Source organism: Adiantum capillus-veneris, chromosome 29 (genome assembly GCF_014529385.1).
Source record: "Adiantum capillus-veneris isolate H3 chromosome 29, ASM1452938v2, whole genome shotgun sequence".
Lineage (NCBI taxonomy): Eukaryota > Viridiplantae > Streptophyta > Polypodiopsida > Polypodiales > Pteridaceae > Adiantum > Adiantum capillus-veneris.
In genome coordinates this window covers 17,841,482-17,913,570 of record NC_140959.1, presented here as the reverse complement: position 1 = coordinate 17,913,570, position 72,089 = coordinate 17,841,482, and the positions used below count along the sequence as shown (strand labels likewise).

Sequence of the window (72,089 nt, the reverse complement as noted above, 5' to 3'; positions counted from 1 at the left end):
GCATTATGCCCACAAGTTAGGAGGGATTTAACAAAGGCAGTTAGCACTAGGAGAAAGGTAAAAGAGAGTTTTCCTGTTGTAAAAATTGCACATGCTGAAATGAACGAGGATATTACACCTGTGCTAGATTGTTACATAAAAGGAAGATTGTTTAGGAAAGGTCTAGTGGATGGGGGTGCACAAATTTGCATCATGACAGAAGGGCTCATGCAAAGACTAGGCATGCACATCCATGAGACACCTGAAATCAAAGTGAAAATGGCAAACAATAGCAAGGCTAGGTGTGTAGGCATTTGTAAAAATGTTTTTGTGGAGGCCTTTGGCATTAAGAAGGCAGTGGATTTCTATGTCATGTCTACCAAGGGAAATGGTTACCCATTTATCCTAGGAAGACCATGGCTAATGAAAATGCAAGCTTTGCAGGATTGGGAGAGTGGGAAATTAATTTGCAGGAAAGACAATCATAAGAAGGTTGTCTTTGACATGAAGGAGCAACGCCAAGAGGAGCTCCATGAAGAATCATCTCAAAGTGAGACGGAAGAAGGTTGGACCGATAGCACTTCAGAAGAAGAAAGTAGCGGCAGCATTACTGAAGAGGAGTCTTCCATCGAAGTCATGGGGGTAAGGTTTAATCCAAGCAACCAAGAGACCTCTTGTCAAGGCTTGGAGGAGGTAGGTCCTCAAGAGAACGAAGGTGTTCAAGATGAAGGGATGCTGGAAGGTATGCTATCAACAACACTTACAAAGGATGAAAGAGAGGAGTTCAAATGTGTGCTAAGGAAGTTTCCTAGGCTTTTTGCTAAAGACTACACCGACGTGCGTGGGGTAGATGTTGTTCAACACAAGATTGAGTTAAAGCCTGAGGCCACACCTAAAGCTCAGAAGCTACGAAGGCTAAGAGTTATAAAGGAGCAGGCTCTACTCAAGGAAGTAAGAAAGCTTCTAGCAGCAGGTTTCATTTATCCAGTGGAGAATTCAGAGTGGGTCTCTCCTGTTGTTGTCACTCCTAAGAAAAATGGCAAGTGGAGGGTGTGTGTGGATTACCGTCCCCTCAATGAGGCAACAAAAAGAGATCACTTTCCCCTCCCATTTCAGGATGAGATACTAAATGAGGTAGCTGGTCATGAGAAGTACACTGTGTGCGATGGTTACTCAGGTTACTTTCAAATAGGGATTGCATTGGAGGATCAATTGAAAACAACCTTTATCACTCCTTGGGGTTGTTATGCTTTTAGAGTCATGCCATTTGGTCTGACAAATGCTCCTGCAACATTCCAACGTTTCATGAATATGGTGTTTCAAGCATTCTTTGGAAAGTCAATTAGGGTGTTCATTGATGATTTCTGTATTTATAGCTCAAAATCATTGCATCTACAAAGGGTAGAAGAAGGTTTAAAGAAGCTCTACGACATGGGAGGTCAACTCAACCCCGACAAGTGCCATATAGGTGAGGATGAAGTAATGTTGCTTGGTCATAAAGTTTCTTACAAAGGCATTGAAGTGGATCGTTCAAAGGCAAAGGCTCTTATTGAGCTACCATCACCCAAGAGTCTTAAGGAGGTCATCTCTTTCATTCAGAAGGTGAAGTATATGTCACGCTTCATTCACTTAGCCTCAGAGTTGCTTCATCCTTTGCAAAAGTTGACACAACAAGTAGAATTTGCATGGTCTGATGAGCTTGAAGAGTATTTTTGTAACATTAAAGTCATTTTGTCAGAGCTACCAACACTCATGCCTCCTTGTTGGGAGTACACATTCTTTGTTAGCTCTAGTGTTGGAAGGGAAACAATTGGTGCTGTGTTGCTACAACAAGATCCCCACAGTACAAGGATGCGACCCATCTACTTTGCTAGTAGGGTCATGAATGCTTTGGAGAGAGACTACACAGAAGCAGAACTCATGATGCTTTCTCTCATGTTTGCGGTGAGAAAGTTTAGATCCTTCCTGCTACCAAAACCTTTTGTAATCCTCACCGCAGAGAATTTGTTCCCTTGGGTGTCATCTCAAATGAATCTTAGTACTAGGATCTCAAAGTGGATTATGGAGTTGCAAGAGTTTCAATACTCTTTCAAGGTAGAAGATAGTGTGCGTGCACAATTGGCAGGGATTCTCACTTATAGGGTGCATGAAAAGGAGATTAAGGTGCCTGAAGTAAAGACCCTACCATTGCCACCACCAAAAAGTATTCCTAATGCTTTTACCGTGTTCTTTGATGGAGCTTTTCGTCGAGCCACAGGAAAAGCAGAGGGAGGGCTAGTGTTGCTCAACCCAAGTGGAGAGGTGGTCATGAAAGAGAAGTTCAATCTACCAAGTTCAGCTAGCAGCAATGAAGCAGAATACGACACACTACTTCATGGTTTAAAAATATGCATTGGCCATGGTATACAACGTCTCATGGTAAAAGGGGATGCACTTCTCATTGTGAAGCAGATTTTAGGCATTTGGGCATGCAGAAATGAAAGACTAAGGGCCAAAGTTCATACCATCCGTAGGCTATTTAATCAATTTGAGGAGGTGCAATTATATCATATTCCTAGGAAACAAAATGAAGATGCTGATTTACTTGCACAACAAGCCGTTGCATGTGTAAAGAAAGAAGTGCAGGTCATCATGGTGGCGGATGCTGTGAAGCAACCGAGGTACCAGGGATTGGAGTCATTGGCTCCCATTATTGGCTACATTTTGGAAGGTGAGTTTCCACAAGACTTCACGAAGGCTCAGAAGAGGAGACTCATGAAGAAGGCAAGCGCATATCTCTTCCTAGAAGTCTCCCTCTATCAAAGAGGGAGGGATCAAGTGTGCAGAAGAGTACCAACTATTGAGGAAATTCCAGCCGTTCTAAAAGGTTTTCACGAAGAAGCATGTGGTGGTCATTTTGCCCAAGAATTAACAGTGAAGAAGATTTTGCTTGCGGGGTATGTTTGGCCAAGCTTGCATGTGGATGTTCAACATTGGTGTAAAAGCTGTCACAATTGTTAGATAAATGGAAATAGAAGGTTGGTGCATGGCCCGAGGCAAATAGTGCTTGCAAATGGACCCTTTGAAAAGTGGGGCATTGATGCTATGGGTCCTCTGCCTAGGACAAAAAATGATAAACTCTACATTCTAGTGGCTATAGACTATATGACTAGGTGGGTGGAAGCTCAAAGTGTGGCAAGAGTGAATGAGAGGAGAGTTAGCAAGTTTGTGTACAATCACATTTGTTGCAGATTTGGCACACCTTTGGAGATTGTTTCTGATAATGGTCCAGGGTTTAGGAAGGGCTTGCTCACAGAAGTTTGTGAAGAGCTTCACATTCTACATCGTCATAGCACACCATACTACCCACAGTCAAATGGTTTGGTGGAGAAGGCTAATGGTGTCATTGCAGGAATCATTAGAAAGATGGTGCAAAACAAGACAAAATTATGGGATGACTTCTTGGATGGTGCCTTGTGGGCGTATCGAACCACATATAGGGAAGCCACGGAGTTCACACCATTTCACTTGGTCTATGGTCAAGATGCTTTACAGCCAATTGACCTAAACATTCCAACAATGCGACTTCATGGAAAATCAGCACAAGATGATCAAGCAGCATGGATGGATCGACTTCTTACCTTAGCTGAGCTTGAGTGGAAAAGAGAAGCAGCATACGAGTGCTATAAGAGGAAAGCCACACAGACAAAGGAGAAGCTTGACAAGAAACTGAAGGACAAAGGCATCAATGAAGGAGATCTTGTGTTAAGGTATGACAATCGACTCGATAATCGTTTTGATGCCAAATTTGAAACAAGATGGCAGGGGCCATACATAGTCAAGAAGGCTTTCAATTCAAGTTACTATCAACTTATGGACATGAATGGGAAAGAGCACTCCAGGAAGGTAAACGGCTATCGCTTGAAGCCTTACTTAAGTCGCCTTCTACCAAAGGATCTACCAAAGCAAAAGGCAACTATCTCATGTAAGTATTGTTCCATGAAGCATGAGTGTAACACAAACCAAAATTCCAAGGGGCCAAACAATGAAGATCTTGTCAAAGACTCTGAAGCACTCTCTTTGGAAAAGATTCTTTATGATGGTACATGAATATACCATCATCCTGGGGGAGGGCTAATGATAGCCGTTTTTTCGGCTCTCTGTAATTGCCATAGTGAGTTATCTCACCCTACCAAAATCACCTAAACATTGTGGCTATCCCTACCATTTCACTGTACATAGGCGTGCGTGAGTCACGGGACTTTTCCCATATCTTCTTAAAAAACCCTCAATTAGCTAGTCATTGGGCTACTTGAGCCAAAAAAATAAATAAAATAAAAAATATAAGTATATTATGGTCCATGCGTATGTAAATATTTTTTTGTATATAGGGCCTAAATAAAAGATTTTTTCATAATTATTTTGGTATTTATTTAAATATTTCTACCTAGGTGTGTGTTATTTATGCTCTGTACATTGCCTCACCATTACCACAATTTTTCTTACCATTTTTCATACTCTTTATTCCATATAGAAATAATTTCATGTAAGCTTCTCTTATATTTGGTGTAACTCCACCCCAACAAAAATCCAAAAAAACTAGTTTTATTTATGTGTATATTTTTTCACTATTGTGATTTTTCCCTTCCTACATCTATTTTGTTTTTTTTCTAAAAAATTAGAACACCAAAAATATTTATCTTTTTATGATAGCCTCATAATGAGAGAGATTTCTTTTGACCCCTTTATATTTTTTCCACTTATATTATTTATATTTGACATGTACATATTTTTTAGACCCCTCAATATTTGATTTTCTTAGTTGTACTATTCACTTATATCATGATCTCAACAATATCTTCAATTATAGACCTACCAAATAAGGTCAAGGGTAGGTGGCATGCATACATGCACTATGGAGGGCTCACTCTTGCAGGTATTCAAAAGAATCGTCCAAAGAAGGACCCCACAAGGACCTTGTGCAGTGGAAAAAAACGATCGTTTTTGCTGAATTTTTAAAGTTCACTTGCTCTCCGAATTTGAAAAGGTGATACAAACAAAAGTTGTAGCTCGTGGGCTGAACTTTTGCCTCAAATGTTTTCATATTTTTTTGAGCTACGAGCTGTGAGCTATGATTTTATTAGTGGACCCCAATTTTCCCATGCTATGCAGCCACACTCTCTCTTCCACTTTATCATTTTCCTCTTTCACACACACTTCTCCACTCATCATCCCCACCTCTCTCACCACTCCTCTCTGCACCCTACTCACCTTCTCCTCAACCTTGAAGAATAAGAGAAACCATGGTGAACTCATACCTCCCACACACAATTCCATTCCAAAATTGACCACCTAGTCTCATTTTTCCTCCTCCAAATTACCCATATCTATCAAAAAAACCACAAAATTCAGCCTCTTCTCTTAAAAGACAGCATCATGGTGGTTGATTACTCAGCTTCAATTACCTTGTCTCTCAAAGAAGGTCAAGAGTGGAGAAAAAATGTACCGTCAAAGCTAGTGGACCGTCAACAAGCGTCAAAATTGGCCCTACTCAAGACACTTGGAGCATCAACCTTGTAAGAAATCCACCTTTTCTTACCTCTTAAGAGTTTTTCTTCCTTATTTGTATCCTACATGGATACTCCCATTGTAAATATCCAATTCCATTTGTAAATTAATACTAACTCTACTAACACTAACCCACTATGAAAAGTCCTATCACCTCCATTTTCCCTCTCTCTCTTTCCCCACCAACTTCTTGATAATTCCAAGCAAAAGAAATTAGATAAATTGCTGAAAATCTAACCCAACCATGGTTAGAGGAGTAACCCTAGCCTTCAAAATTGCTATAAAAGGAGGGTGTAGCTAGCACAAAAGGGGGAGCCATAAGCAAGAGCACTATGCTATAGCTTGAGAAGCCAAGCTCAACCTCTCTAGAAGGAGCTCTTGAGTGGAATCTCATTGTCTTATGCATGTGCATGTGTTGTAATAGGGGATTAGCAAGGGAACTCTATGCCATTGTAAGAGAGAGAGTGATCATTCAATTGAGAGTAGGAAATCTATCATTTCTCCTACTAGTGTAAGCCCAACATTTGTTGAATCAAGGAGGGTGGATTTGGACTAAGCTTGGATACTTTGTCTCCCTTCCAACGTGAAGTAATGGACAACAATGATGCGTAAGTGTCTTGGTGTTTTTTGTTAAGTTCTTGATAGCTTGTCTCTGGCGTTGTCATCAATCTAGCCATAAATCCCACATACTGTAAGAGGGCGACAGGGTGGAGAGGACTCCCCTGGCCTTAAGACAGTGATTGGGGTGGCTTTTCTTGTGATGTGTTGTGGTGAAATTTATGCAAGCTATGTTGAACAAATACTAATCTCACTTTGAGTTGTCATGACAGATTTGTAAGAAGGTAATAATGCAACAAGCACCCCCCCCCCCCCTTTCTCTCTCTTTCTTAAATATATAGTTGTGTTTGCTTGATCATTGCCGATACGTTTCAAAGCAGCCCGAGGACTATCTCTCTCTCTCTCTCTCTCTCTCTCTCTCTCTCTCTCTCTCTCTCTCTCTCTCTCTCTCTCTCTCTCTCTCTCTCTCTCTCTCTCTCTCTCTACGCGTCCTAGTTCGCATCCAAAACTAGGTGGTGCCCCAAATTTGTGTAGGGTTAGGTTGCGGGTTTGTGTGTGTGTTTGTTGTCTTTTCCAACCCCAACCCAATTGAGCAGCATGGGAGCCTAGAAGAGTGCTTGGAGGCCACTCTTCTTGTTGCCCGCCCCAGACCGCCTCAGTAGCTTGAAACGTGAGGAATGTATCCTAGAGCGGGTTATAGAGGATAAGGACTATATTCTAGACCATTTCTTGAAGAAGAGTTAGAGCCTTTTGGATGGGAACACATCTTGGCTACTCTGGACGTGTGCGCCGTGGAGGATGCTCCCACAACAAAGTTTTGTGATGAAAATGGCTATGATGTCGTTCCTTATTTTGCAGTGAGTGTAATCTAGGAAAACGAAGAAATCCAGACATCAACAAGCTCTCGATATAAGGAGCAAACAAAGAAATGTGGAGAATCAAAAGATGAAGAAGAGGATGAGTTCTATGACTCTATAGAACACTTCGAGCTTCAAGAAGATCAACGACCCGGGAATCAATGTCATCGCTACACGAATAAAGTGCATCAAAAGTGGATTCCAAAGTCCTCCGTGAAGACACAACCACCACAAGCATCCTCATACATGGCTCCTAATAAGGATGCAAAGACTCAGCTAGGAGGAATACAACCAGAGCAACGAGCTAACAATGATCTAATCAATGGGCTAGAAAAGTCCTCCAAGAATCTACCACCCACGAGCAAACAGACAGTAGCTTTCCACTACCAGCCAAAAAATCAAGGGAAAGTACAAGAAGTCAACCTTGCTGAGAATAGTAGAGATAGTGATGAATCTTACGAGATCCCCTATCATCAACTCAGGCCATCACTATCACCAACCCCTTCAGCAACAACCATGACAGGTCAAAAGAACAGGACAACAAGTCAAAGCCAAAAAGCTCAAAAAATCTGGATACCAAAAAGCCAGATCGGCCAAAAACAGATATGGATCAAGAAGACAAAGATCTCTAATGACAAATCACAAGATCCAACACCAAAAAAAAAACAAGGAAAGCGTGCACGAACGGGTAAGAATATCACAAAGTCGCAAGCTTTCACAACTCAGGTTTGGGCTCCAAAGAAGTTGATTCAAGCACAAAAAAGTCAGGAATTAATTTGGATTCCAAAACAACCACAGTATCAACTTTCAAAGCCTGAATCCTGTCCCCAACCAAGCGTACAAGGGCTGAAGCAAAGACCACAGGTGACTCACACAACAAAAAGGTGGATCCCAAAGACGTCTGTTCAAACACAAACGAAGCACGGGCAAGTATGGGTTCCCAAACGAGAGCCAGCAACAAAACAACCAATAATCGCAAAGAAATGGGTCCCAAAGAAGAACAACAAAACTGCTGTCAGTGCATCCCCGCTTGAATTCTTACAATTCTTCCTACGATTACAGTACAGTTAGAAGAGAGCAAGTCACTTCAATCAAGCAACGATACAGGAGCTTCAAAGACCATTACATTGCTTAGAATAGGAAGCCTCGCCAACAAATGCCAATAAGCAAATTGCTTATACCCACATCTTGCACAACATAAATTTTTTCCATGCATTGACTGTGTATGCATAATAGGGCTACATTACAAGGCCTGCATAGGTGCAACTTTTTGCCCAAGCACAACACATACCCTTTGCGATACCCTGTCGTAAAGGATGACTCTAAATAGGAAGGGGGGAGGCATTCTGAATGCGGACCTAACATTATGACTATTAGAGGGCAATGTTTTGTGAGATGCATTGAATTTTTGCATTTTATTGTGATAATTTTTTGACGAAATTTAGAGTATATGCCCTCATAGTAGTGTTACAGAGGAGTATGGGGACAAAATCCATATATGAGCCCCTAGGGACATGTGTATAGTGTACATAGCATCTAGATTTCTATTTGAATGATTTTTCTTTTGTTGAGTTTTTTTAAAGATTTTCTTTGTTTATTATTAAGAAAAAATTAAAAAAATCCATAATCAACATGAAGAAAAGACTGACGACTGGCCTGAGCACTACAAAGAGAAGAAGGTACAGGGAAACGATGAAACTTCACGAAGTATGTCTCGGCAGTCACTACAACAGCCGAAGAACTTGTCACAAAGCAGTGTCAACATGCAACCGACAAGTCAGAGTCAAACTAAGCCACAAAATGAGTGAGGTGTTAGTCCCAAAGCTTCAAGTAATATTCTCTGTGGTCTAAGCGTCTTAGCTATTCTAGGTACTGATCAAGCTGGAAGAGTTGAGCATATTTACGTTGTGTCGCTCTTGTTGGTATAGGTGAGCAAAAGAGTCGAAGTCTACTATACTTAAGTCTGGTGAAGTGAAGGAGAAGGTCCAAAAGACACTCACGTACTGAGCACTGTGAGATACGAGTGGAGAAACTTCTACATCGAAAACCCTTCTTGGAAAGGTGGAAGCTATTGAGACATATTTTGATGTCACATGTGCTACATTTATTCCTCGAAACACCCATCATCTCCTTCTTTCACATTGCATGCTTTTGTTGACAAATTTCTCATATGCATATAGAGTGTCCCATAATTGACACTTGCATCAGGCACTCTTTCCGTGTTTCACCCAAGCACTCACCTTTCATGAACATGTACTTCACATTCAACTACTCAACTCTAATAAGAGCGTATACCAAAGGCAATTTTTTCCCACCGTGTTTTTTCCCTTTGGTCATCCAGGTTTTAGACCCTAATCTAAAGACACCTATCACCATCCTCTTGTACATATTCCTTCTACATCAACAATAAGAAAATGCTTCTCAAATCAATTGACAAATGAATTGGAGCACCAATTTCAGATCATAGCATACTTCTCCTCAATGGCGAGTCGAAGAATGGCCTACAATGACAAAGCTGCAGACAACACTAGCAACATGATTGCAGAGGAACAAAGAAGTCCCCAATGAAGAAGCGCAGACATAAAAGTAATCAGAGGATCTCAAAAGATGAATGGTTACGATGATAGACGTCCGCTCTAATGGATCATAGTTCTTGTTGTGATTTGACAAAGATACAAGCAGTGCAACAGATGAAGCCAAACCAACAGCAAAGTGTTGATCGCTGGGTCAACAACACAACATAACTCAAGAACAAAGAAGTCGTCAATAACAAAGAGCAGACATAAGGACAGACTTTGCATTGGAGTGCAACTTGGCCTAAAACAGTTAAGGGTTTAGCCATATTTTTCTACAAAATCCTTACAAAGTTGTCATTGGCTCACAAGATCAGAAAGCCAATCACTCAATTCTACATATTGTAGAAGTTGTTTAAGAGAATCACAAATACTCTGAATTGACAGATTTGCTGGAGCAAGTGATGGATGGAGCTTTCTCTATCCATGATGATAAGAGTCAAGTTCAATGACATTGGGTTCTTTTTGAATTTAGATCTGGCAGTAGACCTATAATGACAAAAAAAAAAGCTGCAGCTCGGAGCGTGGATGTGAAAGACATAAAGTTTGTCATCAATTATGATTTTCCTCAATCATGTGAAGACTATGTACATGGGATTGGACAAACAAGACAAGCTACTGCAAAGGCTATAGTCTAAACTTTCTTTCCAACAACAAAGCGACAGCAAAGACCACATCGCCATCGACAATCAGGTCATGTCGGGGACGACATGAACGCGGAAGGGGGGAATGTTGACCGTTGGGTCAACAACACAACATAACTCAAGTTTCATACCAAAGTCTTATCTTTTGCGAGTTATGAAATGCTGCAGATTATGGCTATAAACGTCATTTGTAATGAGTAGTTATTCTAGTTTCAGAAGCCGAGGTGCAATGGCACTTCCAGATTGTAAATACAAAGCCATTTGACCCATTCAACCCCATTTTTGGTTAAACCTAAGGTAGCCTTAGTATATAAGGTACCTAGGTCATTTTGTAAAGGAGACTTTTAATCATAATCAAACTTTAGCGCTGCCGTCAAATGTGTGTGAGAGAGAAAGAGAGTGAGCGTGAGCTTCATCCTCTCGCTACGCCCGGCTCGCTCAACTCATTGGAGATCTGACTGCACCATTGCTATAGTCTCGAGGAGAGCTACGCGACAACGCCAAGCATTCCACGCGAGACGAAGCGCACACGCCGACGCATCTACGAGCTATTTGTGGCCGTAAGTGTATCAAACGATGTCTGTTTTCTGCGTGCTAGTAGTCTATAGAATCGTGGCGACATAAGCTACGCATAGGTATTCATAAATTTCAGTTTCGGGCACTTTCAGAATTCTGCTCTGTCATCCGACGCGTTTTCCGCAGACGGGTTTAGAGTGAGGGTTTTGAGTATAGAAGCTTAGGGACAGGTGTATCCTAGTGAGGGGATGGTGTTCCTTAAGTTTCGTACGAATCTGGCATGATTAGGTGAGTTACCTTTCGTATGTGTGTATGTGGCTAGGTGGTGTAGTTGAGAGCAGTGAGGTTCTTGATTGTGGTTTAGTTGGCCTTCCAGAGTGTTGTATGTGTAGGATGGTCTCAGCTTGACAAGCTAAAGAGATTTCCTCCATGTGCCTATCGTGTCATCTGTGTCCTCGATTGACATTATGTTGATCTAGGTAGTGTTTGCATGCACTTCATGGGTGTGTGAGACTTCCCGTCCAACAGTTGGCTGGTATCAGAGTCCCCAGTGTACATTGGAGAGTGGCTAGATGGATTTGATCAAGCCCGGACACGCTATGGCAAACCATAGATGATGAGCGCATATCTGGGATTGTCATGTGCAGTCTCGGTGTCGAGAAGAAGATGGCGGAAGATCTAGAGGCTAAAAATCAACCAATTTTGCATGCTTCACAATCCATTGATGCAAAAGTGGATTTCACAATATGAGGATGCAAAGCAAGAGCGACAAAGGGCACGCAACGAGTGGAGACGAGTAAGACGACCATCAATGCACTATCCGACGGGTGTAGAGAGCCTACCAACATTCATGAGCTTAAGATGGTTGCACAACCAATTGAAAAGCGCACAACAGTGCGGTGAAGAAGTGACTGATCAGGAAGAGTGGGAGTACTCTCGGGGTTGCGCGACCAAGGTAAGTTTGCAATGTACGACTAGTGACTTTCTAGATGTTTGAACGGCCACTCATAATCTTTGTTGGCTGTAGCATAAGTCATACACAGCAGCATGGTGTAAAGGTCGACATTTTAGGGTGGAACGGATCGACAAAAAGTGTTACTCTCTCATGTAAGTTATGTGGCTCTGGCAGGTGATATTTCATCCTACAAAGTCTGCATCAAACTAGTGGTACGTCGTAGAGGTAGCCCCTTGTAGTGCACAAATGTATGAAGGCTACCATGTGCCAATCATAGTGGCATCAATGGAGAAGATCGGAGAAGATCCTCAGTCAGAAGCCGTTGAGGTGGTGCCAGACAAACATCAAGCTGCTACTCTCTATGGGGTGCATGCAGAGGATCTACAAAATGAAACGAAGGACATTTGTTTAAACGGAGAGCTCTATATAGATATAGGAAGTTATGATGAGCTATGCGAGGATGAGAGAGAGATCTCTTAAAGCCATAAATATTGTATTTGAACAATTTTGCTTTATTTTGTAAAACTCTGGCTCTCTAAGTACCTTCCATGTTGTATAACGCTCTTTTGATTTTGTGCTCACATCCTGGGCAATCCATGGCCACATGTAGCTCCACCACCTGGTTTTTCGACTGCAAGATTTGATTGTGTGCACTCTCTCTCTCTCTCTCTCTCTCTCTCTCTCTCTCTCTCTCTCTCTCTCTCTCTCTCTCTCTCTCTCTCTCTCTCTCTCTCTCTCTCTCTCTCTCTTTCGATTGAAAATTTTGAGTTTTGACTTGCCTCTTCCATCACTCAAGTTGAATAGAAGAAGAACACGTTCTGTTGCTGCTAGCCTTTGAACATTTCAAAGCTACAAGCACCTTCAAGTTCTACGTTAAAAAAGAAAGAGATAGTGGGAATTCTTGTACGATTCTCTGTTTTGAACAATTTTGCTCCGTTTTGTAAAAACTCTGGCTCTCTAAGTACGTTCCATGTTGTATAACGCTCTTTTGATTTTGCGCTCACATCCTGGGCAATCCATGGCCACATGCAGCTCCACCACCTGGTTTTTCGACTACAAGATTTGATTGTGTGCGCTCTCTCTCTCTCTCTCTCTCTCTCTCTCTCTCTCTCTCTCTCTCTCTCTCTCTCTCTCTCTCTCTCTCTCTTGAAAATTCTGAGTTATTGACTTGCCTCTTCCATCATTCAAGTTGAATAGAAGAAGAACGCGTCATTGCGTCATTGTATTTCTAACCATGGGTGATCATGTTGAGCAACAGGGTATGCATTTTGACCCATCAACAATGCAAATGTTTCCAGCATTTGCAATGTTCATGCAACAACAACATGCCACTGAAAGAAGGGAGATTTTTGCAACGAAGGCCATACAAGCGGTCGTCAACAAAATTGATCAATTCAATGGCAAAATGTAACCAAGTACTTACGCGAGTATGTGAAGGAGATGGAGCTGCATCGCGTGTCAGAAGGTGAGATGATTCAAAGCTTTGAGCTAGTTGTTGCTCCAGAAATTAGGGAGCATGTTAGGACAATTAAAGATGGGCATGGGAGAAATTGTGAAGAACTCAAAGTAGCTTTAAAGGAGGAATATTTCATGGAGGACTCGGAGAGAGTGACCAAAAAGACATTCTTAGAATGGGTAGTCAAGCCAAAGCAAGGACGATCAATAACAGAGCTACTTAGGGAATTTGAGCGGGGCTATGCACAACTCACAAGGACAGAAAGGACCACACTAGATGCAGAGAAGACAGATCTTTTCTTACAAGCTGCACGTAAAGAGTTTCAAGAAAATTTGGAGCTTCTTCTTGAAGATAAAGATGCTGAGCAAGGACTAAAGACCGACTGGAATGAGGTTGAAGGTGCTGTCTCACTGCTTGCCAATGACAAAGAAGAAGGGACAAGATGGTAGTAAACACTACAAGTCCTTCCACCTCAACTTCTAACAAAATGGTAAAGCCTCCTTTTATCGCTCCTAAGTTTGATGAGTCCATGCTAGATGAGCTTGTGAAGGGAATGCGTGACTTGAAGGTGAAGCTTGTAAAGCTTGAAGAAAAAGGCCAACCATCAGGGCCACTTCCTAGGCAAAGACAACATCCCAAAGAAGGGTTTGTTAATAGATGTATTTGGTGTGATAGTACAGACCATGTTAAAAGGGATTGTGATGATTTTAGTGATGCTTTGTCAAAAGATGTTGTCTTCTTTAAGGATGGTAAAATCCACTTAAGAGAGACAGGTCTACCCTTGAGAACTAACTTTGGGAAGGGGGGAATTGCAAACCTTAGTAGAAGATATGGCAACTAACCATGCCACCTCTTCAGTTGAGGCAGCTACTTATGGAGTAAAAATTGAGCATCTTACTGATGAAGAGGTGAGTGACCATCATGGTCAAATTTGGCCAAATGTCATGCAATTAGCTAAAAATGGAAAGCTTACAAAAGAGATTCTACATAAAGCAGGTGATTGCATACGTCTAGAAACAGGATGGAATGATCCAGTGGACTCATTGTCACTGCATGCCTACATTACAAAATGCCAACAAAATGAGGCAATTGTAGAAGAGAAGCGCAGACGTGAGAATGTTGATGAAGGTCCATCAAAAAGAGCTTCTAGAAGTGGGGGAAGAAGCAACTCAATTCCTTCTCAAACACCCTCAACACAAGGAGCATCTCCACTTGAAGTACTCATGGAGGAGTCTACAACAACAGGAAAGAAGAAAGAGCCAGCAAAAGGTAAGACAAAAGGCCCAACTTATAAACTACAATCTGATATTGAGCTTGCTACAGATTTGAAGAAAGTCTTGGAGGAAAGGATCTTAAATAGCAAGATTGAGTTTACTCTAGGAGAAGCTCTTGGCATTGCAAAGCGTGAATTCCATGAGGAGATCATTGACATCATCAAGAGGAAGAGGCAAACTCTTGCTGAAGTTTCTCGTCCACTAGTTGAAGGGGAAACCTCAAAGACACAAGGGATACAGCTGCAAAATAAGGAGGAGGATGATGGAACTATGGTAGGATGCTACCGATCTAGTGGGAGAGTGAAACAAGTGCATTTCTCAAATGATGATGAAGAAGTTGAAGATATTCCTAGGAGCTACTATTCACGAAGTCACTGGGCAAGGGCTACTACAGAAACTTTGGTCAAGGTAGGTGATCTTGAAGAGCCATTTGTTGCCTTGATTGACCATGGTTCAGAAATAAATATAATGTCAAAGAGTCTCTACAACAAGTGCAAATGGCCAATGGACACAGATCATGGCTGGATGGTAAAAGTGGCAAACAATTCATCCGGTGAATTGTATGCAGTGTGTCCAGATGTGAGGGTGACAATAGGTGATGTAAAGATTGACCAAAACTTCTTTGTACAGGATACATCTTCATATCATCTCATCCTTGGACAGCCCTACATTGTGGGAGTTCTAATGGAAACAAAGGTAATGAACGATGGTTCAGCATATGCTAGGATACGTAGCAAAGATGGTAAACGTGTTTTCCAATTTCTCACAGTTTGTGTGAACCATGAAAGAAATCGTGACAACCTCAGAGAAAATCCGCTACCAAAGGTGAGCAAAGAGTTTCATGACCATAGGGAAATGATGGGTTTTGGCCAAGTACCATTGTAAAGCGGGATTGCAGTGGTACAGAAAGAAAAAGGGTCTCGCCTGATCCAAAAATAGGTGAAATTTTCTCAATGAGCTCCTTGGTAACAAGGAATGGATCAATATGTTTTATAAAACTTGAAGATTTGAAGAGATGTGAGAGGCAATATGTGCATAATGTAGAAATAGGCATGAAAAAGAGTGGGTTGCTAGAGCCTACTGAAAATGTTTTGGGTTTGTGTGAACAAGTTTCTTTTGTAGATACTATGGCTGAGCTTGATGCTATAATGAGGTCTAGTTTGCATCTTGAAAATGAAGTTGTGAAAGTTTGCTCTATGAAAATGTATCAAGTAATAGAAGCCTTTAACACTAGAATGGTAACAGGACACTTTTATGTCCTTGGACACTTTTGTGTCCTGTTAAGTGACCATTTTGCTTGAATTATTTGAAGAGTATGAAAATGAATTTCTAGGTGCTATATATCCACAAAGTTGCCTTATGAGCTGAAAAAAAATTAGCATTTTTTTTTGGAGTATCGATCTCACCATTAACCTTACTCTTGCACAACATTTTTGAATCTAAACTGTGTGAAAAAACAGGTCCTATTTTTGTCTTTTTTTCAATTTTTGGCAACTATACCACTCAAAACTTCATGTTTGTGAGGTTTAGATGGCTAGAGGTTAGGCCTTCATAGTTCTCAACATGTTTTGATGCTTGTAGGGAGAGCTAAGTGTTAAAATTTAAAGTTATGACCAATTTACAAGAATTGCATAATCCTGTTTTTGGCAAAAATTAGCACTTTTATGATTTTTTTGGTGGCTTTCTTGATATCCAGATTCAATTTTGATTGTGTAAGTGTAATGTATAACATAAAGCTAATCTTCCTTGAGTTTTGGGGGACCTAATATGCTATATAGCATAGTATATGATGATGGTTGAGTTTTTTTATTGCTGAAGAATACGATACATTTTAGAGTAGCAAGTATAACTTTCTCAATATTGCTAGTTTCTTAGGCCAATTGTGTGTATTTTGTAGGTAGTAACCATATCTAATCATAGACTACAAACTTGGCTAGATATTGAGTAGTTTCTATGGGTTTCTAGAGGTCATATTGCTAAACCCAGTTTTTTCATGTTTGCTGTATTTAGCACTTTATCATTGCCCCCAAGGTTCCAATTGTAAGAGATCCATTATCCTTTTGATATGCTCCATGGCTCCTTTTGAATCCAAAGGCCCAAAGGGAACTAAGAAAACATGTATATAGTATCTGTATTGAGCGTGACTATAGAAACTTTGATGATAGGTCCGCAGAATGGCAAAAATGCTACTTTTTTGTACCTATTTTTTTTGCCCAAAAAAAAATTAGTGAGGTAAAAGCAACCATATGTTTTGGTCAGCAACCCATTAAGTTAACGGGGCATTTTATCTCATGTCCTACAAAAATCCCCACTCTTATTTATATGCAATCAACCGTAAGAAATTGCTGTTTTGGGCAAAATGCACTGGTCCATCAACTTTGGAGGCTTGTAGTGACCAAGGGATGAGAAAAATTACAAGTTTCTCATTTTTTCCATATGTAGTAGTTATTGAACTATAAGCTCATGAAAGGATTTTTCAAAATGAGTGGATCTACTATGGTTTTGAAATTTTTTCCCAAAACCCTGAAAGGACACCACTTTTATGTCCTGTTAGGTTACCATTCTAGTGTTAAAGAAAGCCAAACAGTTGGCCCAAAAGTCCATGTTGAAACTAAATACAAGAGTGTAGCAAAGAAGGTGAAACCAGTAGCTTCACCCTTACCACCCAACAATAGGGAAAAGATTGAGCAGGCTTCTTTACAACCAAGTTTGAGGAATCCTAAAAATATTGGGCATACCTTCACAAAGGAGTCTTTCCAAGAGTTGCAGATTGGTCACGAGGAGTTTCTAACATAGGAGGAGACAAAGTGCTTCAAAGCCATGCTTTCAAAGCATGGTAAGGCTTTTGCATTTGAGCCACATAAAATAGGATGTGTTGATCCTTCTATTGCAGCTCCTATGGTAATTTTCACAATACCTCATGTGCCTTGGAATCTACGGCCTATTCCGGTTCCAAAGGCTCATTTGCCAAAGTTAGTAGAGCTACTGAATGAGAAAATCAAAATGGGAATCTTGGAGCCTTCTTGTGCTCCATACTCAAACAGGTGGTTCACAGTTCCAAAGAAGAATGGTTCTCTACGCTTCATCGAAGATATGCAACCAGTGAGCAAGGTGACAATTAGAAATGTAGGTACAGGTCCAATTGTGGATGAGTTTGCAGAGGCGTTTGCAGGGAGGGCAATCTACTCAATGGGAGATCTCTACTAAGGGTCTGATCAATTTCAGCTTGCAATCGAAAGCAGAGACTTGACAACCATGAGGACACCTTTGGGTTTGGTAAGGATGTGTACCTTGCCACAGGGAGCAACCAACTCGGTTGCACATATGATGAATGGGATGAATAAGTTCTTACGTGACTTTATTCCTCAAATCACAATGCCTTTCATTGATGATTTTCCTATCAAAGGATGTGAAGAAAGTGACAAAGATGAAGATTTGGATTTCAAGGGATATCGCAGGTTTGTGGTAAATCACATAAATGATTGTGATAAAATTTTATCTAGGTTAGAAGAAGTGAATCTTAATTGTCAGGGAAAAAGTCTATGTTTGGTGTCAAAGAAGTGCTCATTGTGGAGCATATGTGCGGTCCATATGGTAGGAAACCTTGTCCATCAAAGGTAGATGCCATCCAAATAATGAAAGAAACATGCACTAGCATCACTTAGGTTAGAAGGTTTCTGGGAGCATGTGTCTTCTATGTTATTTGGATTCCACATTATGCACATGTAGTTGATCCTCTTTATCAGCTGCTTAGAAAGAATCAGAAGTTTAAATGGAGAGAAGCACATGTAAAATCCATGAAAAAGCTAAAGGAGTTGCTCTAGTCAGCAACAACTTTGAGAAAGGTAGACTATGAGTGTCAAAGGCCAGTAATTGTGACAGTAGACACCAGTCCTACAGGGATTGGAAGGGCAAGATGACAAAGGACACAGGTATGTGGTAAGATTTGGAGCAAAGGTACTAAGTACTCACCAAAGAAACTATCCACAGATAAAGAGAGAGTTATGGGGTATGGTTATAGCCTTGAAAAGTGAGAAAGAGTACCTAATTGGTGAATGTGTGGTTGTTGAAACAGATTGTCTACCACTTCTTGGGATGATTACAAGCTGCTCAACACCAGACATTGCTATGTTGCGGTTGATTGCCTACATTAAGTCCTTAAATCCCGAGTTTAAGCACATTGCAGGTAAAGACAATACAGTGGCAGATATGCTATCAAGGGCAAGGTATGAAGATGAGTCACAGATGATTGATGAGGGAGATGATGTGGGCACAAATTTCTATTCCATCTCTCATGTCAAAGGTAACTATGTCTGCATGACTAATACACTTGAATTGTTCTTGAAAGATATTTATGAAGGTGATTGGCTTCTTATTGGAAGCTATTTGAGTACTCTAGCAAAACAGGATGATTGGTCTGAACAAGAATTCAGGAGAATACGCAGGAAAGCATATGGGTACTTTTTGAGAGATGGTTACTTGTGGAAGCATCCTAAACAAAAGGGTGCTACACCACAACGGGTTCTCTAGCACATAGAGCTAGTTTTGACCTAGAAAGGTGGAAAGCAATCATACCTATGTACATGAGGTATCCTCATCAATTTATAAGGTTCCATAAACTATATGATAACATTCCATCACCATAAACATGATGCAAAACAGCTCCGACCTTTAGGTCGACCATAAATTATAACTTCACACATATGAAGAAAACAACTTCTTGACATTTTCGGGAGTATGCATAACATACAAATGAAAGTATTTGACCCCAAACCAATGCATCAAGCTCAGCTCCATAATATAAACTAGCACTCCATCACATCACTATCTTCATATGATACTCACACAACAAACGGTAACCCAAAAAAAAGCCACTTTAATCATATCTACCTATGCAATTTGGGTTGACTAACCAAATACCCTCACATAAGTTTATGGGCATCGAATAATTGAAATTAGCTCACCAAAACAAACCATAAATCATACATAAGCGGCTCGATTAACTCACAACGTTATATGGTACTCCTTCTAGGTAGCACCCCTACACGCGTAGGTAAAACCGGTTATGGAACGATTAATAACTTGCATATCCAAGGTAATAACGGAGACCTAAATACATTTATCATCAAGTTTCATCAAGCTTTTCAATTGATTAAGTGGGTTTGTCGATCCGGTGAATCTATATAGTGGTTCTCCAACAAGTCTAGAGTCCAAAATTTTGACCTAGTGCAGTGGGCAGCAAACTGTTTTTTGACCGTTTGTGTGTGATTTTAACATGACACATAAGAGAGAAAATGTTCTAAATGATGTGTTTTATCACTGGTTTAAAGGATTCGGGCTGATTCATAATGGTTTGTGAGTTATGACAAAAATAGTGTTCCTATCGTCTCTATGACGTGAAACGAAAAGCGTTTTTTATATACACATGTGATCATAAACACATCGTGTGCATAAATCAGTGTGTTAAACATGATGAACTAATCATGGGACAACTTCATACGTACCCGGTTAATCCAAACATGCACTCGTATATGAAAAAACATTTTTGGTGAGAAATGGACACTGAAAACTCACTCAAATTAAGAAATTGGATAAAGACACAAAAACCTTGAAAATTGACCAAAATTTTGGTGCTTTTCAACTTTTTGAGATTCAAATCCAAAAATAAGTGAAAATCTGACATCCCTAGAGTGCAAGCATACATTTGATCATGAAATTTGCCCAAGTGAAAGACAAAGCTTGCACAAGGACGTGCAACATCTAAGAAGGGGGGAATGTTGACAGATTGACCACATGGGCACCCTCCTAATTGACCACCTCGCCATGAAGCCGCAAAATTTTGTAATCCCATTATTAATTTTTGAAAAAGCCTTGTAAATATGAGAGACTCTAATTTTTTAGCCAAATGATCTCTGAGCTAGCCAGTGTAACATCTGAGTTGTAAAGTTTGATTTTGAGTCTTAGCCTTGTAAGTCGACCACTGGCCAAGAGAAGCCCTAGGTATAAAGCTTAATTTTTATAAGTCTGAAAGGACCCTCGCCTTCTCCTATCATCCCTCTGCATAGCACTAGCAAAAACACAACACCTTTCTCCAACAACGGCTGAATAGCAACCTTGTCGTAAAATCTCTCACCAAATTGAATATCAGCGTCTTGCTTAAGGCTACATGTCCTCCAAGGTGAAAGCACTGTTGATTGCATTAAGAGAAAGGGATTCCCTTTGCATTGTGTAGCCCAAGACGAGAGAGAGAGAGAGAGAGAGAGAGAGAGAGAGAGAGAGAGAGATTTCTTTGTTGCACCTCCACCTTTGCTTGCTGTTGCAACTCTGAATCGTGCTGCATTGAAGTGTTGCATCTCCGCCTCCATGGCTTCAAGTGAGAACATAGGCGAGTCTATCTAGAGAAAGACATACCCTTTGGAACTACTTCTTCCCTCCCAATCTTGGGCTTTGCCGCTATTGCATACATCGATCGGAGAGAGAGAGAGAGAAGGCTGCTAAAGTGCAAGCGTAGACCTGCATGAGGAGCTATATAAAACGTAGGCGACAAGAGCAAGTGACATCTTAATTGTACCGGATAGAGAGAGAGAGAGAGAGAGAGAGAGAGAGAGAGAGAGAGAGAGAAGGCTACTAAAGTGCAAGCGTAGACCATGCATGAGGAGCTATATAAAACGCAGGCGACGAGAGCAAGTGACATCTTAATCGTCACAAAGGTATCTGCACAAGATTCCACTTTTTGATGATTTTCTTTGCCCGTGGAACATATGATATTTAGCGTTACTGTGGCAGTGAGTAACATGTTTCAAAAATAGTGAAGGCGAGCCTTGCGTTGGAAACTACCAAATAACGAAACCATACGAACTTCACGATTCGAACTTTTTGAACGCTTCACGTTTGAATGCGAGGTTGTAGCGCCTCGTCACTATATGGCACGGCTATGGGCCAGAGGGGATCTAGGGCTCAAATTTGGGACGCGAGGTGGCTTTAATCTACGCCGTCGGATCACAAAGTGAACTAGGGGTGAACTAGGGATGGGTGAACTGAGGGTGAACTAGGGGCGTGTAAGCTAGGGGTGGGTGAACTGGGGGTGAACTAGGGACGCCTAAACTAGAGTATGATCATGTGCCATGCCAGCATGGACAGCGACGCGCGCTAGCGTGGTGGTAGGGCATTTGTGTGGCAACCGAGACGTCCCAGGTTCGACCCACACCCCGCGAGGCGGGTGAACTAGGAGTGAACTTGGGACGCCATTTTTGCCCCGAGTTCACCCCAAGTTCACCCTCAGTTCACTGCGTGATCCGACGGCCGAGATTAAAGCCGCCTCGCGCCCCCAAATTTGAGCCCTAGATCCCCCCTGGCCAGAGCCGTGCCATATAGTGACGAGGGTTGTCGCGGGTGCAAACGCAGTAGAGACGAGCAGAAAGAGTAGGCCGAATGGAAGTCCTACTTCTGACAAGCAGCAGCTGGCTGCTCTCTCTTCTGGGCCAGCCCATCGCCATGTCCTGGCAGCTCAGCCAGAGCTTCTCCATTCAGGCCTCCTCCCCTGCCTTCCCCCCGTCTGATTACCCCGGCCAGCTTGTCTTCCCCTTCCTCCCAGAACTCCAACAAGTCAGCTCTGCTGCTCTCCCCAACACCTCCTCCTTCATCTTCCCCTGCTTCTTCGAATCTTCGCCTTCGCGCTCCCCGGCCTCTCCTCCCCTGCTTCTCTCCTCCACTACATTTGGTCTCTGCATGACTGGCGGAGTTCCCCCTTTCCATGATCTCTCCTCCCCCTTCAAGCCTCCCTGCTGTCATCTGGCGTGTCAACAGATACTCTCCCGCCCGCGGCAACACCATCTCCCTCACCCTTCAACCTGACGGCGACCTTGTCCTGTGCGGCATAGCCGACGATGGCTCCGAAACTGTGGCATGGGCATCCAACACATCAGGACTAGGAGTCATAAGAATGGAGCTCTCTCAGCAGCCTCTCAGTCCTTCACAATTTGTACGATGCCAGCGTGTGGCAGAGCATGGACTCCCCTGCGGATATACTCAGCTTTGGGCAGCCTTTGGAAGATGGCATGAAGCTCATCAGCTATGCGTCGAATGATTACATGTCTGATGGTGAGTACATCCTACACATGAATAGTTCTGCAGAGCTTCTTACTCTGTTCTACAAGAAGAATGCAACGTCTCAGGCAATCCCTTATTGGCTGTATAATGGGACTGATGGTGCCCCAGAGGCTCAGAAGCGACATTGTGGTCCTGACACTAGCCATAGGTGCAATGGGTCGAAGCGGTCTCGCAATTCTGCGACAATAAACTTTGCTGCCTTTATTACTTCTCAGGGGTTCTCTGTTGGGGACTCTAAGGAAGGAGGCAATTACTCAACAATACAAGGACTCAATTACCCTATATCACCCCAGGATTTGCAAGCAACTATACTGAAGCTTGATGGGGCTGACGGAAGCTTGCAACTCCTTTTAATTAAGGAGAATGATTTTGTTCCCTTAGCAAACCTCTTTTCTGCTGAGGATACATCCTATTTGCCACAACTGTGTGGATCATATGGAGTCTGTGTTGGTGAAAAACAATGCAAATGCCCAGATGTAAGTACAGTCCTCAGCAACGATGATACCTCTTCGATTGCCCCTCGGGTTTCCTCCTTCCTAGCTTCTGATGCCAATAATCCAGCGAAAGGATGCACATTATCCCCATCATTACCTGCTTCATGCATCAATAGCACCATGGCTGCAAATGGGCAAAACAGCTCAATTCTAGACGATCCGCAGATTCAGATGCAGCTATTTTAAGGATTCGATTATCTCTCTGCTATTCCAGATGCCGTTCAAACTACCCCCAATGTCTCCGACGTTACCAATTGCTCGATCTCTTGCCGCCGCAACTGCACTTGTCTTGCCGCTTTCTGGCGTGTGGATCGGAACATGTGCTTTCACATCTCAGAGCAACAGTTGGGAAGCTTGCGTGGCGGACTTAACAAGATCACATACAAAGCTTATCTCAAAGTAAGGACATCCCTGCACCACCACCTAGCCCCCCGCTCAACCATCAGAGCGATATTGGTAAGAAAGTGGCTTTAGGTGTGGGTGTTGGCTTAGCTGCCTTGTTTCTCACAAGCATTCCTCTTTTCTTCTTCTGGCAAAAATGTTACCCTCGCAAAAATGAAGATGAAGCATTTGGGGATGACGACGAGGAAACATTGCAGGGGAGTGCATCCAATATGTTGAATCTCTCTCCTAGGTACTCTTACAGCGAGTTACATGCAGTCACAAATGGCTTTTTGCACATGCTTGGGAAAGGTGGATTCGGTTGTGTGTATGGGGGAGTCCTCAGTGATGGCACCAAAATTGCTAGAAACTAGAAGGCATGAGACAAGGGCAAAAAGAATTCAAACATTAGGAAATTTCGGAGGTCATTTGGAGGGCCTTTTAAGAAAATGTATTTTTCATACTCTCTCTAGAAAATATGACGAATAATAAAGGCGGGTCTGTCATGGTAAAAGTTCAAAAAGTGTACTTTTAGTACATTCTTTACCCTTCTGAACATTCGTCTGTAATGATCGAGGGATAATTTTCTTTTCAGTTGCATTGAATGAACCTAATCAACATGGAGGGAACGAGGTTAACATGGAGGGACGAAGGCGTAGCAACTACACACTTTCCATTAAACTTGCACATTTGGCTAATGGCGCACTCCTCAAATGGCACAAATGTTACACAGAAACAAGCCAAATATCACCTTCACATTGATTTGGACAACGAGTACCAACCATTGATTAAGCGGAGTAAAACAAACACACATATACCTCCCACATCCACATAAACACACTCAGAGCTCATGGAGCTAAACACATAGATATCTGGACGAAAGGCTCTCTCTATCTTAAGAATCCAATGATTAATGCGTCTCCAGTATTTGTCAATCTTACAATCTTATTGACCTTTGCTGGTGATGGAGAAAACGGCCTTCTGGGTTATTGTAAATCTCTTACAAGGCAAGCTGAAACTTATAAGAGCATTCTCCAAGCTCAACAATGTGAGATTGTTCAACTTTCACATTTGCATTCTACAGATCAGGTTATCATTTTGCAACACAAAACAGAGGTACAAGAACTAAAAGGAAAGATACGAAGTTGTCAAATGAAGGACACCATCTTGGGTGGTCGTATCCGAAAGAAGAAATTGCGCAATCTTGAAACATTGCAGGTTGCATCCGGAGGTTTTAAGAAAAGAATACGAGCATTAAGGTGATGCTTCTTGGTTGACTAATAGTCTTAGTTAAGTAATTTTTTTGGTTTTCTAGTTATGCATTGTTTTCATGTGTCTAAATAATATTAGTTAAGTAATTTTTTTGTTATTTACTTATGCATTGTCTTCATGTAGAGATTCAATCTATCATGACAAGGAAAACATTGACCCCAAAGCCAATATAGGAAAGAGATTGAAGCCACTTATAAGTAGAAGCCTTGCAACAGATATAGTACATGTCATTGACAAGAAGTTTAAGGTCCTACAACGAAATGTAGTGGACCGCTTTATTTCAGAGAACTCAGTGCCTGCAAAAGAGATACAAAGCACACTTGATTCACTTGGTGTAAGCAAAAGAGGATATTCGGCTATACAGAAATCTGTCTCATCCATCTTTGTTAAGAAGGGAATAAAGTCCAAACTTTTATCATCAGTCTCAAGTGTTTGGAAAGAGAGGCTTCAACTTAACGACGCACAGGGAGAATATCTTGGACAGCCGTTTCATATTAAAGCAACTTACAGTGGCCGTGGAGCAAACATAGCATATGATGAATTCAATAATATTTTTATGGACCTGCAGATGTTGCAGAAGAGAATGGTGGAGTTTTACAAAATCACATTTGAAGAGTCACGAGGGGTATTACATTTTGTGTTGAAATTGGATGAGTGTGAGCTTGTTAAAGACAAGAAGCTAGAGCGTGTTACTATTACTTTAATGAATAGAGCCCTCTCAAAGTGTCCCACTGATGATCCTTTGTATTTTAGTGTTCAATCAGAATCTAACATATGGTGGCTTGGTGCTTTTGAGGTAAGCGAGATTCTCAGCTGAGCTCAAATTTTCACATCTACTTAAGTCTCATTTATTTTGTGTTGCAGGTAAAGAAAGAAGATCATGACATTTTATATTGGGTGTTCCATCAAACTAATGTTTTAGAGGTGATTAATCGACTCACTAACCAGGAAGAGGTACTACGTCTAGATGGAAGGGGAGACTTTCAAGTTCAGTGGCATCTTGCAGGTGACCTCAAAATATTAAAGTGCATGTATAATTGTGGAATAGGTGCAATGGCAAAGTCACCGTGTTTGTTCTGCATAGAGCCTGCAAAGGTCATGGACCCAAAGTGGTGGAGAAAAGCTCCAACAAGTCACATTGAGGACCCTGCTTTTCGATCGGTTTTGAAAATACCACTTGTGAATGTCCACATCTGTACAATGCATGTCTTTTGTAGAATTGTGGAGAAATTGATCTACTTATATATCGGGTTTGCTTGAAAAATCAAGAACTCAATAGAGCGACAGATGGCCTTGCAGTGCTTAGAATTGGTACTGTCGGATATGGGGCTTCATGGTGGCAATGTGAAAATCCAGCGGGATGAAAAGAGATCAGTTGGTGAAAAGGATGTCCCATGTAAACCATCCATCGGTGGGGTGAAGGCACGGAGGTTTTTATCTAAACCCCTAGGAATATGAGATCCAAAGCTAACAAAGCATGGAAGAATATATAACACATCTTATGTTAGCAAGGTAGAGTATCAGAGCTGGGAAAAGCTGCATATTGCAGTCAAAGATCAAGAACCAACTACTCGTAACGCGAAGGTTGAGGTTTGGCGATCGATAGACATGCTATTTTTAATGTGCAACAAAGATGATTGGTCACAAGGTGATATGAACAAGTTCAAGGAGAATCTCAACCTTCTCAAGAAATCATTCAAGACAGCATGGACAGACACCCAGATTACTCACTACATGGTATTATTGTGTATTTTGATTCTCTTTTATGTGTAACTATGTGAGTGTAAAACATTCTAAGTAATCTGTTTTCATATCCAGCACATCATTTTCAATCATTTACCATATTTTATACAAAAGTATGGGAACCCGGCCTTATGGAATACCCAAGGGATGGAAAAGTCTCATTACATGGCCAGGAATGCCTATTTCAGGCACACACGACATGGCGGCTCTCGAATCAAAGCTAGCAGTTTGAGAGAACTATTTGAATGGTTCTGTCGTAGAATCATTCATCGAAAGCAGGCAAAAGAAGTCTTGGCCTCTTCAACAACAGCACAAGCCATCAGACATTTACAACAAAATAAAATTAAAGATCAATGCCATACAACAACTCCAGTGCTCGTGAAGGTCAACGAAGGTGGAGAGAGACAATGGTGTATGTGAACCACAAGTGGAGAAAGATACTCTGAGTGGATAACATTGTACAAAATTTCAATATTTCTGTAATACATGCCCTTAATACAATTGCTACTTAAAGTGTATCAAGATTTTGACGGTTCAATTTTGTTTTTTGGCACATCACCCTTGTAACGAATCATGAGATATTTGCCATACTCTAACAGTTCATCCGGGTTTTGTCTGCCAAGAGCTAGTGCCATTGCTGTGTAAGTGTAGTAATACGCCTCCCGACCACCTGTATAGCCCGGGCAATAACCAAAACAATCTCTGGCAAACAGTCCACAAGAATGACTTTATCTGCACTTTTAGGCAGCACGGGTCCACCCAAGAAGTGTGATAATGTCTTTAATGTGTAAGTTGCTGTTGTACCCTCTTGTGACATTCCATTGTGAAAAACTATTATCGGCGCCTCACAAAGCTTCGAAAGGTACTGTGCTAGGGCCGCATCCCTTCCACGATACTCTCGAGTCCGTCGTCGAAGGAAGTCATCCTTGTCAGCAATCCAAGACTGCACATATCATGTCTGAGTAAGTGACACAGAGAGAGAGAGAGAGATAGAGACAGGTCCACAGACGTAGTTGACTCCCACTACAAGAGGTTGTGTGCTCTTGTGACGGATTTAGCGACGGAAATACACTGGGTTTTTATAAACCCCGGCGTCGCTAAGAGCGTCGATACGGGGACGTTGCTATAAGCTTCGCTATGCCAGTCGCTATATGCGTCGCTATAAATGTCACTATAGAGCGACGCCTATAGCGACGATAATAGCGACGCTGCAGAGCCATCTATAGCGACACTTAGCGACGCTACAGAGCCTTATATCGCGACGTTCGAGAGAGAAAAATTCAACCATATTGAATGTTTCATACATATTCTTCACCTTTGAAAAAAAGTGCAAAGGTAGATATAGACCCAAAATAGTCACCCACAAGACAATATATTCATTAACTCCATCATCCATAGTACGTATTGTTTGACAAATAAAAATACAAAGTGACAAGCGTGAATTGATGAAAGCAAATCAATGACAATTGTACACATAGGAAAAATCACTTGATTGTTAAACTTGCAAATGTAATAGTTACAAACCATTGTCATTATTTATAAAAAATATGTGGTTTTCAAAAAGACGTATAAAAGTCATCTCATGATACATAAGCTATGACAAAAAGAAACTAATGCTATCTAGCTATGGCTAAACTAACGTCGTCTAATCAGATGTCTCATCGCATCTAAGCGGTGTATCTGTCGGATTCTGCAAAAAAAAAACAATAAGACAGCTTTTTGTAAGTATAAACATATAGCGACGTTTATAAAACAATACAACAAATAGAAAAGAATAAATCCTAATACTAACCATGCCTCCGCGAGAACTCAGAATGTCTATAAGGGCGTTTAAGCCCTTCCTGCCTGCGTACTCACTCTTGTATGGTGTGGGATCACATCCTGTCATCGCCCACTGCCAAAACATACAAAGAATCCATTATGTTAGAATTTAAAAACCCATAAACCCTAAACTATCAAACATAGAGAGCAATGCGAAAATACTTACAAAATCCGCTTCAAATGATGCCCACCCGTCGCTCCCCAAGTGGTGCGAACTCCCTGCCTCTACTCGCGCTCTGGCTGCCTCCTTTTGTTGCTTCCACTTGTCGGGATTCTCGCGCGCTGCTTTCTTCGCATTCTTCCAATCTTCTTTGGCCAGCCAATCTGGTCTGTTCCACCCATGCTTGATATTGCTTTTTGCACTTCGGAACGCTTGTGCTTGCAATATTCGCGCATTCGAACCTTCATCACGTCTTCATTGAAGCGATCCTCCCGTGTTGGAACGGGAAACTCGTCATGAAGCATGCTGATGACTCTGTCTTTTAAATCATTTGGTACTTCACTCCAAGTGTTTAGTATGTAGTGTCTAAACACCTGAGAGCAAAGACCGCACATACGTGAAATCACCTTCTTGCCTTCATCATCCAAGATGATGCCGCTGCTGAAGTCGACGGAGTAAGGCAATCCCTCTGGCCGCTGACATGTGAACTTGGGTGTCCCGACAAGGGTCTCTAGCGGCGTGTCAATGGGGGTACGGATGTTAGGTGTCTCCATAGGAGTCTGAGCCCCGAAGCTAGGAGTGTCCACTAGAGTGACTCCTGGAGGAGTAGCTAGTGGTGTGTAGCTCCTAGGAACTGCAGTTAGCCGCGCAAAACTTGGTGTCGATGGCGATGCCATGGCTGGTGTTGGGATAGGCAAAGAAGGAGAGGGTAAAGAACCTCGTTGAACACGAGGCGGTGTCGAAGCATCGGTGGCGACATCCCCACAACAACTGCCACCGCCACCACTAGAGCGTCGATGCCTAGACGAGTGTGAAGATCGTCTCATCGACACCTAAGCTTCGGAGCGCGCTGAATGCTCCAAAACAGAGGGAGATGCGGATGGAGTAGGAACGCGCGATGGTGAGATAGAGCGATAACGCTCCACGTACCACTGTCTCTGCTGGGGTGACAAAGAAGAAAGAAACTCCTCATCATCCATACCTGCATCAAACACAGGAACATTTAAACTTAATATTGAATGAATGGAGTAGAAAACATGGACAAGTAGATAGATAGATAGATAGAGAGAGAGAGAGAGAGAGAGAGAGAGAGAGAGAGAGAGAGAGAGGAGGAGGTGCTCGTCGTCCCTGCTTGTGAGAACATACCTAGAGCATACGTTGTCAAGAAGTAGGCGGTCTTGCCAAGAAGGCACCGGGCCTCTTGCTGTGAGAGTTTGTGAGGAAGCTCAAGGGTTATGAGAAAGAGCTAAGATGTAGATAACATAGCTTCTAGAGCTAAAGAAGAAATGTAACCAAAGAAGCCGCTCACTTTTCCTTACAAAAACACACGTGATGGAGAGAACTCATGAAAGATAGTCAAAACAAAACAAAAATGAAAACATCGAGATTACGATCATATCGTATCATGGGTAGGATAAAAGGGTTAATGGATGAGTTAATGATATTTAATCTTCGTTGTCCAAATAAGCTACGGATTGCTCTTTGGAACTGTAGCTTTGTGCTTACTATAATGCATATGTTTTGTCTAGCGATTGGGATTAGTTGTGAGTACAAATCCTCTTGATTCATAATAAAATAACCACATTCACATCAAAAGAGAAGTCATAGTCAATAATAGGTAGTATGATGGGATCTGGTGAGAGAAGTATTTCGTTGAGCCTTTCAGGACCAAATAGAAACACTATGCGTTGCTGAAAGTGAATCTTTCGACTAATCCAAATGTTGACCCAAAAAGATTGCACTGAATGGAATTGAAAGAAATTACCTCTATGTGGATTATGGTTATTCATCAATGATATACTTAGTATGCACAAAGATAAAGGTGAGAAAGAAGTGAAAGGAGAAGAAGAAGAGAGTTTCTCTCCCAAGCCCTATTGTTGCCCTTAGGCAATAAGGATACTGCGGGGAGAGAAGTACCTGGTAGCAAGGAGATTCTAGAGTTTGTGGAAGAGAATGAGAACCTTAAGAGAGAGAGATGCTTGTGTAAGATGAAGATATGGTTACTGACCTTGTGCACATAATTGTTTCCCGCAAGAAGGTTGTAACCATTACATTGACAAGGTTGCTGCTTGAATGCCTTCCGATGAAACAATTAGGACACAACAAGAGAGATCAAAGGAGGAGTAAGATAGAATTAGAGATAGATCTAAGTGTGGTGGTGGTATTAAAGATAGATAATGAGAGATAGAGATAGAGTTAGAGACAAATATTGGACTAGATATGCAAATGAAAGTAAAACTAGCAACATATATCTTACATGAGAGTAATCGCCACCACCTTAATGGAGAGAGAAGATGAGGCAAGACTTCAACCTTTCTTCAAGAGAAAGCGTGGCACTAAGATAAGTGTGTCACTATGGAATTGAGCTATTCTCACTCACTCATAACTTGCCCCAATGAAGAGAAGGTTGCCCTTTTTATAGGTGAGGGAGCCATGTTTTACATAATCACTTGATTAGGCTAAAGAGTTAGCCCAAATCAAATGTTCTTTGGATATTTCTTAAAATGGACAATATTAGGACTCAAAATATCATGAAATTCAGCATTTTTGGTCGTTGAGGCTCCATGTGGGTGCATGATGTATATGGGCCCCACCTAGGCATCTTCTGTGTGGCTCCAGCAGGGGTCCCAACTTGTGTGTCTTGTCCTTCAAGGCATCTTTGAGGTGTCACATTCACATGCTTATGTTTTTTATCCTCCAAATATCTTATTTTATGAAAAAAGACCAAGATTACCTCTTTTCACTTGATTCACTTGTTTACCATCTCTTCTTGCAGTGTTGTTGTGAGAGGGTTTTTTACTGGTTTTCGTGTAACTTTTGACCTGTAACTCGGATTGACATGCTTCAAAAGGCAAAATTGGCCTACTAAAAGATCTTGACTTGGTTTTGGAATTTTCTCCACGCTCTTAGGTTGGGATTTTCAAATTGAGACGGTGCAAGAAGCTTTGGATCTTCCTTTTCATAAAGTCTTGTAGCAGGCCCTTCCCTCTTGTATGTATCCAAGAAGGTATGCATTATTGAAGGGTTATATGATTAAATAAATGTGAAAAGAAGAAAATAATTTATATATGGTAGGGTATAGCTGAGATATTAGAAGAAATATACAAATGCTTTTTCCCCAGACAAAAAGAGGCACAATTATTGATACTTCTCTTGCAGTACTTTCTAATAGTAATGTACATTTATATTACTTCAAAGGTAATACTAAGGTATGGTAGAAAGCTTTTATTTATGCATATGAGTATTATATGAAGTATACTTATGCATCAAAAAGTTACAAGATAAATCCTTTAATGCCCATTCTCACTATATATGTGCCACAGCACGACATCCAACCCCTCTAAACCTGCACATCCTCCGGTATGTGCCACGTTGTCTCTTTGTAAGATCAGACCTCTTGTACATCTTCCTTGCTTTCTTCTTCACTGGATGATTCCAGAGCTTCATGTTCACTTTGATCTTCACCTGTGTTTTGCTCTTCTTCCTCATCAACATCTTCTAGATCATTGTCTCCTCTTCTCTTAAACATTTTAATCCTTTTTCCCGCAATGGGAATCTTTACTTCTGTACCATCTAGTTCAGACAAGCTGTAAGTAGCATTTTCATGCACATGCTTTACAACATACAGTCCAAACCATCTTTTTGAGAATTTACGCATGACTGTGTGCTGGTTATCAAGGCTACTATCATACACTAAAACCCAGTCACCTTTGTCAATTGCTTTTCTCCTGAGTCGATGTCGTTTATCAAAGTAGTCCTTGTTTTTCAACCTTGCATTTTTGAGTCGTTCTTTTGTAGCTTCAATGTCTCCAGGTCTTCTCTCTAGTTGTCTTATACGCAGTGCAAGGAGATCTTCCCTACTAATCCCCTCTTGCCAAGGTAGTACATTCCATGTGGGAATTGTGTCTTCAATCGGCATCACTGGCTTTTGACCATACATTAGCTCCGCAGGCATGTAGCCAAATACTGAGCTATGTGTTGTACGATCAGCCCATAAAGCATATGGTAACAGTTTTGGCCACTCACCAACTCTTCCTTCACAAGCCTTGGCCAAAGCTTTGATGACAGGAGGATGCCCTCTTTCACTCTTTCCATTGCCTTCAGGGTTGTAAGCTGTAGTAAGAGAAATCTTGATTCCTAATCTAGAAAAGAACTCCCTTGCTTCTTCGGCATCCAGTTCACCTCGATCTGCAGTGATTTTTCCCACACAACCATAACGGCAAATCACCTCATCAAGAAGGAATTTGCACACAGCTTCTGTAGTTTTAGCTCTTAATGCTCTTCCTTCAACTTGGTTAGTTAGGTCCTCTCGTGACCATTGGGACAGGTGGACAGCTGGGCCAACTGGATGCAGCAGGGGCTGTGAGGGATATTTGTGATGGGGATGAGAAGCATAGGGTGTGGTGATGCCAAGGACAGACTGCGTCAATAGTAGTTCCACAGGCAATGATCAAGAATATAGAAGGGTGTATGGCATCGGTACCTAAGCAAGGGCCATGCGAGTTGTTTTGGACAACACGGTGACAATGGTTGAAGGCGCATACGAGTGCAATCTATTGGGAAAAGTGGGCATGCAAGGGGAAAGCAAAGCGGGGCAGTATGTCGATGACCCAAAGACGCAAAGAGAGAGGGGGGGACCTTGATGCAGGCTGCTCTTCACTTCTCCCAACCTGCTTAATGTAGCCGATAAAGGCTCCTCCTCTTGGCCACATACCACCTTCTTGTTCAGCTACATGGCATGCCTAGATGTTGGTCTCCTTAATAGACTAGAAAGATACACTCGCTAGGTCTCTTCCCATTTTATGGTTTGAGTTTTCACCCTTTACCCATTGTAGGTTTCACTTAGGGCGATCTAACTATTACAAATAAAAAAACGTGTGTGTGTTCCTTTTTATTATTATTATTATTATTTTGGGGGCAAGGGGGGGAGGCAAAAACCTATGATTTTGAAAAGCAAACTTCTTTGTGGACATCATCTAAAAAATTTCTTTGAAAAAACGTTTTTTTTCAAAAAACTTGGGAGAACAATTTTCAAAAAAGCATTTTAGAGGTAGATTAGGTTTTTACTTCAACTTTCTCTAAATTTAGTAGGTTTTGTGTGCTTCAAGTTCAAAATTTAGAGGTAAATCACAAAATTTCTAGGTTTTTTTTAGCACTGCTATCAAAGTATGGTGCAATTCCAAATAGTTTATAAAAATTCTCAAATTCAAAGCAGAGATCTCATCCTTTGGCAAGGGATGCAACTATTACATGTTGAACCACATATATTACCTTGCATTAGCCACAAGATGTCTTTGTGCTGGCAATGAGAACATTACAAGGGACTACACTTGCGGGGTTTTGAAGAAGTACACCAAGTCACATGTCCATTGGTCAAAGCTACCACACAGAAGCGCCTAATCCTCTCTCTCTCTCTCTCTCTCTCTCTCTCACACACACACACACACACACACACACACACACACACACACACACACACACACACACAGGCATGCGCACAATTGCACATCAACCAAGAAAAAAACAAGCTAGTGCATACTAAGAGGCATTCTTGGATTAAAGAGAACCTTGTGGATTCCAAGTACATAGCTTACTCAGGAAGATTTAGAAATATTCTCAAATAGGAAAACGGAGTCTTTTTCAGTGTTTTTCATACCATGCATAACATTATGAGCTTTTGCTCGAGAGGCACCGCATACCTAGCTAGGTACGATTGGGGGCAGGGGACCGCCGGCCCCTGCCCTCCCTGCCCGTGGGGGGCCGGCGGTCCCCTGCCCCCAATCGTACCTAGCTAGGTATGCGGTGCCTCTCTCAGAGAAACTCATGATGTTGAGGTAAGTTGTGCACAATGTGGGAATTATTGTGAGAATTTGTTTAAGCTTCTTGTGTTATTTGCTGAGCATTACAAAAAAGCAAAGCATGGGATGGTTTATTAGGAGCTTTATCACTTTGCAAGGATGCATCAATGATTAGATGGTGCGCTAGATGGTGGCACTTCAAGAAAAAACCAAGCTATGGCATACTAATAACAGACATTCCTGGATGAGACAGGACCTTGTGGATTCAAATACAATTGCAAAGTCACATGGACATTACAAGAAAGCAAAGCATGGAATGGATTATTAGAAGCTTTACAGCTTTGCAAGTACGCAATCGATGATTTTAGATGGTGCACTAGATGGTGGGCATTTCAATGGCTTGTACGGTGGTAGTTGTGTCGCTACGTAAGAGTAAAAAAGGAGTTGCATTGGAGATATTAGAGCGTTTGAAGTATGTTACCCCATCCTCAACATATGGAGTCAAGCCCATAGAAGGGTAGCCGGAATCAACAATGTAATATGCTTCGCACCTTGCATTTGCCATCCTAGGACAAAGCAATGAAACACCCTCAACTTTGGAAAAACTAAAGAAAGTGAATCCGTCTCCTTCCACCAAGAAAAATTCATCCTCGCCTTCTTGTCTCCAGCCCAAGTACCTTCCAGTGTCTACATTTTTTATCAACAGATTGTCGAACTGCGATACCGCAAACCTGCATTGGTGCTCATATTGAATAATGGTTTTTCCCATCCAATGGGATCAACAAGGAAAGGTTAGTACACCATAACGGGGTTCTTGTTCTTTTTGGCAAAAACTTTCAAGATCTGATCAGCAAAATGTGTCAAAAATGAAAACATGTCAATTTGACTAACCTATACTCTCGAGTCAAGTGTGTAAATAGATATTTAGCTCCCTCTTCTGCCAAGCGCATGTAGTAGGTGGAATTGCTCTCATCCCACTCAGGTGCTAGGTTTCCGTCCGTTGTATCGCCAAGTTCATACACCTCTCGGCCATAATACTTTGCGGGGGAAAAGCATGTTGACCAATAAGGATACACCAAATCAGTAGGGCATTCTAAGGAATCAACCCCGCTTGACGTTATTATCATCGTTGTCATCATTGCTGCCATCGTTGTTGCAATTACGCCCGCGACAACAACACTGAATACAATGAAGAATCCATAAAACTATTCAGGTCCAATTGATGATACAGTTAGAAAGGAAGTGTGAAACAGATTGGAAGGAGAGAAGTGACTCACCGATTGCAAAGAGCCATGGTTGTTGCTAATGAAATGGATTGCAAGTTCCTAACTCAATGTAGGCAAGCTCACTTATATATAGTAGGCAAGCCTCACTTTGACATGTCACATGCGATTTATTTTACCTAGTGCACTTTTTTGACATGTGATATATGCATCATCCTTGTCCTTCACGAAGTAAATTTTTTTGACATGTGATTATAGGCACGCGTGCTTTTCACTAGGAAGTACCTAGTACCTTTTCATCAACAACAATGTCATTTTCTAGCAAGGAGGTAGTACTACTAAGGGGGCGTCACATTGGGGCGGGCAATCGGCGGCCATGCCTAGGTGGTGGCAGCCATTTGTCCAACAAAAAGTGAAAGTTGGCCTCCCGCTCATGTCAGAGGAGCGGGCAAACCCCCTGGCCTACTTTTTTCCATGGGTGTCCAACTCGTGTCCAAGTGTAAAATGATGATTGGTGAGGGGATCTACAATTGCCAAGTTCACACACAAAAATCACTACAATCGCAACCATATGCGTCACATCAAAACTAAACCTGGGTAAAATTTATATTCCTTAAACTCGGGTAGAGCATGTTGAGTTACCATAAAGGATCATAAAAACGGGTTGGGTTACGTCATGTGCACGTGGGTGAGGTGGTCAGCCCATGTGTCTCAAAGCTTGGGGTATGCGGCTGTGGGTTTAAAACCGACTGGCCGAGCCCCTCAATCACCTTGATTTTTGTGCTACCCAGGTTTAGTGCGTCTCAATTTCGCAATGGCCGGGTTTAGTCCGCCTCGAGATGGGTTTAGTACGTCGTCCACTTCCCAGCCGTCAATCCCCCCCCCCCCCCCCAAATTAAATGTTGTGTGCCACTTAGTCACGAGGAAAGACTTGCTCAATGCAAAATCTAGCTGGTTGAAAATCAAGCTTAGCACGTTTCAAACCAAGGTTAAAAAAAATCGAATAAAAAATTTCCAGAAATATTATATATTTGCAAAATTTCACCAATATTTCATGTTCGATTCTTATAAGGAGGAAGTCTGGTCATTTAGGAAAACACATCTTCTCGAATACCGACTATTAGTTAGAATTGGCACATCCAACATATAAGCTAGATCTGAAAGATCCAAATGGCTTAGCCTTTGTGAGAAGTGGGTATTGGTGAACATGTGGGAGTTATGCCCATGGAGCAACATGTCGGGGTTACATACACTAGCTTGCAATATGCCGGTACGGCTTCTCGATTGAATCACTACTACTGCTCTCATCAAGCTGATTGACTACCTTCATGGTTGGCAATGAAGGTGATAAGTTCACAGTGCCAGTCTGATCACCTTTTGTTAAGCATCAAATTGAAAAAAACCAAAGGAGCAGATCAATGCTCTCAAGGATCTACAAAACTACTCTCAAAGGGCCCACATATTCAAAGACTCTCTCTTCAGAAGCTTGGCCCTCGAAGATTTGAGCAAGCTTCAAAAAGATGTGGACTCGAAAAGCCCTAGGGCATGGGATATTTTTGCCAAGAGTATTAAAAAATCCATCAAAACTGCAGGTCCTAGAAGAAAGAAAAACCAAGAGGAATAGCTCTATCAACTCACTCATGAAGTTGAGATCGTAACCACCAAATAACAGGAAGGCTTCGCCTCAAAGGCGGCGCACGAAATATGGCCAGAAGCTAAAGTGGAATTAATAGATCTCCAACTAGAGAACACCTATGAAAAATAACACGAAAGACTCTATGCATTAGAAGTGGGCTAGATGGGAGATAGTTGCGAGACTAGTGGAGCAAGGTGGTCTAGGTATTATTAACCCTAGCATCCATGTGGAGGCCCAATGTGCTAAGTTTGTGGTGACAATAACTAAGCAAGACTGAGCATGGGCTATTATAGCCACGTCTATGATGGACAACTCTAAATTATGCTCGAAAGGTGGCATGTGGAAAGGGTTGCAAGTACACGATAAGCTTTTTGCCCAAACTTGGGGGCTCAACAGGTGAGTCCATTCAAAAATGCAACAAGGAAATGGAGTCTTTGGAGTGGAGAGAGATGAAAAAGTATTTCCACAACTCCATGACTCATTGGCCCCCTTGGCTCTCTAAGACCGGAAGCATCTCTATGACCCCTTTCTGGAGGGACGTTGCTAGAAAAACTATTACAAAGGTATCAAACGTCTTGGCCAACTTTATGACTATAGAAGTTATATTTGGAAAGGAACAGACAAACTAGCCAGTCAGTTTAATCTCAGTGGGACTAAAAGCTTGTTGAGCACAACCCTTGAACAACTCACAACAGATGGTATCTGTTGGAATGTGATTCCAAATTTGATTGGAAAGCGTGGCACTGGTCCAAGAACATACACTTTTTGAAACCGCAAAGCAAGGGAGTGTACTTCTCACTATGTATTTGAAGGAGTAGTTCTCTCCACTCAACAAATTATGCAGCAAGCAATGGCTACAGTTAGAGAGGGGAAACAATTTTGAAGAACATATGGTACCTGCAATGACCGCACAAGATGAAGATCTTCGTATGGAAGGTGTTATGGGGAGCCTTGCCGAGTGAGGTGAAGGTCCTCACTAGGGGAACTAGTTTGAATCGTTGCCCGCAATGCAGATCTACTAGTGAAGACCTCCCTCATTTTTTCAAGGAGTACCCGACGATCAGTAACCTTGCAGGAAAAATTTGCAAATGGGTTCAAAAAACCTGAAAAAAGGGGTTCTACAAGAAAGATCTCTTCTTGGGAGGGAAAGTATATTAGAGCCAAATGCTTGTTATTGTAACCCAAGTAGTGAGATTTTGGTACTTTCAGCATGTATGGAAAGCAAGGAACTGTCACATCTTGAGAAGACCATGATAATACTAGCTACATTCTTAGAGATAATCCAAGAAAGTAGGCAGGCGATCATCGCCATTGGAAAACAAACAAAATATGATGAAGGGAACATGACCTCAACACCACTATGACTAACTTGCTTGGGTGAAATGGTGGACTCATTCCTTTCCTTGGGGTGGCTCCCCTATCAACCAATGTAGTTATGTCTCATTGTATTTGTCATGGCTCTTCACAAGCATGGCAGAAATTTGTAATATTTTTGGCTGTGATAGCATAATCCACTCACAATTGTGAGTTTTGCCAAAAAAAAAAAAAAAAAAAAAAGTGTAATAGATGTGTTACTTCTTTTGTGTTATGCTTAATTTGAAAGGAGAGAGGTTCCTCACGGATTGCAAAGAGTCATGGTTGCTAATGAAATAGATTGCAAGAACTCAATGTATACAAATGTTGCTTGCCAAGCTCACTTATATAGAGGGTTGTCGGGGGGAGGTGGTGTATGCCCTACGGTCAGGGAACGCTCTAGATTGGGGGTTCCCGTTGCCCGCTCTCTCCTCGATGGTGTTTTGGGGTTCGAGGTTAGGCTTATTTTTGTCTACAGGGTGGTTTGGCGGCTGCTCTCCTTCCTACGGAAGGGAACTCGCTCGTCCGACTCTTGTTGGTTCACAATGGGAGGTTCTATGGTCGAAGCTTGTTGGCAGACACTGGAGGACCTAGTGTTTCTATTGCTAGGTCCAGTTGGCTCGCAAGGTTTGTTTGGTTCAGATGCGATCTTTGTCTGATATGAAAAGGGTTCTTGGTTATGTGGAGATGATGCGGGTGGAGTTCTTTGGTTTTGGTGGGAGGCTGTGTCACAGGTGACAGGGTGGAACATTCGACTGGGAGGTTCTTTTTTTGTTTTGCTTGGAGGGTTAAGCCTTACTCTTCGTGACTACTGCGACTCTATATGTTGGCTCTCTCGAGGCATGAGGGTCATCTATGACAACAATGTCGGCATGGTGGCATCTTGAGATGGCCTCTGGTGATGGGGACCTTGGGCCTCGCCCTATCGATGTTACATTTGTTATGATATGGTCGTCTTGCATTTCCTCTGTTGAGGATGGCCTCCCTTGTTCTTGCCAATCTCTTACTATGTAATAGTTTGATCTTGTGTGGTGATGGTGGAAGCCATGGCTTAGTCTTAGCATGGCTAGGATTGTGATTCTTTTTTGGTTATTTATATATTCCATTCACATATTGTGAGTTTTGCAAGAAAAAAACAAGCGAAAGGATCACGAAGGCTTTCTAAAACAATAAGAAAGCTATGAAATCATTAGATTGAGTTTAACTAGAATTATATAAGATGAAATAGTGTTCGGGAATGTCTCTCTTATTAAGTGATCAAGTGTTTTCCTCGCAAAGAGTTAACCAAGCATACTAGCAGTTTTTTTTAAATTTATAAGATTTTTGAACTAAGTTTTGACGTGTATAAATGGATAAATTTACATATATGATTAAAAAAACTCATAAATATACATTATATATTTACTTATTTATATTGTATATATATATATATATATATATATGTATATATATATATATATATATATATATATATATATGTATGGAAGATGAAAGTACACTTTATCATTCTAAAAGAATACAATGCAAGAGACGTCAAGCCATGTAAGGAAGTGAGATGAAAGGTGAAATAAAAGTATTAATTTAATACTTTAAAACCAAAATAACACTTAAGGTAAGTTTCAATCATCGCTAAAAACATTTAAGGTAAGTCTCAATCGTCGTTAAAAAACATTTAAGGTAAGCCTCAATCATCGCTAAAACCAAAATAACATTTAAGGTAAGTCTCAATCATTGCTAAAAAACATTTAAGGTAAGCCTAACCGAACAGAGCTCTATCGGAGTCTAGGGCTTCTTTTAAAAAACCAAAAAGAAGGCTCAAACGAGTGTTCACGAAAAATGTGTCTCAGCTTAATATCGTGCCATTCCCAATTTCAAAAATGCTGGTTGAAGTCAAGAGGAAAAGGAGAAATTTCGTCCCAAAATAGAGAAAAATAGTGTAAAAACCCAAAAAATACCCATAATGTTTTAAAATTTCCTCTTGGCAAACTCAAGGAAAAGAATTTTATGTGTTTGGAAAAATGATTTTTCCCGAACACTGCGAGTCAAACCTCCTTTTGACATGTCACGTCGACTTACATGCAATTTATTAACCTAGTAAAAACTTTTTGACATGTCCTTCACGAAATTTTTTTTTTCGCATGTGATTATAGGCATGCTTGTCCTGCAGCAAGTACCTAGTACACTTTCATCAACAACACTGGCATTGTCATTTCAAGTACCTAGTGCACTTTCATCAACAACAATGGCACATTCATCATCAACAAGACTTTTTACCTTGGCAGCCTTGTTTCCTCCTCCTCAAGAAGCAAACCTCCAGTACTAGTAAAATCTTCCAAATTTGTAAGATTTTTCGACTACATAAGTAATCCTTAGTAAAGGGTTGGATTTTGGGTGCATGTTTAGGCCATTGGACAAAGCTTGTAGATTGAATGCTAATGATAATAAGCTTTTATTATTATTATTTTTAGGCCTTTGTGAGAGGATGTTGAATTTGTGTACCTCTCTCTTTGGAGAGGGACACTGAGTATTGTGTCAAACATTATTTTTTACTAGTCATGGTCGATGACTTTCGATTCTCTCTCTCTCTCTCTCTCTCTCTCTCTCTCACACACACACACACACACACACACACACACACACATGTTTATCTCTCTCTATAGCTACAGTTGTTGTTCTTTGTGTCGTTGGAGTTGCAGGGCACACTAGCGGGTTGAAGGAGGTTGCCACACGTGTCGAAGGAGACATAATTTCTTCCCTTTTTATAATAGTAAAGATATATAGATGCTCTCCAACACATGACACTTTTAAGGCATGGCCAGGCGAAGCTTAGTTATTAGTTATTGATAACTATGCCAACTATGCAGAGACTAAGCATTAAATGAATAACTAAGCTTCTTGCATGATCACGTGAGGCTTAGTTTTTCATTCATCCTCCCAACTATGCCTTGAACTTCACAACTATGCCAAAATCGACATAGTTACAAAGGATAGGCTTAGTAAGTCATTTAATGCTCCTTTTTGCCCGTGACCAAGAATGAGGCTTAGTTATTTAAACTTGATAACTAAGCCTCGCATGACCATTGCCTTACTACTGCAAAAATGTTGTGAAAGGAGTGCACATGCAATCACCAAAGAGGCAAGAAAATCTTGTGTGCCAAGTTTCTAACCCTGCTATGTCAAATGGGCTAAATTGAATGAATTTTGACTCTACTGCCCACAGCCAGATTGCAAAGAAAAAGGGGGAGAGAGCTATTTCAATGGAGATCTTGTGTATGAAGAACCCTTGGCGGTAGTCTCCTTAATTCTAGGATGCACCAAACTCCTTATATCGTAACTCCCTTGTGCTAACCAATAAGCATTGCCAACATTGTTTTCCAAGAGCCCCTGCTATCGTGACTCCAATCATCTTCACAAAATTAAGCAAATTAATCGCATTGTCGCTTGAGCTTCTTTTCCCTCCATAGATTGCACCCCAGCCATGCCCAAAATTTGTGAAGAGAGAGATGGGGGAGAGTTCAGTTTGCATTATTTCGCAACCGCCTCCCCTCTCACCATGCTGCAGAGCTTGGGTAGAATGGCATAGCCAACAAAACAGGAGGTTGTTGCGGCATGACCAGCTTGGACGTTCACCACAGTCCCACGGACACTCCCTGGGCAGCTCTACAGAGGTGGTCACCAAAGATTAGAAGGTCAAAGGTCGTCATAGAACTCTTTGGGCAACGTCCCCCCCCCACCTCCCATCTCTCTCTCTCTCTCTCTCTCTCTCTCTCTCTCTCTCTCTCTCTACATGGCTGACCTTGGATGACGACCTACAATTGGGATACAGATGGCGTGCACAAAAGGTGACGCGCGCCCCAATCTTGCCAGTTCAGATTTGCTGCAAAGAGTGACCAAAATTGCCAGGATGGATGCAGTGTAGATTTCTTAGATGCGCAAAACCTTTCTTTCTAGTGTCTTTATGACCGAGGAGGACCGTTGAAGAGCGATGGTGCAACCAGTGTCTGATTCAGTAGTTAAGAGATCTAACAACAGGAGAGACTTGTCTGTTTGCCTTGCCATGGGAGCGGTGAGTTGGTGGGCATGAGATTTGAGATCAGCAAGTACAACTAGTGCAGGTGAAGATTGCCAACAGCGTACTGGTCCAGATCATGCGCCGCTTGGAATTGCGATTTTATCAAAGATCATTCAAATTCAAACATTGTGGGATGAATATCAAGTTCCCAGTAGCACTCAAGATGAAATGCTTCGTCTACTATTCGGTGACATGGATGGGGCCAGAATATGCAAGCATGACTCCACTAGAGAAGATCCAAGCTTGAGCAAAATCTTGGTTCGACTTGAACAGGATTGGGATGGTTTCTTGTTTGATAATTATAGGGTGCCTGCTTGCTGGGAGCAGTTGCAATCTCTATTTCAAGGGCTTGGTATGGTACAACCTCTTCGATACAGAATCTGCATGGGTGAAGAAGAAAATCTCCATGAGCCAGAGCTCCTACGTCCAAGCAAGCAGGACAACTATGAAGGATGTAGTGTTGAAATTTGTGCATGCATTAGTAATAATAGAAAAAGGAAAGCAAAGTGTGATTGCTTGGCATGTTGTGAAAGGTGCCCAATTGTCTCAAGCCTCGCAAGGAGACACTAGCCTTTGATTATCTCCCAATTGGGTGACAAATTGAGCTTATGTTGAAGAGTCGTTGTTTGTGCCATGGCATGCTCTCCATGTGGAGAAACCGAGACAAATGGTTTGGAAAGCCACCTGAACTACAACCGGAGTCTATCCATGATTTTTGGGATGGTGCAAAGTGTCATATAGTCCAACACTTTTGGGACCCACATCAGACATTTGAGCATCCAGTTATCTGTACAACCCCAGGGTGTAATAAAGTGTACACAAAATTTCCTCCTTCATCCCGTCCGCCCCGCAGGAGATTCAACAAGGGAGGAATGAGCAGACTCAAGAATATATTTTCGTGTGTGAGATTTTCGCAGACGTATATTCACTAGTAAGAAATTGATTGAGGTATGGTTTTAGAATTACTTGCATGGTATTTTTATTTGCGTTTCTCTCATTTTTTGAGTATTTTCATATGGCATAATAATTTTCCAGGGAGATCCCTGTAACCTGGCACTTCTATTGCATTGGGATGGGTTCCAATCTTCTCGCATCACACAGAAAGACAGTGGGGTGGTAGAGATACAAATTTTGAACATGGGAAAGTCTTCCAATGTTAGTGTACTCCTAGTAGTGTTCCTCCCATTTAGCTCCAAGAAAGTAGCCCAAAACAATCGTGGTCTATTTGGTGCTTTTCTACGTCCTCTTATGGAGGAATTGCAAGACTTGTTCATGTCAGGAATAGCAGTACACTACAACTATGATGTCAACAAAATCTTTGGCATGGGAACTAAACGGCAATAGACATGCATATTACGCGGGATGCTTATGATGGTCAGTGGAGACCATCCTGCCCAGTGCAAAATAGGACTCTTCAAGGACGGTGGCAAGGAGGGCTGTCGAAGAGACAAGCCCAAAGCAACTCTTGATGCTAGTAATCCAATGTATAGTGGGTGATATGTTTATGATGATAATAGACGAGAAGCAAGATATCCACCAACAGAACGCTCCATTTTGGAAATGTCCAATGCAATAACTCGGGCCAGAAGAGAAACCTCTCAAACTCAAAGAGAGACTAATCTTGCACATGCAGGACTATCTGGAGAGTCAGTGTTATGGAAGTTCTTTGACTTATATGGCTTTGACTTGTCATGTGACTTGGTGTATGATACAATGTATGTTTCCACTTGTGGACTGATCAAGGATTTGCTGAGGCTCAGGGGCTCGAATAGTCACATCCGTAGGCCTACTACTCGACCAAACTCATGATCATGTGTGGCCTTAGCTCTCTTTGTGTTGCTATCATCCTCTTTGGTTGAATAATTGGCTTAGATTCTATTGGGAGCAAAACAATGTAGCCTTTGGCGGCGGCATGGCCCCTCTTTACCCTCAAGCTCCTTACTCTTGACAAATTTCATAAAAGAAGATCAAGAAAAGTACACACACACACTCTCTCTCTCTATGGTATTCATAAGGTATGAATGAAATTTTCTTAATTAAGTTCTGTCTGTATGACCTTAATTAGTTGATCTCATAGTTAGCATAGATGATAAGGGCTTGTTGAAGTAGTTGCACAGATGAACTTCCAAACGAATTGGGTAGGGGCGCGGGGAGTGTAGCCTCTCTCTCTCTCTCTCTCTCTCTCTCTCTCTCTATCATACTGGAAGCCTACGCTATAGCCTCATGAGCGGTCAAAGCACTGGGAGTGGATAGACCTCCAAGCATGGTGATGATGGTGCATAGGTAAACAAAGAGACATTGCATTGTGGAAGAGAGAGAGAGAGAGAGAGAGAGAGAGAGAGAGAGAGAGAGAGAGAGAGAGAGAGAGAGAGAGAGAGAGAGAGAGAGAGAGAGAGAGAGAGAGAGAGAGAGACATACATAGTGCCACTAGCCTGCTTGAAGTGTCCCTCACTAGCGTCCCTCACTAAGCTTTCTCTAGTTGCTAAGACCATATCTACCCTCCGCAAGCTCAACATTGTGCATTGCCTTAGTTGCTGCCCAATGTGTCTTAGTGACTACTCTATTAGCTCTCTTGCCTATAGCCAAGGCTGCATCTAGCTTGTCCTCCTTCTATCACCACGAGCTCCCCCACACCAGCATGCCAAACACCCTCTAGAAGCTGGTCTCCCCCTTGTCAGCCAACGTCGGCCCGTTGGACTCGCCACTAGCTTAAGAAGTTCAAAACAAGTACTCCTAAAGGCCTCTTAGATTGGGTTTTTCTCCCCTGTAGTGATTTACAGTTCCCAAAAAAGCTACACCTATAATTGGTCTCCCCCTGTGTGTGTGTGTGTGTGTGTGTGTGTGTGTGTGAGAGAGAGAGAGAGAGAGAGAGAGAGAGAGAGAGAGAGAGAGAGAGAGAGAGAGAGAGAGAGAGAGAGGTATATGCATTGCCACCATCTAGCTCTTAGCATCCCTTATTATTGAGCTTTCTCTGGTTTTGAGTGCCATGGCTACCCTTTTCAAGCGCAACATCCTGCATTGCCTCCTAGCTGCCCACTTTGTCTTGGTAGCTACTATGTTGGCTCTCTTGCATGTAGCCAAGGCTGCAATCTTGTCCTCCTTCTAGCACCATGAGCTCCCCCACACCACCATAACAAATGTCCTTCAAAAGCAGGCCACCCCCTTGTCGGCCCGCTGCACTCGCCACCAGCTTACTCAGCTCAAAGAAGGTACTCCTAAAGGTCTCCCAAATTGGATTTTTCTCCTCTGTAGGGATTTTCAGCTCCCATGAAGCTACACCTAAAACTAGTCTCCCATTGGCCTGGCTAGAGCCTTGGGCCAAAAACAGTAGTGCCTTAGAGGACACATGGTCAGATATTACCGGAAGTGTAGAAAGTGTGACACGTTGTTGGGAAAACAAAGCAAGGGGCACCTCTATAGCAATGTCTCCCAATAGTGCTTAAGACACAAGATCAACACCACAAACGGTACCAAAAGAACCTCAACAAAACCACCTCTATAGCAATGTCTCCCAATAGCGCTTAAGACACAAGATCAGCACCACAAACGGTACCAAAAGAACCTCAAAAAAACCACAACTCAAAGACAAGTGATCTCTTGGGAATCTACCAGCACACACCCACCCAAAAGACCACCATGAAAATTACAAAGCACTTACCCTAGCATGGATTTACAGCACACGCTGACCAATGCACTTGAGAGAAATAGCTTTCACCTTCACCAAATAACTCTTCAAAAACACAATTTTGAAGTGTACACACATCTCCAAACAAGAGAGCTTCCACAACCTACCATACACCAAATTGCCTGCAAGATGCCATATCCTGTGCGCTGTGGGAAATAGACTGTATCTCCCAAACAACAACTCTAAAAGGGATTCTTTCAAGCCTAAAAAATTCTCTGAATTTTCTAAAACAAAAGCTATGAAGACCACAAATTTCAATTCTATGTACCTCTATGTGCAAAATTGGCACGAACAGCAAGCTGCCATGGACCGACTACACGTAGGAAGGCTAGTCGAGGGCAAAAAACTGCATCCAAAAGCATCAAGAAGCCACAACGACCCAAAACCTGAAAATTTTTGATATTTGACTCAACTTTGTTTAGTTGCACATGAGTTTTAGATATATACAAGTCTCCCTTCAAAAAACTCACTCACGGGCTCTTACAGTAGCCTGACAGCAGCTGTCTCTAGACTAGCGACTTGCACTGCATGTACATGTGCTTGCTAAATCAAGATAAAAACCCCACAAAAAGAAAGCCAACACACACTTTTGACATCGAGCATCATGTCCGTATGTACAAATTTTCAAAAAAACGGGGTTGTCAAAAGTGCGCGCAACATAGTTTGCCAAACCCCCAGTCTGCTAGAGCATTCATGCTCAGCAGTAGACTATGCAAAAGCTTATGTACAAAGATACATCATGTACAAAGGAATCACCACCATATACCCTTACCATGATCAAATGGAAAAGTATTATCCCTTGCATCCATCATGCACACATAATGGCATCCTTCAAAGTCATAAGAACAATCATCAATAACTAGTGAGCTCCAACCATCAACGTACATGTCATACAAACCAAAATACCATGGATAAATATTCTCATCATCATGAGATGTATCACTCACATCAAGCCAAGACAAAACATCCACTGTATCCATGTCATCATGGCTATCCCAACTTTCCAACCTACAATCCTCTTCAATATCCACACATGCATGTGAGGTTTAAGCTTCTTCACCCTTGACAATGCATGGCACACACTAAATTGCATCTCCTCATCCATCTCAACTTGTGGGTCATCAAAGCCCCAATCAAGACTACCATCACAATCCACATCACTCAAACCATCCTCTTTCTCACAATGAAAATCATAAGTAGCAGGCAATTCAGTGTCACCAATAGCATCATCAACATCACAAATATTAATCTCAGTATCCCAAATGGGTCCACATACCCACAATTCATCTGGATACCACATAAACTCATAAGATGGAGGAGCAAAAACATCATCCAGAATGTCAACATGCATGTCATTTACACCACAAGCAAGCGAACCGATAAGCATGTGATCCAAACACATAGAAGTATGAAAGACCTTGTCTTCACAAGCATTTGTATAGGAAACCAAATCAGCCATGTCATTTCTCTCTTTGTCATACATGCACTCCAAGGTCTTTTCTTTCACAATATTGCTTGCACATAGCTTCTCATCAATATCTACATCATCAACAGGAAGAACCTCATCTTCTACATTTGACTCAACCTCGTCATCATTGCTACAATCATCACTAGTGACAGAGGAGCTCTTGTGTGAAATGCATGAAGAAGTAGAAGACTGATTGACGTCTTTCAACCACCTTCCTTGCTTCAAGAAATGAACAATGCCTTTCACACCCAAAAAGTCAATTCAAGCAACTTCAATGCTCAAACATCCTGGAAGGGTACCAATGAACAAGAACTTCTCTTCCTTTGCATCCAGAACCATATCCTCAAGAACCTCTAGCTCTTGCTTAAGAGAGAAAAACCTCATGTAATGCATGTCCAACTCTTCTAGCCTGCTTAGCTTCAATTGTTTCATTGCATCATTCATCCTCAACAAGGCATCATTAAACTTAACCATGGCTGCACGTTTATGTATGAACCAGCAAAATTGAAGTTAACTCAAGCCAACAATCCAATCAAACTTGTAAACTGAAGGTCACTTGAAGCAACTCGTCGGTGGCGGGCACCAAAACACTGTTGGGAAAACAAGAGCAAGGAGCACCTCTATAGCAATGTCTCCCAATAGTGCTTAAGACACAAGATCAGCACCACAAACGGTACCAAAACAACCTCAACAAAACCACAACTCAAAGACAAGTGATCTCTTAGGAATTTACCAGCACACGCCCACCCAAAAGACCACCATGAAAATTAGGAATCACTTACCCTGGCATGGATTTACAGCACACGCCGACCGATGCACTTGAGAGAAATAGCTTTCACCTTCACCAAATAACTCTTCAAAAACATAATTTTGAAGTGTACACACATCTCCAAACAAGAGAGCTTCCACAACCTACCATACACCAAACTGTCTGCAAGATGCCATATCCTGTGCGCTGTGGGAAATAGATTGTATCTCTCAAACCACAACTCCAAAAGGGATGCTTTCAAACCTCAGAAATTCTCTGCATTTTTTAAAACAAAAGCTTTGAAGACCACAAATTTCAGTTCTATGTACCTCTATGTGCAAAATTGGCACGAACAGCAAGCTGCCATGGCCTGACTACTCCTAGGAAGGCTAGTCGAGGGCAAAAAACTGCATCCAAAAGCATCAAGAAGCCACAAGGACCCAAAACCTGCAAATTTTTGATATTTGACTGAACTTTTTTTAGTTTGCACATGAGTTTTAGTTATATACAAGTCTCCCTTCAAAAAACTCACTCACGGGCACTTACAGTAGCCCGACACCTGTCTCTAGACTAGCGACTTGTAGTGCATGTACATGTGCTTGCTAAAGCAAGAAAAAACCCCACAAAAAGAAAGCCAACACACACTTTTGACATCGGGCGTCATGTCCGTATGTACAAATTTACAAAAAACGGGGTTGTCAAAATGCGCGCACCAACGTGTAGGTGGAGGGAACATGAATCCCTTTACCTACATACATACAATATATATATATATATATATATATATATATATATATATATATATATATATATATATATATATATATATATATATATATATATATATATATATATATATATATATAATCTAACTCAATTTGAAATTGTCAAATGATATTAGTCAACTTTTATGAGATGTTTTGTAAAAAAAGTTCAAGAAAATGTCTAGACCCATAAAAAATAGAGAAAGAGAGAGGAATAGAGGTTCACAACCCATCTCTCTCTCTCTCTCTCTCTCTCTCTCTCTCTCTCTCTCATGCTTTGTTTCGACAGCAGTGCCCTGTGTCTGCGTGCTTGAAATATCAATGGCAGGTAAGGTACTTGATGCCAAGAGCAAAAACCAAGAGCAAGAAGAGCTGGGGAGCGACTAATGGCAAGCAGGCTCAGATAACTTCTCTCTCTCTCTCTCTCTCTCTGGCTGACAACCATAGTAGGTCTATGACCTTAATTGATGACCTACAATTGGGAGTAAGATGGCACGCACATTGATGGCGCGGGCCCCAATCTTGTGAGTGGAAATGGACACTTTGCCCACCATCAACTGGCAATAGAACATGTAGGAGGCGTCATTGTTGTAGCGGAAGCTGACATGGTTTGGGCTGTAAATTGACACTACCACGTTGAAGGATAGGTTGAGGTGTAGGTCATACATGCTAAGATTGTTGTTGGGTAACGTCAGGCTTCCTAGCTCCACTCACTTCATGCTTATCACCAACTCTCTATCCTTGAACACTGTGAAGGCCAGAGAGAAATTTGCCCCTTTCACCATGTCCCATAATGTAGAGTAGCAAGAGAGTAGATACGCCACTCTCACACCACTTGGGTAGAGAAGGTTCCATTGCCTTGAACATACGTTGTAGCTCGGGACGTCTTTTCCTGCATTGCTATGCTCCCATCGGCCCATAAGATGGAAATTACGGGTGGAGAGTTTGCGTTGGACTACTTGCATAGAAAGTCTCCGAAGGAAGTGTATGAATGAAAGCAGAGTGATGAATGAGAGAGAGAGAATGCATCTCTGGAGTCGTGCATCGCACTACAAAGAGGGAGCTTCCATGCCATTTCCGCCCGTAGCAGAGAATGCATGGAGTCTTGCATCGCAGTACACAGAGGGAGCTTCCATGCCATTGCCGTCCCTAGCACTCTCGTTCTCTCTCTCTATGTGTGTGTGTGTGTGCGCTCCCCTTGCCAAAACGTGAAGAGGTCTCTCCAGTGTTTGGGAAAGATAGAGCTAGTTCACATGAGAGGCTGGTTGGCAACTTGTTGCCAACCAACAACTTGATTTTGTGAGTTCTCATGGAAGGTATCTAAAAAAGTGAGAGAGTGGGAGAGATTTCTTTTTTAAGGAAAATGAATGGGAAAAGTAAGTGAGAGAATCGAGAGAGAAGTAGAAAAAAAGTTTGTCTTTTCCCCCATTTGATGAAAAACACTTTTTTCTCTTTGTCTTCACTTGTGGTTGCCATCTTGCTCCACCCCTTGGGCATGGAGCCGTTTGGGAACTTGTTGGCAACATGTTGCCAATTATTTAGTGGAAACACTCCATGTGAAACCAAAAAATTGGCAACATATTGCCAACATTTTGAAAATCAAACCCTCATGGGAACTGGCTCATATGTCTCAACTTAATATTGCGAGGTTTCCAATTTCTAGAATGCCGATTGAGGGTAAGGGGAAAAGAAGAATTTTTGCTAAAAAAATTAGTGTAAAAACTCAAATAATACCCCTAGTTTTCTAAAATTTCTCTTGGCAAACTCAAGGAAAGGAAATTTGTATGTTGGGAAAAATGATTTATCCTGAACACTGGGTCTCTGTCTCTCTCCCTCCCTTTTGTAAACATGCAGACTCTCTCTCTCTCTCTCTCTCTCTCTCTCTCTCTCTCTCTCTCATGTCCTATTGGCAAACTCAAGGAAAGGAAATTTGTATGTTTGAGAAAATAATTTATCCTCAACACTAGGTCTCTCTCTCTCTCTCTCTCTCTCTCTCCAGTGTACTATGGGAGGTGTGGCTACATATTTCCCCTTCTTCAAAATGATCCTCCTTTGAATGCTTTTCAACAGTACTGTAGTTGTAGATGGGCCCATGTTGCGCTTCATCAAAATCCTGCAGCTGCACGCCTCTGGTAGAGACAAGGGTCGAGCTATACCAAGCTTGTGCGCTCGTGAAATAGTTGGGCATGCTAAGGTGAAAACATGGATGATGTATGATTATGCCAGGCTTGCCTGATGTGTCAAGGAAATTGATTTGCTTGCAGTTCCCACACATGCCCAATGGATATTAGGCAGACTACGTACAATGAATCTAGCGGGGAATCTAGGGAGAGCATTGTGCTGGTTGGACCTTTGTTGAGACCCAAAGGATCTGCAGGTTATGCTCTAGTAGAGAGAAGGAGGTTTGTATTGTCACACACTCACATGCTAGGAAGATGTAAGGGCCTTCAGCCACCCTCTTTGGCCACCTCTCTTCCTCTCTCTTGGCGTGCAGGCTTTCTCTCTCTCTCTCTCTCTCTCTCTCTCTCTCTCTCTCTCTCTCTCTCTCTCTCTCTCTCTCTCTCTCTCTCTCTCTCTCTCTCTCTCTCTCTCTCTCTCTCTCTCTCTCTCTCTCGTTGAGTGCGGAGTGCTGCAGATAGTGCAAGGCACACCCCTAGACAGAGGAGGGAGAAACACGTGGCAAGGAGAGGGGGTCGGAATCCCTCCCCCCATTGTATATATATAGATAAAAGGATGTCTAGTAAGTTAAGGTGAGGTAAGTCTAGATCTAGTGAGTTAAGGTAAAAAATGCCTTATTTTTGTTTAATAATTATTAGAGTACTTATCTGATAGAGACATATTTCTCTCATATTTCTAATAGAGTCATATACCTCTAAAAATTATTTGAGAAATTTCTAGGTGGATTTGCTAATTATCTCGTTTAATTTACTCTCAAAATAGTGAATTAAAGCAATATTAACTAGCAAAGATAGTAACTAATCATGAGATAATTACCACGTGTTTTTAAGATCAAAATAAATCTCTTAAAATTATCTTATCAACCTCTAAACTGATTTACTAGTTATCTTACTTAACTTTTTTCTAAAATCAAAGAATTTAGGTAATAGTAGTTAGAATAATAAATAAACTAATTATGAGATGAATATCACCGATTTCTCACTTTGCAATCTAATTTAATTTTCAGCTAAAACGAGATAATTTAAGAAAAAATAACTAGAAAAACTAATAAATTGATAAAAAGATAATAATCACAAGTTTTGAACACTATAATCTTCTTTTAAAGAATATCTCACTAACTTCTGAACACATTTACTAATTATCTTGCTTAATTTTTAGATAAAAACAAATACTTTAAACAAAAGTAATTAGCAACACTAAATGATTAACTATTAAATAATTATCATAGGTTTTTAACACTCTAATCTATCTCTATAAATTATCGCATTAACTTTTAAACACATATACTAGTTATTTTACCTAGTTTTCATCTAAAAAAAGACATTTAAGCAAAAGTAATTAGAAAACATAATTAAAAAATTATGAGATAATTTTCACAAGCTTCCAAACTATAATGTTCCTTTAGAAATTATCTTCTTAGCTTTTAAACATATTTATTAATTATTTTGCTTAATTTTTAACTAAAAATAGAAAATTCAAGCAAAATTAAGTAGAAAAATTAATCAACTAAGTATGAGATAGCTATCATGGATTACTAGCACTATTACTATCTCTAAAAAAATTATCGTGATTCAAAAAGCTATATTCTTAAAATTTTCATCAATTTTAGACTGAAAATAAATAATTTCTATCTAATTAAATCCTAAAAATAATTAGAAAATTTTTACATAATTTCCATAATTTTCTAACATTGTATAAAAGATTTGAAAATTAACTCATAATTATCTCAATTTAATTGATATATCTTCTCTTAATTAAGATTAGATTTATGTAGTTTTTGTCCAAATATAGGTTAATAATCCTAAGCAAAGATTAAGTATTCCATAGTAGTAGAGGGAGATTTTTAATCTTTTTAAATTGATAACATAATTAAAAAATTAAACAAAAATTAAAGTGTCTTTTAATAATCTATTGAGACTAGCATTAATTACCTTGATTAATCACTTAGAGGTTTTCTCTCTTAGTAATTTTATAGAAGAATCTCTCTAAGCACAAGAGAGTTTGCTAAGATCTCCAAGTTTGTCTGAAAATGAGAAGCCTAGGGCCTATATATAGTTTTTCCTAGCACAAAAGTCATGTAATTGGTAGTTCCTTGCAACCAAAGGATCTTCCTAGCTTTAGATGGACCCCTTGCTGCTTATCCTACCCTTGGGAACTTCATCATGTCCCCTTCTAGCACATATGTACTTTAATTTTCAAATCTGCTAATTTTAGGCTAATTTTTTGCTTTAACAAAAATTATTTGGAAAATATCTAGTAGACTATGTGCAAAGTCTTGTGTTTTAATAATTACTAAAAGTTTTCAATTATTTTTATGAATTAAAGTAGCTGTGAAAACTTCTAGTAAGGATTTGGGGGTTGGGTTTTTTTAGAATTTGACTAAAAAAAAAGTGTTGAAGTAAATTTGTGCTTATGATTCTAAAAATAATTTTTTTTTCTATTTATGGATAAATTTTCAATTATTTTCAGAATCCTAGGCACTTTAATTGATTTCGTAAACCTTTTCTTTTTAAACCAAGAATGTCATTCTCACCCAATACTTGGAAGATGTGAACAAAATCTAGCATAATCAGATGACGACATCGGCTAAAATCCTCTGATGCCTTAGTCAAGATATCTTGCTCGTGTTAGGTCCTCCGTTCCAAGCAATACGTATACAACAATAATGGTAACATCATAGTAGAAGTTCATGCAACAATTATCACAATCGAAGTAATGACACAAGCAATGATGATGAAGATCCCGCTAATCATGATCGACATGAGAGAAGGCATGACATATCCAAAGACCATCAAAGCAATGATAAATATAGTAGGGATCATAGCCATAAGAGCATTGATTGAAGATCATTGCCATAAAAACATTGATTGAAGATCTCTCCAAAACGAATAATGATTGTAGGGATGGGTAAACTCCCATTGATGACAACGATGGAAAAACAAAACTCTCTCACTACTCTTTCATACATTCCACTTTCTCAAATGAAAGATATCATTGCTACCAATGGTCACATTTATTTTTCCATTATCAAGTTGTTGCAATCAAAGGGGTCTTCTATGATTGCACAATCTATCACATGGTTGTGCAAGCCCTTGTCTTTTCATGGACTTTGATATGCCTTGATTGGAAGGTCTCAATGGAGCCCATACACCAAACCAATTGCCCATACAATCAGGTGGTTACCCTAGGATAAAAACGGTATCCTAAGATATACACATGCACATAGCAAAAACTCTTTGTACGTAGGAATACCTGACTCATCACACTGGCTGAAAATCCATCATTGCTCATCATGTGAAGTGAAGATATTTCAAGGAATTAGAGGTGTTTTGAGATAAGCTATCTTAAGGATGATAATTCAGATCTTTCATAGTTTAATTAGGCTAACCCAATCATTTCTTTCCTATGGTATAAATAATTGCACGATTGTTTCTTGGAAGATACTCTTTTGATTTTTGGGCCAATTTTAACATTTCCCAAGTCCTTATCCAACGGATGCAATGTTATAACTTAAAAAGAGTTTGAACTACTTATGAACTTAATTTACAACTAAAACCCACCTGTGACTGATTAGGGATTTAATGAGGCTCAGGGGCTAGAATACTCTTATCCGTAGGCCTGTTTCTTGGACCGTTGTCGTGCCATGGCACGTTCATATTGTGAAATTAAAATATCTACCTTGCCGGACACTCTTAATGTTTATGATGTGTGGGACCAAATGCTATAATGTACATAGTGTGATATATGCGAAAATGAATGCTACGGTTGCAGCAGTGTACATACCTTGCCGGACGGGCAAGGCCCTACACGTGGCGCTATGGAATGATTTTTCACATAAATATATTCCTAATTTTCTTTAGGAATGTACAAATGTCAAGTGTTTTGAAGTGGCATGCTCGTTTTGCCTAGAAAGTTCAATGCGGGGAATCTCGGCCAAAAATAGCAAGTTTCATGTGTTGGCATAAAAGACATGTACAAAGCGCTTACCAAGTGGGAAAATGAGGTTCAACATGAAATTTGATCCCAATGGGAGTTTTACACAATTTTAGGGATTTTTCCCAGCTCGTTTGGGCTTTTTACGAACAAAAAAGGGTATTTTTGGGCAAAAAATGGATAAAAATGGCCTTAAAATGGTAAAAAATAGCCTAAAAATAGCTCAAAATGCCACATCAACGACAATTCCATCGTTTCTCAAGCTGTGTAGGAAGCTTTAGAGCCAAGAATGAGCTCATTTGGGCATATGAGCAAGGAGATACAGCCATTCCTTTACAGGGTGCAAGTGTAGTCCCATGCTACTTCCACTACATGGTTGAGACTGTGAGGCCTCCAATTAGGGTTTTCCCTCCTGAAATAACTACTTGGGCTTCTCCAATGAAGTACTGGAGATTCCATGAAATGGTCACGACGAGGAATTGAAGAATCATTTTAGGGTTTTTAACAGGTCGAATGAGCACTGCATCTGTGCAATTGGGAGCGAGGCTACACCTAATCTTCACACACACAAGAGTTTTGAGTTAGTATTGGTTCTTTTTCAAGTGGATCTTTCATGGCTGGAGTTTTGTTTTATTTTTAGTGTGTTTTTGGCTTGAAATCGTCTATGCCTTGCTTAATTTTGCTGCAAATCCTCACAGTCAGAGGCCCGACACTTTCCTAGTCGCACTGCACACTTCTTGACACTGGCCTCGTGATCATGTGTGTCCCTAGCTCTCTTTGTGTTGCTATCATCCTCTTTCATCGAGTGATTGGCCTGAGGCCCTCTTGGGATCTTAATTTTGCTGCGAATCCTCAAAGTCAGAGGCCCGACACTTTCCTAGTCGCACTGCGCACTTCTTGACACTGGCCTCGTGATCATGTGTGTCCCTAGCTCTCTTTGTGTTGCTATCATCCTCTTTCATCGAGTGATTGGCCTGAGGCCCTCTTGGGATTCATGATATTTATCCTTATAAAATGATGTCTAACCATTAGGTAATTTATCAAAACTCAAACTTACCATAGAATTTCCATAACGTACTTCCATCAATTATCTTAATTTCTTTTTACTAAAAGCCTAGGACAATTCATTGGCTTGTCGTATTATAGTAGATTCTTGAAGGTGATATAATTATTGGGTATTCTCTATATTCTAATCTAGCCATATGAATCCATGCCTGATGTTTGGAAAACTAAATTTCTAGCTTTTTTCTTTAGTTTATAATCAAAATTAGTAACTTTTTGACATAGTAATTTTCTAACTACTTATATGCATAAGACATTTTTATCTTAGCAAGGTCTAATAACTATCTTGTAATTTTTTGAGACATATTTCTAATTTTCCTCTTTTAAATAAGGTCAAAATGGCCTATTTTTGGCTTAATAGTTATTAAAGTACTTATCTATTAGTGATATATTTATCCCAAATTTTTAATAAAGTAATATATCTCTAAATATTATTTGAGAAATTTCTAACTGAATTTGCTAATTATCCTCTTTACTTTATTGTCAACTAGAGTGCTTCGTTAGCTATGTTCCATCGAATTGAAATCGAACAAAATATTGGAAAGTGTGAGAGAGAGAGAGAGAGAGAGAGAGAGAGAGAGAAGAGAGAGAGATTTCATGAAAGAGTGTTAGAATTTTTTACCTAAGAGTGTTTGGGATATCGATCGTCGTGGTTTAGGCGTGTACCTCCGCATAAATTGGTTACCGATCGTAGTGCTTCAGAGGGATACCTCGCCAAAAACCACAAGGAGTGTTAAGAGTTTTGTCAAGCTCAATGTTCATGATCATACAAGATGTCAATGTTATTAATTGTTTGTTGTTCCATTTTTATGTTTAAAAAAAAAGAAAACATGCAAGTCTCGTTGCATGGGGGAGTTTGCACAGTACTCCCCAATTTTTATAATACGAGGGAACGTGCCATTCCCACGACAGCGTGCAATTTTCAGTGTATTCATTAACTGCATTTTGAGTGTCAAAAATCAGAAAATAATAATGCTTACTCACCGCACGATTGAATGTCTATCACCAATGGACTTCCTTGTATCAACGATGTTGGGCATCTCCTGCTCTTAACCCACTGCAAGAGAGGACATCCCTGGGAGGATACCCTTCAAGAAGATTTTGTGCTATTGTGAGAACACCACATTTTGTATACATATCGATCGAACCACCACCAAGCATGAAATCATACTCACAACAACGTTGACTAGCAATCATATTGTGAATTCTAATATCTATGGATGTGTACGTCATTGCATCTACTGACCCGCGTGCCTTCTAGATTCCTGTGTAGGCATAGTTGATTGCATATGGATAGAGACTCTTCCTGCAATCTGTTTTGCACAACCCGTAATCAATCCATTTCAAGAGGCGACATTCCAGAAACGAAACTCCTCAAGCACTTTTTCTGCCCATATCAACTCCTTGCGTGGGGGCATTTGCACAGTCCTCCCCAATTTTTATAATACGAGGGAACATGCCATTCCCACGACAGTGTGCAATTTATAGTGCATTCATTATTTGCGTTCTCAATGTCAAAAATAAAAAATGGTAATGCTTACTCACTTTGCGATTGAATGTCTATCATCAATGCACACACATTGCATTCAATCTTCCATATGGCCGCACTGCTCGAAACAAAAATGAAAGTGGATACGGAGTGGACATTGCAAAGGCTGAAGCTGCATCACCAAGCTTTGGTATGAAAGAGCCGAGAGGGATTTTTTACAGTGGTAGAGAACTATTTTGAGTGCAATAGGTGCATACTAAAGACGTAGTGACCAAGGCGAAGGTTGAAGTTGCATCACCAAAGCTTTAGTATGGAAGAGCCGAGAGGCTCTTTTGCAGTGATAGGGGACAAGTATGAGCGCAATACGCGCATATGATAGCCTACAACTAGATATGTTTGCCTTGTAGATACTTGATATCGTCATCAACAAATCATTGAGCCCTTCCACTTGCATTAGTCCAACAGCTTTGTCCTCACTGCTTTTGAGCACCATTCTTAATCCTCATGCATTCTAATTTTTGTGTCATCTCTGATATGCAAGCATTTTCATAAGAATCACTCATTAACACATTGCAACAAATTTTTGTGCTTTGTAAAAGAGAACAACATTTGGCATACATATGAGCCAAAGAATCAGCAAGCACATGTTTCCGAGAGCCTTTATAATCAACAACCCATGCAATGAGCACACTGAGAAAGAAGGTTGCAATAGAGTTGCCCTCATGTTGCATCTCAACAAAAATAGTTCAAAGGTTCCTCTTGATGCCAAGAGACTTCGTTTAGCGAGAAACTTCAATTTGCATCCGATTAAAACAACCCATAGCTTCCTTGTATCTGCGATGTGAGCATCTCCTGCACTTGACTAGCAATATCAGCGTAAATTTTTGTCAGCATCTTGCATAGAGCCACATGCCTTCAAGATGCATGCGTAGGTGATTGCATATGATGCAAACATACTAGAGCTTTCTCCCGTGGAAAATCTTGCACTCTTTGCATTCTGAGAGTCCACACTCTGGACTCTGGCGCTGCTCTTGTTGCACACATCCCGCAATCAGTGCATTCCAAGAGGCGACCTTCCAGACAAGAAGCTCCTCAAGCACTTTTTGTGCCTTCTCAAGCGCACCATATTTGGCATACATATTAACAAGGACAGATCCGAGCACAACATCTTTTTTCAATAGCCTCTACTGGCGCTGCTCTTGTTGCACACATCTTGCAACTGACCTGATCTTGTTGTGCGTATCTCACGACCAATGCATTCCAATGCTTTGCATCCACTGAAAACAACCTAGAGCTTTGTGGCCCTGCTCTTGTTGTGTACATCCCCTAATCAATACATTCCAAGAGGAAACAGGAAGCTCCTCGAGCACTTTTTGTGCTTTCTCAAGCGCACCACATTTGGCATACATATTGACCAAGATAGATCCAAGCACGACATCTTTTTTCAATAGTTTTTGGCGCTGCTCTTGTTGCGCACATCCCGCAACATGCCCTGCTCTTGTTGTGCATATCTCACGACTAGTGCATTCCAATGCCTTGCATCCAGTGAAAATAGCCTAGAGCTTCTTGGCCCTGATCTTGTTGTGCACATCCCCCAATCAATGCATTCCAAGAGGCAACAGAAAGCTCCTCAAGCACTTTCTGAGCTTTCTAAAGCGCATCACATTTGGCATACATATCAACCAAGACAGTGCCAAGCACGACATCTTTTTTCAACAGCCTCTAGTGCTACTCTTGTTGCGCACATCTCGCAACCGGCCCCGCTCGTGTTGTGCGTATCTCACGACCATTGCATTCCAATGCTTTGCATCCACTAAAAAAAGCCTAGAGCTTCCTCGCCCTGCTCTTGTAGCGCAAATCTCATTTGGCATACATATCGACCAAAGCACCGCCAAGAACAACATCTTTCTCTAACCATTGACTAGGCAAGCCAATTGTGAATTCTCTTTCGATGCGAAGGTCTTGCGTAAGCTGAAAATAGCAGTGTCCTCATCAAGAATGCTCTATGATAACATACATTTGATAGAGATATTGAGCAAAGCACAACATAATTCTCCATCAGGCCATGAGTAGCAAGCTCATCATGAATTATGCGACCCATGTAAAGGTCTTGGATAAGGCCACAATCCTTTAAGGTGCATAGATGATTGCAATGAAGAAAGGCCTTCCCTTCATAGATTGTTAAAAACAGCCTCGATCTATCAATGCACTACAAGAGACCACACCCCAGAGAGGTTGCAAGAACTTTATATGCTTTTGTAAAGGCACCAAATTTGGCATACATATCTACCTTGGCTCTGCATCTTGGTAAAATAGCCCTGAACATAGCGTCACAAACCACGTTAGGCATAACTTGTAACCAAGGCACTGCAAGAGACGACATTCGAAAAAGGATGTATGTCAAGAACCTTATGTGCTTTTGCAAAGGCACCACATGCAGCATACATATCAATCAAAGGTGAATCCATTTAGAGAAAAGCCATATCCTCGCATCAGCATCTGGTGAAAACACGCATAGCGTCCTTGCCATAGTCATGTTTAGAAAATCATGCAATCAAGACGTTGCAAGTGATGACAATCTGGGCAAGGTGCAAGCATAGGTGATTGCATTTGGAGAAAGGCAGTTCTGTCATGTGTGGTCAAAAGAGCCCACAGTTTCCTTGACAAAGCCATGTTTGGCATATCTTGCAAGCAAGATGCAAGCATAGATGATTGCATTTGCAACAATGATTTTCTTTTGCATGACACCCATAGCTTCCTTGCCAAAGCTATGTTAATTCTGCAATTAACACACTCGAAGAGATGACATTTTAGATAGAAAGATCATAAAGGTGTTTATGTGCTTTCGTAAGGGAACTGTATTTCACATACACACTCGACGATGTGCTCTTGAGTAGAAAACTCGTCAAGAACTTTCATGAGGGCAACACATTTAGTATACATTCTTGTCAGACACAACTTGTTTCTCCAAAAGCCCCTGACCAGCAGTCTCTTTGTGAATTCTCTCACTTGTGTGAAGATCTTGTATAAGTCCACATGCCTTCAAGGTGCAAGCATAGGTGATTGCCTTTGGAGAAAGGAATCCTCTTCGCATTTGGGCAAAACAGTCGAGAGTGTTCCTGCATACAATACGCTCCAAGAAACGACATCCCAAAGAGGATGCCCAACAAGTACATTTTGTAAGGGAACTGCATTTGACATACAAATTGATCAAAGCATTGCCAAGCACGAAATCTTTCTCCAACAACCCCTGAGTACAAGCATAGGTGAATGCAGATGGAAAGAGACCTTACATTTACATGTAGTTAAAACATCCCAGAGCTTCCTTTCATAGCAATGTTGGGCGTATTCTGCAGACAACACATTCCAAGTGAAGAGCATGCCTTTTCGTGCTGCCATGATGGCACCACATTTGACATATACATGGACTTACGCATTTCTAAGCAGCGCATGTTTTTGCAACAGCCCATGACTAGCCAGTCCAAAGGTTCCTCAACCCAGCATGGAACAAATGCATATTCTTCCCACAGTCCATGACTTGCAAGATCATCGTGAAGTCTCTCAGTCATGTGAAGGTGAAAGCGTGGGCAATTGCATGTGGAGAGAGACCTTCCCTTCGCATCCACTAAAAACAGCCCACAACTTCCATGTTGCTGCCATGTTGGCCATATCTTGCAATCCACATGTTCCAAGTGATGACATTCCCAACAAGAAGGTCGTCAAGAACTCCTCATGCTTCCCTAAGGGTACCACACTAGAAAGACTAAGCATAAAAAGGTGCCAAGCACAACTTGTTTCTCCAAAAGTCCCTGACCAGCAATCTCATTGTGAATTCTCTCACTTATGTGAAGATCTTGCATAAGGCCACATGGGTTCAAGGTGCAAGCATAGGTGATTGACTTTGGAGAAAGGCCTCCTCTTCGCATTTGGGTAAAACAGCCAAGAATGTCTTTGCCACAAGCATTTTGGGCATATCTTGCATACGACGCACTCCAAGAGACCACATCCCAAAGGGGATGCCCATCAAGTGGATTTTGTAAGGGAACTGCATTTGGCATACAATTGATGAAAGCACTGAAATCTTTCTGCAACAGCCCCTGCGTATAGAATACCATAGGCTTTGTAGGTGCAAGCATAGGTGAATGCAGAAGGAAAGAGACCTTCCATTCACATGAAGTTAAAACATTCCACAGATTCCTTTCATAAGCAATGTTGGGCGTGTTCTGCAAACAACGCATTCCAAGTGAAGAGCATGACTATAAAGACATTTTTGTGCTTCCATGATGGCACCACAATTGGCATACATATGGACCAACGCATTGCCAAGGAGCACATGTTTCTGCAACAGCCCATGACTTACAAACATAGTTGAATGCAGCTGGAAAGAGACCTTCCATTCGCATGTAGCGATGACATTTGACCAACATATCAATCAAAGAAGCACCAAGCACAACATCTGGAAAGAGGCCTTCCCTTTTCATATGGTGACAACATCACATTGCAACAAGTTTTTCTTTTTTGATTGGACTGAAAGCCTATGCTTAGGCAAAGGAGCTTTGCCACGTCAACAGGATACACACTGAGCTTGACAACTATATGTTACTGCAGAAAGTACGCCAACAACCCAATTTTACTACTTCTGAGCCTCCGTCGGCTATCTTGCGTGTGGAAAGCCTCTGCTTAGAAAACTTACCAACAGTAGCAAAACCGTGTGGCAGCCACAAATCGATGACTTGTAGGTACTCTCATGTATCCATATGGAAGCAAAAAACTTTAGAGACAATGAAGATCTGAAAGACATGCAAAACATTAAGACTCATGTTGAAATGTAGCAGGAAGCTCATGAGAGTTCTCTTGATTGCAGCATATGCTCAACATGGATATGGCAACGAAGCTCCCGGGTTGTTGCTGCAAGAGCGAACTACGCGGAAATCTTGACCTGCTCACGGCCCTTCGTCCCTACTGCATCGCGTTTCCCTGCGCGTCTGAGTCTCTCGCTCTTTAAATTGGTCGGCCATTTGCTTTTCTACGAACGAGCCAGGTTTTGATTATGGGCTTGATGCCAGGTGGACGAACGTGGAGCCAGAACTGAAAATTTGCCTTCTACGCTAACAAAGTAAAAATAGAGAATTTAAGCAATCTTAATTAGCAAAGATAGTTAATAAATCATGATATAATTACCATACATTTCTAGCACTATAATATATCTTTTAAAATTATCTCACTATCTTCTTAATTGGTTTACTAATTATCTTACTTAATGTTTTGCTAAAATTAGAGAATTTAAGTATTTTAGTAAAGTCAATTTACTAATTATAAGATGATTATCTTACAATGTAATCTATCTTTTTACATTATCTCATTGATTTTTAAACACATTTACTCATTATCCTATTACTTTTTAACTGAAAAGAGATCATTTAAGCAAAAAAATTTAGCAAGACTAAAAAACTAACCATGAGATAATTATCAAGGGTTTTTAACATCTTAACCTTTTCTTAAAAATTATGTCCCTAGATTCTAGAAATATTTATCAATTATCTTGCTTAATTTCTAGCTAAAACACACAATTTAAACAAAAGTAATTAGAAAAAATAATTACGGGATAATTATCATCAATTTTCAACACATAATCTACCTTTAAAAAAATAATTATTGGATAATTGTTGTCAATTTTCAACACTATAATCTACCTTTGAAAATTATCTCACCTACTTGTAAAAACATTTACTAATTATTTTACTTAAGTTTTTGCTAAAATAGGACAATCTAAGCAAAATTGATTAAAACAAATAGTTAGCTAATTATGATATGAATATCACATATTTTTTAGACTATATTATTCCTTTAAAAATTTATTTTACTAATTTTTAAATATTTTTGCTAATTACTTTTCTTAATTTCTAGCTAAAATTATACTATTTAAGCAAAAAAATAGCAAAACTATTCTACTTATTATGAGATGATATACAAACTTCTAGCATTATAATATTTCTCTAAAAATTATCTCACTAACTTCAAAAGACATTTACTAGTTATCTTACTTAATTTTCAGCTAAAAACAAAGATAAACAAAAAATAATTAGTAAAAGTAAACAACTAACTATGAGATAATTATCACAAGTTTATAGCACTATTAAATTCTTTTGAAAATTATCTTACTAACTTCTAAACACATTTACTAATTATCTTGCTTACTTTTTAGATAAAAATAGAGAATTTAAGAAAAGATAATTAGTAAACTAATTAAATAAATATAGAAAGCTTGTCAGGAGTCTCTAACATTTTTATCTACCTCTAAAAATTATCTCACAATTTAAAAAACTATATTTCTAGATTTCCATTAATTTTAGGTTGAAAATAAACAATGTTTATCGAATTAAATACTAGAATTAATTAGAAAATATAATTTTTATAACTTTCTAATATTGTGTGAAAGTTTTAAAAATTAACTCATAATTATTTGAGTTTAATTGATAGAATTTTTTCTTTATTAATAACAAAATCATTTAATTTTAGCCTTTAAATAGGTTAATAATTAGTTAGATTACTAAACATATTTAAAGATTAAGTATTGAGCATATAATAACATACAAGAGTGTAAGTGATATTAGAGAGAGATTTAATCTTTCTTAATTGATAAAATAATTAGAAAAATTAAATATAGATTAATGTGTCTTTTACTAATCTATCAGGATTAACAATAATTATTATGATTAATATCTGAGAGGTTTGCTCTCTTAGTGATTTTTGAGGATAATTTTTCTAAGCATGAGAGATTTTTCCAAGGTCTTGGAGTTTGACTAAAAATGAGAAGCCTAAGGCACACAAGGCCTATACTTGGCAATTCCTTGCAGCCCAAGCAGTCCTCCAGCTCCAGATGGTGCCCCTTGCTACTAATCCTGGCCCTAGCAGGTTCATCATCTCCCCTCCTAGCACTTGCCTAGTGACATATTTGTGCTCCTAAAGTTTGAATAGAGCCTTTCGAAGTTCTGAAACGTGGATGTAAACTTTGTATCTATGTCTCTTACAATTATTTTTGAAAGCCCACGAAGTCTAAAGATCTCTTTAACAAAGAGATGGCTTATATTTAACGTTGTATAAGTGGTCTTTATGGGTATATGGTGAGATACTTTTGTGAGCATATCTACAACTAACAACAAGGAGTCATAACCTCCCTGAACCGTGGGAAGACCAGTGATGAAGTCCATGCTAATGAATTCCCACTTCATTTGAGGTATGTCTAAAGGTTGAAGATTTCTCTCCATCATCACCCATTCAGCCTTGTTCCTTTAACAAGATAGACATTGTCTGATGTAACAAGGTACATCCCCCTTCCTTTGGCCCAAAAGTATCTCTTTCTTAAGGCATTAATATTTTTTGCATATCTAGGGTGCCCCGCTACTACATATCCAGGGTGCCCTGCTTGGACTTTGGTGATCCGCGATTAGCCAAAACTGACGTCCCAAAAGATAATGTCTCCACAACTTGACAGAATGAATGATAGCCACAAGTTCTAGATCATGAGTTGGGTAGTTCCACTCATATATCCTTAATTTTTAAAAAGTGACGGGGATTTTTCAACCTTCCCATGTTAAGACTTCACCTACATCAAGTCCACTAGAATTTGTTACTATTTCAAAGTCTTGAGTGAAACCGGGTAGCTTGAGCATGGGAGCAGAGGTGAGGTATTGCTTTAGTTGTTGGAAACAATCTTCTTGCACTTTCTCCCATGTAAGCTTGGATGATTTCTTGAGTATTTGATTCAAGGGTGCACCAATGAGTGCATAATCCTTGATGAATCTCCTGTACCATCTTGCAATACCCAAGAACCCTTGAATCTTGCTCACAGACTTGGGTTGTGGCCATTCTATTATATCCTTAACTTTGTAGGGTCTACTAATATCCCCTTAGAAGATATGATCAATCCAAGATAGCTGACTTTGGGGGTAAAGGAAACACATTTTCTCATCTTGGCATATAATTGATGTTGGAGAGAATGAGACTTGATACTTTGCATACATGTTCTTCATGCTCCTTTGCATCTTTAGAATAAACTAGTATGTCATCAAAGAATCTAGTACAAAATTATCCAAGTATTCCCAAAATATATCCTGCATGAGCCAATTAAAATTTTCCAGAGCATTGGTAAGACCAAAGGGAATTATTGTTGCATATGCTTGAGCTCCTCTTTCTCTTCCCCTGCCACGTCCTCCATTTTTTCCTCCTCTTTGTATGCTTCCTTTTTTTTAAACGAGAAAAATATCCTTCTATTAGTTAATGAAATTGCACATAGGGCTACAACCATCTCTGCCAGAGAGGGCTACAACAATCATGAGGGAGAGACTCTCCCAATGAAAAAAAAAAACAGCATATGTACAATGAGGCTAAATCAAGAGATGGGAGGATGGAAGAGCCACATAGGTGGACGATAGGACCATCTCAACACACCCTAGACCATGGTGAAAAAGTCCTGGGGCACCAGAGTCAAAGGAAAGCCTCTCTACGCTCTCGCATGCAGTTGGAGCTACCTGGAGTCTCTTGAATTGTCCTCTGAGAGTATGAATCAACTCTAACCAAAGATCTCAAACAGTCTCTACTGGTGGTACTGGGTGAGCCTCAAAGATGAAAAAGTAGCGGGCCTTCCACATGAACCAGAGTGTCAAGCCGCAGATGAGCTCCCAACACTACTCTCTCTCATTGCACTCCTCCTCTGGAGTAAGATCTATAGCGGGCTGGAGTGAAGGTTGAGCCCCCTGCATCATTATTATTATGCTATTGTAGGATAGCTCAAACTGAAGTCCCAAACCCGTGAGACTAGACCAAGAAGTTTCCCCAAAGTGTACAACCAAGCTGTGGAAAGAGCTGGCATCAACCGAAGAACACAAAGCCAAACCTATTGTGCCAAAGGACAATACCAAAGACAATGACGCTGACTCTCCATAGAATGGTCACAAGTTGCACATGCTACTGATAGACCACTATGTACAAGCCATCTCTCAACTTCTATAGCTTGATGTGCAACCAGCCACTGAAACAAACTGACTCTCCTCATCTCTTTGGAGTCCCACAAACTCTCCCAAAAAGCTGACAAGAACTCAGTTGTGAGACTTCCTCCTGCCAATGAGGTGTTGCAGCATGACAAGCCTCTCTTCGTGATGCCAGTATGTGATGTCCTAGTCGAGCAGTGTACTGAAAGAAAGGGACACCTTGATGCTTTGGTGAGGAGAAAGGGTCCCTTCAAAACCACTCTCCAAGATCCCACTGAACTCGTGCCAGAGGACAACTCTCTCAAGCCCACAATCTCCAGTGGCCAATCTCAAGAGCTGTTGGGTCAGGATCTATGAAAGAAGTCCTCCCGTAGATGCCCACCACTTGAATCCTCTGAAAAGAGACCTCAACCACCTTTGGGGACTCTACTGAAACTCGGTGTAAGCGTCCCTCACCCTGTAGCTCAAAAAATAGGGAAGGCACAGTCTCCAAGCAAGCCCAAACTGATATAGAACCTCCAATCGCATGAAGGCTCCCATCCATCTTGGCGCTGCTGACTCAAGAGGTGTGAGCCACTCAGCTGGTACGGCCTCTGATATGTCCTGACACATGATCTACACCCCTTTCATGCCCTGTAGGATGGATGCTTTGAAGCTCTTCTGACAAGCCTGAGAACTGTAGCCAGTCACCTAAAGTGTGTGCTGGACCCTTTTCCATGGGACCCTAGGAAACATGAGGCATACTACCAACCAATTGGATTCTCTGAGTGCTAACCATGGGGTTCCAAACAAGGGGCTATCTCAGGCACTCCTCTGGGAAAGCAGGTTGATGCTGCTCCAAGCTTCTCTGCAGCTGCTCCATGGATCGGAGCAGACTCACAGTAAAGCGGTCCTCGAGTCTCCTGCTCAAGCCAACTCTACGCATCTCTGTGAAAATACATCCGGTCAAAGATTGCCAGGGGCCTCCAGCCTGAGGTACTCTAGTACTACGCCACTGAATCAAGAACTCCTTCCAGGGATCCTCTCTTAGAAGAAGTCCTATGACAATAAACTTCCCTAAAAAGGATCTGCTCTGGTGTGCTAGGTCTATGATCCCCAGCCCTCCCTTAGAACAAGGAAGAATGATGACCTGCCATGCCACTTTGGCCCGGGCTATCTAAGTGTTGCGCCCTGACCAAAGGAAGTTCTTGATCAGCCTCTCTACCTGACTGATGAAAGAACTCAAAAAGACTCTCCAGCAAGAAGTGATGTTCCACATAGTAGCCAACAACCCTTGGTTGGCCACTACAACTCTGCCTGCCAGAGAAAGTCGTGCGGAGATCCAATGTAACAGCTTCCTCCTGATGGATAGGAGGAGGGGAGAAATCTGTTGCTTGGGAGACAAGTCCAAGACAACCTGACCGCCCAAGTATCGAACTGCAGTCCCTAGGGGAATCCATCTGAAACACGCACCTAGCATCAAATCTGACATAGGAACAATACCAACCGAGAAAGCCACTATCTTTCTCCAGTGGATTAGTGTGCCTGATGCACAACAAAAGGTCTCATGCACTTGATCACAACTGTGAAGGTTGGCCTCCTGGCCATCTAAGTACAAGGCTGAGTCGTTGCAAACTCAGCATCCAGTAGCTCATCTCCCCGAATAGGAAGCCCTAAGCCATGTAAACCAACCTTATGTGAGACCAAAGACCTGCTCATCACCTGAACATAGAAGAGGAGGAGGAAGGGGGAAAGAGGGCAGCCCTATCTGCATGTGAGCATGAAATGATCACCTCTACCTCCTAAAAATAGTACCTAACTGTTTGCCCATCTTTATAAAGCTGACACACCTCTGATCCAATCATCTGAGAAGACCATCCTACGTAGAGTGCCCAAAAAGTCCCAGTCAAATCTATCATAGGACTTCTCAAAATTGTGAAGAAGTATCACAAGATCCTCACCATGGAGCCGCGCAAGGGTAGAAGCCTCCCAAAAAGTAAAGATGTTGTCAAGGATACTACACTCCTTGACAAAAGTTGTCTATGTCCCATTTAAAATGCTCTCTAGAAGTGAATGAATCCTCAAACTCAGAGCCTTGGCAAGAATTTTGTAGGATGAGTTGAGGATGTTGGTGTGTTGTCACTGACGAATCTCATCCAAGGATCCACCCTCCTTGGGAATGAGGTAAATTAGGCCCTCACTCATGCTATCAGGCATCTCTCCTGTGTGCAGGATGTACTAAAAAGAGTTGTAGATATCTGAGCCAAGCAAGTCCCAGTACTCCAAGAAAAATCTAGGAGTCAAACCATCCTCCCCTGGACTGCTACCATGGGGAAATGCTATAAGAGCCACATGTAGCTCCTCTAGTTGAAGAGGCAGCCCAAGCCTCTGGCGCATCTCCTCAGTCACAAGACAAGGCTTCTGGGCCCCACACCTGCTCTCTGCATGCATCCTGATGCTTTGCTTGAGGCTTTGCAGACAATAGATCACGGTAAAAGTGAGGAGAAAATACACGCATGTCCTCTGGATCTGAAGCAACTGACTTGTTTGGCCTCCTCAACTAACTAACCTTGGCATGCGTATGCCCCGGGGTTCCACTGCCTCAAAGAAAGCACCTACCACTTTGTCATCCACCTGGGTCCACTCAGATGCCTGTCGATGGAAAGAAAACTCATGGAACCTCTCCTCTATGCTGACAAGCTCCTGGTGAGTCTGCTGCAACTGCTCCTCCAACCAAGGAATTTCTGGATGCTGCTCCTGCATCCTTTACAAGGAAGAAACACCCCGTCGGAGGCACTGCTCCTCCTCTGTCATTGTAGCTAGGCGAGTTGCAGACTCGTGAAGAAAGAGTCAGCTAAGCTAAGAAAGTCCTGAGTCTACTCTGTCAGTAGGAAAATCCTGCAGTCTAAGCTCTCTGTCCAAAAAGCCACAACTCACTCTCTGAGTGCAGAGTCCAGCAAGACCCTCTCATGGATGCGTAGCATCGTGCTCCCCCTTCTCTGCCTATTTGTCACTATGAGGATCACTAGTGCATGGTCCAAAAAGGAAGTCCCATCCAAAATGCCAACTGTCCCACCCAAGTCACAGAAGTGGTCACTAGTGTAGAAGCAATCTATCCGAGAAAGATTCACCCCTCCCACTCTGCGGTCTGAACAAGATAAGTCTAGGCTATCTAGGGACCTCACAAAGCTAGAATGCTTCCACACATCTGCAACCCGCAGAGGCATACAAAACCTCTACCAAGCTGCCAAGTCATCTCCATGCACAGTAATATGGCTACCTCCAATCCTGTCAGAGGGGTCCAACATTCTGAAGTCACCCCCAAGGCACCATTGCTCTGCCTGCGATAGAGATTGAACAATGTGAGACCAAAACTCTGCACATGCAATCACCACATTAAGCACATAGATGTCCAAGAAGCCCACGAGGCAACCTTGAACCTGCATCGTGATCCAATGAACCCTTCATGGCACAATAATCCCTCTACCCACGATGGCCTGCTGCAAAGAATCCACAATAGTCGTACATACCCCGCCTTGTATGCCTCCAAGTACAAATGTAGCTGACCCAAAACTCTCATATCGTCCGCTCAAATGCTGACCACAATGTCTCATATTGTCACGCAAATGCTAACCACAACGTCTAATGCGGCTCTCACACAAACGATGCTCTTGTAGCAAAAGAAGGTCAATATCTCCTCCCACAAGGCATCACTGAAGCTCCTGATGCAGTCGGCCCCTATGGCATTAAAAGTGGGGCCCACCTAATCCATGCACATTCCATGAGACGATCCTCATGGGGAGAAAGAGAGAGTTGATGCTGCCAGCAGCAGCTAACTGTGCTATCTTTGAGGCACGCTTGGATGGGGAGTAATCTGCATCCGAGCATCCCCCAGATAGGCGTGACTGCAAAGAGTGTATAGCCCAAGCCCAAGTAGAACGAGCCATGCGGAAACCAACCTCCTCTATCTAGGAGTCCTCATGTATGTGTACATAACATGAGGGGCTTTGCATGTCAACAAGGAAATAATGTGTCTACATACTGCTACGTCTGGAGGTGTCACAGAAAACTTGGCCAACAACCACAGAGTTTGAAGCAAGTCTGTAACCCCTAAGTCTCTCATGTGATGAGAGAACTCTAGGGCCTATGCTTGCATCCACTCCAACACTAAGTCTAGAAACCACTCAGCCTGGTCCCTATCATATAGGGGAAAAGAGAATCCAATCATTGATTCCAAGGCCTCTATCCCCCTAGCTGCAAGGAAAAGTATATGAACTTTGAAGTAGGCTGCCTCAAGGTCTGGTGAGGGGTTGCTGCGAAACCGTGTAAAGTCGTAGGCAAATAAATCCCAACGACGACGAATGTCGAAGCTCGTCAAACCACGAGGAACTAATGCAAAGGGGGATGTTTGTACCAGAAGAGGGGGTCGCAAGAAAGACTGTCCCTCTCTCGCCAAGAGACTCATGGGAAAATCACTACCAAGATATCTCCTAGCCAAGGAAGGCCTTGCCCCTTGGGATGACTGCGTTGGAGCGGGAGGAGATGAGGGAGCAGAGGGGCACGAGGGAGAAGGGGGAGAGGGGGGGCAAGGAGGAGCGTTAGAGGGAGGAGGGCAAGGTGGAGAGGTAGAGGGAGAAGGTGGAGGGGTAGGGGGGTGGAAGAGGGGGGAACTCGGGGGGAGGAGGGGCTGTTGAGGTTGAGGTTGAGGTGGAGGCTAGAGCAAGGACCTCGTCCTACTGGGAAAGATCTTGGGGACCACTCTGAGTGCCAGGATGACATGGCAGCCCCTGCGAATCTCAACCAAGAACCTGCTACCATGTCTCCTCCGCTTGAGCCCCAGGCTCAGAGGGTTACTCTGCTTGCATACTCTGTGACTCTGTCTACTACTGCTGGCCAGCCCTTAAGGGCTGGGGCTGGGCCTCTGGTGTAGGTTGGGGTCTCCTTCGTGGATAGGCCTTCACAAGATGGCCCATCTATCAACAAATGAAACAATTATTTGGGAGGCCCAAATACTCCACGCTCTGCCAAAACCAACCCCCACTCACCCGAGGAAGTAGGATGACCTTCGGGAGCATGTGGGTGTCCCTAACAAGAACACGTACTGAAGGGATACCGGCCGCCTTGGCAGATACCAAGGCTGCCGTGCGAGGTGTCTCCAGGACATTCCCAATCTCTGAGCCTGTCTTGGACAAAAGTAGCAGGTACTCCCTCCTCAAACCAAGAAAGTAGACGGAGATGGGAAGGTCTGCCTCCTCTACCTAAAAATTTGTAGCTAGATCTAAACCATGTCTCCATTGTCTAAAGTGGGCAGGAACTGCTCGGATGGCCAAGGGGCTCATTGCGATGACCTTGGATGACATCTTAGAATTCTC

At 41.4% G+C, this 72,089-nt stretch overlaps 3 protein-coding genes and 1 pseudogene across 3 annotated transcripts; all 4 read right to left on the bottom strand.

Annotated features, from left to right (window-relative positions):
- Nucleotides 1–21,782: 21,782 nt before the first annotated feature.
- Nucleotides 21,783–22,205, bottom strand: LOC147418842 (uncharacterized). Its single transcript, XM_086505722.1, has one exon. It carries the CDS (start codon nucleotides 22,190–22,192, stop codon nucleotides 21,800–21,802), a length of 393 nt encoding a protein of 130 aa, XP_086361848.1. The 5' UTR covers nucleotides 22,193–22,205; the 3' UTR covers nucleotides 21,783–21,799.
- Nucleotides 22,206–28,003: 5,798 nt separating this feature from the next.
- LOC147418841 (uncharacterized) lies at nucleotides 28,004–29,319 on the bottom strand (annotated as a pseudogene).
- Nucleotides 29,320–34,359: 5,040 nt separating this feature from the next.
- LOC147418840 (uncharacterized) lies at nucleotides 34,360–35,492 on the bottom strand. Its single transcript, XM_086505648.1, has 3 exons — nucleotides 35,415–35,492; nucleotides 35,029–35,316; nucleotides 34,360–34,868 (listed from the first exon to the last, which is right to left on the bottom strand). Exons 1-3 carry the CDS (start codon nucleotides 35,429–35,431, stop codon nucleotides 34,514–34,516), a joined length of 660 nt encoding a protein of 219 aa, XP_086361774.1. The 5' UTR covers nucleotides 35,432–35,492; the 3' UTR covers nucleotides 34,360–34,513.
- Nucleotides 35,493–59,608: 24,116 nt separating this feature from the next.
- On the bottom strand, nucleotides 59,609–62,229 carry LOC147418839 (uncharacterized). The gene is made up of 8 exons (XM_086505754.1): nucleotides 62,053–62,229; nucleotides 61,540–61,971; nucleotides 61,182–61,419; nucleotides 61,037–61,098; nucleotides 60,923–60,936; nucleotides 60,690–60,867; nucleotides 59,766–59,957; nucleotides 59,609–59,719 (listed from the first exon to the last, which is right to left on the bottom strand). The coding sequence occupies exons 1-8, from the start codon at nucleotides 62,227–62,229 to the stop codon at nucleotides 59,609–59,611; spliced, it is 1,404 nt and encodes a 467-aa protein (XP_086361880.1).
- Nucleotides 62,230–72,089: the final 9,860 nt, after the last annotated feature.

Coding starts and splice junctions, on each gene's coding strand:
- LOC147418842 (XM_086505722.1), bottom strand. CDS start 22,192: ATGGTGTTGCCGCGGGCGGGAGAGTATCTGTTGACACGCCAGATGACA.
- LOC147418840 (XM_086505648.1), bottom strand. Junction 34,869..35,028: donor CACTTGACTCGAGAGTATAG/GTTAGTCAAATT, acceptor GCACCAATGCAG/GTTTGCGGTATCGCAGTTCG.
- LOC147418839 (XM_086505754.1), bottom strand. CDS start 62,229: ATGAAAAGGGAAGGCCTCTTTCCAGATGTTGTGCTTGGTGCTTCTTTG. Junction 61,420..61,539: donor AGGGACTTTTGGAGAAACAA/GTTGTGCTTGGC, acceptor GTGGATTGCAAG/ATATGGCCAACATGGCAGCA. Junction 61,099..61,181: donor CATGCGCTGCTTAGAAATGC/GTAAGTCCATGT, acceptor TGTTGTCTGCAG/AATACGCCCAACATTGCTAT.